Below are 72089 nucleotides of genomic sequence, written 5' to 3'. Positions count from 1 at the left end.
ACTCAAATTCGCCACCCTCACAGAGCCTCGACCGTTGCTCAGCCGCACCTCCCGATCCTCATAATGTTCAATAAACTGCCTGAACAAGCAATTCTCGGCGAACTTCACCACCACTCTGTCCTTGCTAATGATCTGCAAACCGACAAGATCTTCCACCTTCACTTTCATTACATCAAACAGCGTATTGCTGATGACTCCAATGTCCACTTTACAGGTGAACGTCAGCCCTGTCGACTCCTTCCTCCGCAGTGGCGGCACGTAAGTCCCCATACTGAGACGAGTAAGTAGTCACCCCGCAGTGGCAAACGACCACTCGCCATGGCAACCGAGAAGCGTCCAATGAAAACACCAGCAGAGAGACCTCAGGAACGTCCGACCTGGCTGGTGGTTCGACCACGACTCCCCGGTAGTGCTATATTAATAGCTGTTTTTGTAGCAAAGTGGTCACTACTCAGAAAATGATCCACTGACCAATGACACAACTCATAAATACTGGTGAAAACAAACGTGATACTGTGTTCATACTTTTAATACCCTAATAATATCTCCTTTGTTATGTCCATTCATCCACATGTAAACCTCTATCATGTCACCCCTAACTCTTCGCCTTTCCAGTGAATGCAATTTAAGCTTTGTTAATCTTTCTTCATATGAAAGACTTCTAATTCGGGGAATTAACTTAGTCATCCTACGCTGGACACGTTCAATGTAAATTCAATGTCATACCTTAATGTAAATTGCTGAGCCAGTGTGAAAGGTTGCGTATTTTAATTGTTTAATTATTGATCTTGAGGATAGTAATTAATTACTCTAAAGGTAATCACGAGTGATTACCGTTCTCTTAGCACTTTGGGCATTGTAAATCAGAGTTTACCATCGCTGAGTGATTAGTAACCGATTAACGTAAATTAACGTAACTAGTAAAGAGATTAATCAGCTGTCTGGTAGTACAGGGATTAATGGAATTTTCTCACTGAATGCTCGACGGGTAGAGTGTTTTGTAATTTCCGCGTTACTAGTGACAGTTGTAAGTGTTATTAATTTAACGTAAATGTTATTGTGTTATTAACGTAAATCAATAGTTATTGATTGTTGATCGTCCATGGGACGGAGTGTTAACGTAAGGAGTAATTTGAGAAAGGGTTGCTGGAGTTGCCAGTGAACCCATTAGTTATTGTTGTCATTGAAAGACTACTGATTTGATTGCATTGCAACCGCCATTGCAGGTGTAGACTGCACTGAGGCGTAGAGCAGTTAGGAGGTTACTGGAGACGTGTTTCAGAACCCACTGTGTCATTTGTTGTAATTGTGATTATAGATCTGTTAGTTCTTGTTTCTTGTTGATTCCTCTGTGGTCACGCTTATGTTCGAGTTAGTTCATTATGCAGTCCGAAGGGCTGGTGTCGAGCTGTCATTGATAGTGTCACAGGAAGGATTTCGAGTAACGTCATTGACATTTCTTTTTTTGTTGTAGTAGTTAGTACTTTATTGAATAAACTAAGTTGTTATGTTTAACACTGTCTTTTCGTTACACCCCACACATTATTATTGTTATGCAAGTGTTCTTCACACTCGATGTCAGGGGACATATTTTCCCTGTTCTCTCGTGCACTGAATTAAGTACGAAATTGCATAGTGCACCAGTGATGTGCACCGTGATTCAATTTTCTGAATATAACTTTTCCACAGTCGTGTTGGGTGTCGTTGGACAGCCCATGACATTTGCTAGCCATTGATGTCATTCTGATCGCTGTATCAGGTCTGTGAAGGAAATTACAGGAGGGAGTTGATTTCAGGGAAATTTTTGTACAAGTCAAGTGTAGAGAGGGAGGTATGGGGGGTTAACAGCCGTAGACCATCCCCCCCCCCCCATCACGTGTCCACCTTGTGTGAGAGGGGGTAGCGTCATGGGGCAGGTGCGGGATTGGCTAAGGGCCTGGGGCCTCAGAAATGCTGAACCGTAATTGGCCAAGACGCTGAGGGGTACCGCATGGTACCCCAGGCATCGTGTTGGCGGGAAAGACATGCTTACCTAGGACGCTGCATAGTGAGGACGACATTTCCCGTGCTAGGCCAAGCATCGGGAAATACCGTCTGCAACGTTACTAAAGTCACACCTACATCTTGCTATCTTTCCGTGTGCCGTGCGTAAGAATCCGGTAATCGGATAGGGCTTGTATCGAACCGTGTGAACTTGTCATCTAGCTGCGTAATTGTGGGACGCCATCTTAGAGGAACTGGACTGAGTGAGGCGTTAATTATCGGGCTACGTAAACGACATCCGCCGTCTATCGTATCTGTGCTTGAAGATACTGCTGTGAGACGTGCCAGAAAAGGTTTCAGTGTTATGAGAGAAACCTTAAAAGTTCTAATTCTGAGGAACAGTGAAGGACTCCGTCTCGGGTCTCGTGTACTGTGTAACACCGTGTACCGTCGTATCCTGGGGTACCATGTCAAGTGGAGGGGGGTGTGGTACCGTATCCCTGCTGTTGTGCGCTAACCCTGGCCTGCTAAGCCGGTGTGTCTGCGCCACTCTGGTCTCTGTTTGTGGAGCTAACCCCGTGGTCTAGGACCCTGTGCTCCACCTGACCACGTGTAGGAAGTGAAGACGCCTACGTCATCATCCAGCAGCAGCAGTGGGAGTGTGATTGACGTGTATGTGTGAGTGAAAGAAGGTTGCGGGCCCCGCATGTTTGATGTAAGTACACTGTTTCCGTTTGGGTAATAAAACTCTGAAGCTGGGTTCGCCCCCAGTGTTCCGTCTGTCCTTTGTCCCTGGGACCACCTGGGGAGGTGAATGGGAATTGGAGACGTGTGAGTCTACCCTGTTGCCGTCATCAAGTTGAGGATTGGGCCTAACTGGGATTTATGACGTGTGTGAAGACACCTAGTGACACATTCAGAGGTAGAGTAAAGTGAGTTATTTACTTCTAGTTTTTCTATGTGCCGTGTATGTATTCCTGTAATTTGATTCCCTTTTTCAGCAGTGAAAAGTGGTAACAGGGAGATTTCCCTTGGTTATATATTTTACTGTTGTGTTGTGGTAAAGTGTGAATTATTGGTGGATAATTTACTGGGGGAAGTCATTTACAAGTTTTGCCATGAGTGGCAAGGATGTACTGTGTTGTACTGTTATGTACTGTGTTGTACTGTGTGTGTAAACCGTAGACAAGTTTGACCTTGGTGGAAGACGTTGTGTACTGTGAAGGATTCCGTGAGAATTAAAGTCAGTTAACGTCACCGGGGGTCACGATTTACTTAACGAGGTCACTTGTTCGTTGAACATTGTTGTGATTAACGTAGGGACGTGTAAAGGCAACAGTCCCAGTGAAGTTCACGCAGTGGAGGAATTGTCAAGTGAAGACTAACGTAGTGTTAACGATTTAACGAGCTGTCGTTAATTGAGTGATTAACGTAAGGGGTTGACGGTCTGTTATGATCGGAGTCAATTACGCTGTAATTAAGCTGTTGTAATTCGTTGGACTGATCAGCTCTGTCTGCGGACAGAGTGATTAAGCACTCGTAGCTAATTAAAGATAATTAGTAATCGCCACTTAGTGAATTCACCAGGTGTTGATGTTGTTGTTGACACGGAGTATTGGAACATTGTGTGTGGTACAGTAGTCTACCCTCGTTAAGGTAATCTTGACGTAAGACCGGAAGTGAACTGTCAGTTGAGAGACGGTAGGCTTTATCAATACTCGTCTGAATTAATAGGCTGTTGTATTCAGTAATTAATTGGGAATTACTCACCGAATGCTTGACTTTCAAGTTGATGTAATTAATTGATTTACGAGTTATTGATGCCATTTAAGTGTCGTTGAGACACCTGTGTATTAACGTAGTTGTTTAAATTCAATTAGAGTAACTTTTGTTGTTGATTGTCCTGAGAGACAAGTGTTAACGTAAGATTTTTTATAAGGGGTTATCATTCTTGGATTAACCGCCTTGTTACTTGATACCTCGTTGTGGGCAGCGAGCGCCAGTCAAGTTTTGTGATTATAGTATTGGTCACCGTGAAGCCGTGACAATATTGATTGCAAGCTTGCGTCACCAGTGGGCACCACTATGTTCAGTTAGTGTCATTGTTCAGTCAGCGACGACGGGATAAGGAGACCGTGGGTCCATCAGGCTGTTGATTAGCTGTTCGTTAATGTGCCACTGTAGTGACAGTAAAGTCACGTAAATTCACTGTGTAGTAGTTTTAGTTCTTGTTTTGTGAATAAATTGTTTTGTCATAGAAAACGGTCGTTTCGTCAAACCTTCCAATATTACTGCCCCACATTTCATGTTCTGCAACGCTTTGCCTGCTTATGTTCATATTAAGTCTGTATCTGAAGCTCGAGCCCATTGCACAGCACCACACTTCTATAAATAAGAGGTGAGAATCCGTCGGCTACCCTTTATTAGTTTGTTAACTAGGAGGAGCCAGCGACCTTAGTGACAGGTGTTACCCGAGTGGTTTCGCCTGGCGGTTTGCTCCCGCGGTCCTATGATCTTAGGCTTTAAGATTAAATATCTGCCACTGGCAGCTCTTGCTGTTTAAGGTCTGCCTCTCTTGCGAGGTAGTTACGATTAACGTAACATCAATAGGACTTAATTCTTTTGATAACCTGTCAAAGAAAAAAAAATTCTCACACTCCACTAATAAAATTGAGACTGATTCTGAGTTTTGGACCAAACATACGGCACCACACAACAATAAATTATTGTTGTGAGAGCCCAGGACCTACTCCCTAGATTCGTTTCGGCGAATGGCGAAGGTCGTCGGGCCAAGTGGAGGGGATTTCAATTTTCATTGGGGTCTCGGCGTTTGCTCGCGCCTAGTCAATTGTTCATACATGGTCCCAAAATGAGGAATGAGCTGCTTACTACACTGGTGTGTTAGCTAAGCAAGTCCTTCCTCAGGCAATCTAATTGAATATCACGACAGGAATAAAGGTTAAAGAATAAAGAAAATTCATAGAAATTTTCCGAGTTCAATTCCTTATACCAATTTCATTTTATTCCAACTTCAAAACTCTCACAGAGGTGGGGTCCCTCGATTGTTTCAAGCGCGGGTTGGACATGTATATGAGTGGGATTGGGTGGTTATAAATAGGAGCTGCCTCGTATGGGCCAATAGGCCTTCTGCAGTTATCTTTGTTCTTATGTTCTTATGTTGATAGTGTCACAGGAAGGATTTAGAGTAACGTCATTGACATTTCTTTTTGTTTTGTTGTAGAAGTTAGTACTTTATTGAATAAACTAAGTTGTTATGTTTAACACTGTCTTTTCGTTACACCCCACACATTATTATTGTTATGCAAGTGTTCTTCACACTCGACTAATAAAATTGAGACTGATTCTGAGTTTTGGACCAAACATACGAACATAAGATGTTTATATGTTCAACCAGTTTATTCCACTAAAATTAAAGTCACCCATGACATAAATACGGTTAGATCTAGATGCTCTAGATATTTCATCCAATAGATGCTTTTCTTCCATTTTGTCTAAATTTGGTGGCCTATATATAACTCCAATTATAATATTATTTGCTTTTTCGTTTAATTCTATCCAAATAGTTTCTGTGTGTGGCTCAGACTTGATTCCCTCTTTGAGACTACATTTCAAATTGTCCCTAACGTATATGGCTACTCCCCCTCCTCGTCGAATATATCTATCTGTGTGAAATAGTTTAAATCCATTTATTTGATATTCAGCTAATAGTTCTCTATTTTCTACATTCATCCACGTTTCGGTAAGCGCGATAATATCTATTTTTTTCTGTGCAGACAAGAGCATTTAATTCGCTTATTTTATTTCTTAGACTTCTACTGTTAGTGTAATATACCCTAAGTGAAATGTTATTTTGAGGCCCTTCAATTTCCCTGATCATTTTGCCAATTCCTTTCTCCCCCAAACACATACTTTTATTATCTCCTTCCTCCAAATCAATTCCCATACCACTATCTACTAACAGTTTAAACCCAAACAAACACCTCTAACCACTGGTTCCAACGAGTTCGCAACAGCAACAACCCCAGCCCTCGATAGATGCACCCCATCACGAGCATACATTTCATTTCTTCCATAGAAGTGATCCCAGTTGTCTATGAAAGATATTGCATTTGATTTGCAATATCTTTCCAGCCGGCAATTGACACCAAGTGCCCTCGACATTCAATTATTTCCAACTCCCTTTCTTGGAAGAATGCCACATATGATCGGGATTCCTCCCTTGCTCCTAACTAATTCTATGTAAAACTCTAGTTATGTTCAAACTAGAATTTACCCAGCTGTTTCCTAAATCTAAGCTTTTCCATTTATACCCATTGTTTCGTGTTTTATATGGCGTTGAAACTTTTAATAGTTTATTAATATCCTCTTAGTTAACATAAGAAAAAATGCAACTGCAGAAGGCCTGTTGGCCCCTACGAGGCAACTCCTATTTATAACCACCCAATCCCACTCATATACATGTCCAACCCATGCTTGAAACAATCGAGGGACCCCTCCATGTTACGCGGCAATTGGTTCCACAAATCAACAACCCTGTTATTGAACCAGTATTTACCCAAGTCTTTCCTAAATCTAAACTTATCCAATTTATACCCATTGTTTCGTGTTCTGTTTTGTGTTGATACTTTTAATACCCTATTAATATCCCCCCTTTGTTATGTCTATTCATCCACTTGTAAACCTCTATCATGTCACCCCTAACTCTTCGTCTTTCCAGTGAATGCAATTTAAGCTTTATTAATCTTTCTTCATATGAAAGACTTCTGATTTGGGGAATTAACTTTGTCATCCTACGCTGGACACGTTCAAGTGAATTTATACCCATTCTATAATACGGCGACCAAAACTGAACTGCATAATTTAAATGGGGCCTAACCAGAGCAAGATATAGCTTAAGAACCACACCTTGTTACGAACCCTGCGATTAATAAATCCGAGTGTCCGATTTGCCTTATTACGAACATTCATGCATTGATCCTTTTGTTTTAAATTCTTACTAATCATAAATCCCAGATCCCTTTCGCAATCTCAACACCATCTAGCTCATATCTTGTAACTAAATCATCATTACCTAGCCTCAGAACTATTACCTCAGCTATTTCTTTTCTCAGAACTATTACCTCAGCCTTTCTGAAGCCTCAGTTAATACCTTTCATCCACTTGTTCACCTCTTTCATGTCATCCCTAATATAATGCTTAACACCTCACTGAGGTGTTAGGGTATATAACGTTCCCCCACTCAAAGATTACACATTCATTCATCTCTTTGGTACGGGAGTCGTCAGGAGAATATTACTCATATTTGCCTCAGCGTCCCTCGTGATTTTGATAATGAACATATACGAAGAATCCGTTGCTAAGGTTCAAGCGTTCCTCGAGGCTGTTAGGAACATCGACCCCACCAAAATCTCCGTCGATCATATTTTGGAAACGATGGAGAACCAGCTTTTTACTGCTGTTGACCAAACAAATATTTTACTAAGAAAAACTTGTCTTGGTTTATTTTGGGCGCTAACAATGGCCTCATTTATGTCGACGAAGTTGATTAGGTTGACGGGTCGCTGGGAAAGCGTCCTCTGGACCATAATTGATCTTGTCAGTCACTGGCGGCCAGGATACAGCATGGATTTCTGCATATTAGTTCCTGATATATTTAAACCATTTATTCTAAGGATCTTCACTGATGATCAATTGTGTCCCAACCCGTTCCTTCGTCTGGAAATGATTCGCATTATTTCCATGTGGCCTAAGGAGTACCTGGAGGATGCCAACTCTCGCATGCAGGTTGTTAATGGCCTGGTTGCTTCAGGTTCATACTTGGAGTTGCATCACCTCGAAGCTAAAGGCGCAAAGTTGAGTTTAATTATCTCTATTTGCAACTTGTTGCACATCCTTGAGATACATGGCAACCTAGACGCTGTTGCAGCTTCAGCGACGCGCCAAGTGAGGAGTCTGAAGCCTGGATCAGAAGTAGTGTTTTTGAACCGTATTGTCCAGCTCCTGGGACAAAAGGCAGAGGCGTCGCGGGAGAGAGATCTTCTAAATAATCGCCAGATATCACGAACTGTATGGTTATTTATTAATATCTGTCTAATGTTTGAGTTGCTGATGTCTAAGCTAGCAACCTCTTCAGCGTATCAGGTTCCTGGTCTTGCAGAGTCCGCTGCTTCTTGCCTCGTTACTGTCACTACTTCTTTAGTTGCAATAAGCTCGAGGTTGCAGCAACAGGATGCAAAAAGACATTTATTCATAAGTTTAGACAACGTTTACAAAACATTGCAAGAGAAATCGACATCTGTTTTTCGGGTGTTGCGCAAGAATCACGCCCAGGTCCTGTTTTCACTCAACAAGCAAGGCGCAGAGTCTGGACTCTGTTTCAACCACTTCCCAACTCCCATTGAGGAGTCGACGGAGGACTGTCCGGAGAGGTTCGTGGACAGTGTGACGGGAGCAATGATGGAAGCGCCGGTGCTGTTACATTCGTCCAAGATGGTGGTGGACGAGTCGACACTGGTCCAACTGCTGCTCACATCCCACCCATCTGACCCATTCACGCGATGCCCTCTGGAACACGCCTCCTATAGTCGCCTCCCCGACCTCCAGGCTGACATTGCTGCTTGGAAGAACTCTACCATTGGAGTTAGCAGCAGTGAAAGTGACGTCAATAGCGACACCAATAATGACATTGAGATGATAAGAGAGAACGACAGTGTCACCAGGAACATTGATAACTTTGGCAGAGACTATACGGACAGCACAAATGTTGACATCAATAGTTGTGAGCTGCGTAAACTGCTTTTGCAGTTTGGTTATCTCCTATAATTACTTTTGCTTTTAATGTTCAGTAAATAAAGAACAAATCTCGTTAATGGGGATTTCTTTGTGCACTGAAATCAATATATTATGTAGTTTGCCAATAAATTAAATACTTTGTACATTCACGTTTTAATAAATAAAACTATAGAAAATTACAACTGCAATGATCTATTAATCCTAATAATTGTATTATTATTTTTTTAACAAAATACCATTTGTATTCATCCTGAAAAACATAGATTAATAAGTGACTAATGGCTGTTCATATCTAACAAAGTTTGCTATCATTTTATTCCAGCATAGATGAGGCACTTGATAGCGGTAAGGTTAATGACGTTGTATTCCCTGACTTTAGCAAAGATATAGTGCCATAGACTGATTAAATATGTCTAGGGAGCCTTAAATATTTCTACAGCTCGTATTTTTATTTTCTCTCATAACAATGAGCATCAATACCACTTTTCAATCGAAGCTAAGGCCTTTATGCGAGCAATAAAGTCGGGGATATCGTCGTAATCTGCTACACAATGACCAACTGCGATAGTCACCACCAACTCCTTAACAGGAAGGGATAAGATCATCTTACGTCTCATTTCACCAACCATATCTTCTCCATGCTCAACTGAGGAAAAAGAGGGATCTACGATTTCTACATCACACCGAATACTTATATAAATTTATTATTGTGTGAAATTGTACACCTAGCATACACACAGATATTTCTCAGTGCCTAATCTGTATATAATAATATAAGTGTCTGTCTTTTCGCGTGTATTCCACCCTAGTCTACACTCTATTCCCAAACGCACAAATGTACAATGACAATCAATATACAACAGGTGCAAATGCACAATTCATTCATATACAATTACACAACACGAACAATTAATGGACAACTTACACAATTATTACAACACTTACATAAATGCTATCAAATACATATCCAGCACAAATACATACATGTGAGATTTAAGCTTTATTAATCTTTCTTCATATGAAAGACTTCTAATTTGGGGAATTAACATTGTCATCCTACGCTGGACACGTTCAAGTGAATTTATATCCATTCTATAGTACGGCGACCAAAAGTGAACTGCATAATCTAAATGGGGCATAATAATCTAATCTCTAATAATCTAATCTCTGTTTCCTTTCGAATAGCCACGCCCTAATCTAACTTAATATAGCACCTCCAATACCATGAGCCTCTATTTTTTTAATCAGTCTTTCATGTGGCACCGTATCAAAAGCTTTGCTAAAGTTAAGGTACACGACGTCACAATCCTTACCACTATCAACTGCCTCAACTATGCTGGAATAAAAAGATTGCAAATTTGTTAAACATGAACGGCCATTTGTAAAACCATGTTGCGACTCATTTATTAATTTGTGTTTTTCAAGATGAAGAGGAACTTTATTTGCAATTATCGATTCAAGTAACTTTCCCACAATAGACGTTAGGCTAATTGGTCGATAATTTGACGCAAGTGATCTATCCCCTTTCTTAAAAAATTGGTATCACATTAGCAACTTTCCATAACTCTGGCACTCTGCCTAACTCTATTGATTTATTAAATATGGTAGACAGTGGGTCGCAAAGCTCCTCTTTGCATTCTTTAAGCACCCTGGCAAACACTTCATCCGGCCCTGGGAATTTGTTTGGTTTGAGTTTAGCTATTTGTTTAATTACATCCTCCCTGGTAACTGCTAAAGTAGTCAACCTGTCCTCGTCCCCACCTACATATACTTGTTCGGCTGAAGGCATATTGTTAAGTTTCTCTTTAGTAAATACAGATATAAAATATTTGTTAAAAATACTACTCATCTCTTCATCATTATCTGTTATTTGACCTGTCTCAGTTTTTAATGGACCTATCCTTTCTCTAATCTTTGTCCGGTATAATTGGAAAAACCCTTTAGGATTTGTTTCTGCTTGCTATGCGAACTTCATAGTTTCTTTTTGCTTTCCTTATCTCTTTTTTAGTATTTCTAACCAGTTGTACGAATTCCTGTTCTAAACAGACTTCCCCATTATTAATCCTTTTTACCTATAAGGTTCTTCAGATCCTTTGTTATCCACTTTGGATTATTTGTATTCGGTCTATTCAATTTATATGGAATACTACATTCCTGGGCTTTGGTTAGAATATTTTTAAATAGGTTATATTTTGAATTCACATCGAAAACCCCTTTTCCGTCACCTGTCGCTGGGTTGACGTCTAGCTCCAATACCGGCCCACAACTCATATGCAAGACTTTCCAATCTATTTGACCCAAAAAATTTCTTAGGCTATTGAAATCACCTTTTCGAAAATCAGGCACTTTAACAAAATTTTCTCTTACAGATCTATTCCATTGAATGCTAAATCTGATTTCTTTATGATCACTGTTCCCTAGCTCACTCCCTATTTCGATGTCCTTAATTTGTGTTTCCCTGTTAGTTAACACTAAATCTAAAGTATTTTTTCCCCGCGTTGGTTCCTTAATGTGTTGCGTAAGAAAGCAATCGTCAATTAATTCTAGAAAATCTTGTGCTTCATTATTCCCTGTTTTGTTCAACCAGTTTATTCCACTAAAATTAAAGTCACCCATGACTTTACTGTTAGACCCACTGTTAGATCTAGATCCTCTAGATATTTCATCCCATAGATGCTTTGCTTCCATTCTGTCTAAATTTGGTGACCTATATATAACTCCTATTATAATATTATTTGCTTTTTCGTTTAATTCTATCCAAAAATTTCTGTATGTGGCTCAGTTTTGATTCCCTCTTTGAGACTACATTTTAAATTGTCCCTAACATATATGGCTACTCCCCCTTCTCGCCTAATATATCTATGTGTGTGAAATAGTTTAAATCCATTTATTTGATATTCAGCTAAAAGCTCTCTATTTTCTACATTAATCCACGTTTCAAAATAGTATCTATTTTTTCTGTGCAGACAAGAGCATTTAAATCCTTAATTTTATTTCTTAGACTTCTAGTGTTAGTGTAATATACCCTAAGTGAATTGTCATTTTGAGGCCCTTCTCTTTCCCTGATCATTTTGCCAATTCTTTTCTCCCACAAACACATACTTTTATTACTTCCTCCAAATCAATTCCCATACCACTATCTACTAACAGTTTAAACCCAAACAAACAACTCTAACTACTGATTCCAACGAGTTCGCAACAACGACAACTCCAGCCCTCGATAGATGCACCCTATCCCGAGCATACATTTCATTTCTTCCATAGAAGTGTTCCCAGTTGTCTATGAACATATACCTGTCCAACCCACGTTTGAAACAATCGAGGGACCCCACCTCCACCACGTTACGCAGTAACTGGTTCCACAGAGCAACAACCCTGTTACCGAACTAGTATTTAACCCAAGTCTTTACTAAATCTAAACTTATCCAATTTAAACCATTGTTTCGTGTTCGGTCATGTGTTGATGCTTTTAATACCCTATTAATATCGCCTTTGTTATGTCCATTCGTCCACTTGTAAACTGTTATCATGTCACCCTTAACACTTTGCCTTTCCAGCGAATGAAATTTAAGCTTTGTTAACCTCTCTTCATATGACAGGTTTCTAATTTTGGGAATTAACTTTGGCATCCTACGCTGGACACGTTCAAGTGAATTTATATCTATTATATAGTAAGGTGACCAAAACTGAACTCTATAATCTAAATGGGGCCTAACCAGAGCAAGACTTGGCTGCAGAACAACACCAGGCGTCTTGTTACTAACGGTTTGATTAATAAATCCCAGTGTCCTACCCTAGCATAAGAACTAATAGCCTCAGAACCCAGCAATCATATGTGGCATTCTTCAGAGAAAGGGAGTTGGAAGTATATGGTTGTCGAGGGCACTTGGTATCAATTGCCGGCTAGAGAAATATTACAAATCAAATGCAATATCATTTATAGATAACTGGGAACAATTCTATGGAAGAAATGACATGTATGCTTGGGATGGGGTGAATCTATCCAGGGCTGGGGTTATTGCTGTGGCCAACTCGCTAGAACCTGTGGTGGGAGGGGTTGGTTTGAGTTAAAACTGTTAGTAGATAGTGGTATGGGAACTGATAATGAGAGAGGAGGTAATAAAAGGTACGTGTTTGCTGGAGAAACAACTTGGCAAAATGATCAGGGAAGGAGTGGAGCCTCAAAATAACAAAACACTTAGGGGTATATTACACGAACAGTAGGAGTCTAAGAAACAAAATAAACGATTTAAATGCTCTTGTATGCACGGAAAGAATAGAATAGATATTATTGCACTTACCGAAACGTGGATGAATGTAGAAAATAGAGAAATATTAGCTGAATCTCAAATAAATGGATTTAAACTATTTCACACAGATAGATATATTAGACGAGGAGGGGGAGTAGCCATATATGTTAGGGAAAATTTGAAATGTATTCTCAAAGAGGGAATCAAAACTGAGCCACACACAGAAACTATTTGGGAAGAATTAAATGAAAAAACATATAAAAGTTTATTAGTAGGCCATCATTATTTATACAGGCTATCAAATTTAGGCAGAATGCAAGCAAAGCATCTATTTGATGAAATAGCTAGGGCATCTAGGTCTAACAGTATTTGTGTCATGGGTGACTTTAATTTTAGTTGAATAAACTGGATTAATAGAACAGGGAATAACAAAGCAGAAAATTTTCTGGAATTAATTGACGATTGCTTTCTTACGCAATACAATAAGGAACCAACGAAGGAATATAATATTTTAGATTTAGTGTTAACTAACAGGGAAACACACATTAATGACATTGAAATAGGGAGTGAACAAGGGAACAGTGATAACAAAGAAATCAGATTTACCGTGGAATGGAGTAGATATGTAGGAGAACATTCTAAGTGCCAGATTTTTTTAAAAATTATTTTAATAGCCTAAGAAGTTTTTTTGTCAAATAGACTGGAAAGTCTTGGGCGTAGGGGATGGGCCGATCTTGGAGCAAGACGTGAACCCAGCGATGGGTGATGTAAAAAGGGATTTCGATGTTTATTCAAAATATACCTTATTTACAAATATTCTCATCAAAGTTCAGGATTAGGCAGAAAGTGAGCTTGGTACAAAAGGATAAAGAGTGGAAAAGTCAGTTTAGAACAAGAAATCCTACAACTGGTTAGAAATATTAAAAACGACATAAGGAGTGCAAAAAAATAATATATGAAGTTCACATAGCTGGGTAAGCAAAGGCAAATCCTAAAGAGTTTTTTCAGTTATATGAACAAAGATTAGGGAAAGGATAGGTACATTAAATACTGAGACAAGTCAGATAACGGATATTTGCATCATCGGCAAATTTGCAAATGTTGCTATTCAAACCTGAATCTAAATCATTAATATATATTATGAATAACAAAGGTCCCAGGACAGAACCTTGAGGCACTCCACTTATATCATTTGCCCAGTCTGGCTTAACCCCATTTATACTAACTCTCTATTTCATTTGGTACAGCCATGCCCTAATCCAAGTTAATATAGCACCCCCTAATACCATGAGCCTCTATCTTTTTAATCAGTCTTTCATGTGGCACTGTATCAAAAGCTTGCTAAAGTCAAGGTACATAACATCACAAACCTGACCATCAACTGCCTCAACTATGCTGGACTAAATTTATAGCAAATTTGTCAACCATGAACGGCCATATGTAAATGCATGTTGTGAATCATTTAATAATTTATGTTTTTCAAGATGAAGACGAATGGTATTTGCAATTATCGATTTAAGTAATTTTCCAACAATTGACTTGAAGCTAATCTCCTCTCTTGAAAATTGGAACAATATTAGTAACCTTCCACGACCTTGGCACTCGCCTGACTTTAGTGATTTATTAAAATGGTAGACAATGTCTTGCTAAGCTCTTTTTTGCATTCCCTAAGTACCCTGGCAAACACTTTTTCCGGCCTTGGGGATTTGTTTGGCTTGATTTTCACTATTTGTTTAATAACATTCTCCCTAGTAACTGCTAAACTAATCAGCCTGCCCTCTTCCCCACCCACATAGACTTGTTCGGCTGAAGGCATAGAGTTAAGTTCTTCTTTAGTAAATTCTGAGATAATTTTTTTATTAAAAATACTACACATCCCTTCGTCATTTGCAGTTATCGGACCATTCTCAGTTTTTAATTGACCTATCCTTTTCCTAATCTTTATTCGACATAACTGAAAAAGCCCTTCAGGATTTATCTTCGCTTGCCCTGCTATGTAAACTTCATAGCTTCCTTTTTGCCCTCCTTATCTCCTTTTTAACATTTCTAACAATTTGGACGAATTCTTATTCTAAACTGACTTCCCCATTCCTTATCGTTTTGTACCAAGCACTCTTTATACCTATTAGGTTTTTCAGATATTTTGCTATCCATTTCGGATCATTATTATTCAATCTATTCAATTTGTATGGTATACTACGTTCCTGTGCTTTGCTCAGAAGGCTTTTAAATAAGTCATATTTTGAATACACATCGAAATCCTTTTTACATCACCAATCGCTGAGTTCACGTCTCGCCTCAAGACTAGCCCACCCCTCATGCTCGGGGCTTTCCAATCTATTTCACCCCCAACAGATAATTTTACCCAAAGATAATTAAAATCAGCTTTTCGAAAATCTGGCACATTAACAGAATTTTCTTCTACAAATCTATTCCATTCAATGCTAAATCTGATTTCATTGTGAACACTGTTCCCTAACTCACTTCCTATTTCGTTTTCTTTAATTTGGGTTAGTTAACACTAAATCTAAAATATTATTTTCTCGCATTGGTTCCTTAATGTGTTGTCTAAGAAAGCAATCGTCAATTAATTCTAGAAAATCTTCTGATTCGTTATTCCCTGTTCTGTTAATTCAGTTTATTCCACTAAAATTAAAGTCACCCATGACACAAATACTGTTTGACCTAGATATTTCATCCCATAGATGCTTTGCTTCCATTCTGAATAAGTTTGGTAGCCAGTAAATAACTCCTATTATAAGGTTTTTATTTCTTCGTTTAATTCTAACTAGATAGTTTCTGTGTGTCTCATTCACACACAGAATGATGGTCTCATTCTTGGATGGTCAGGGATTGAACGCTGACCTGCACGAAGCGAGACCGTCGCTCTACCGTCCAGTCCGAGAATATTGGATAGTTCATTGCTGTTATGTAGTGGATCAATCCCAAACAAAGAGTAAGCCCCATTATTATTATAATTATTATTACACTTTTCATTTCATGTGTCACACCTGTACTTTACATGTTTGTGCAAGTATTATAGCCTAACATGTTGGCTGGAAAGCTTGCTATCCATGAGAAGTCAAAGAGAGCTGTACCACCTACAAGACACCAGAGATAACTTGCATGCTCTGGCTTCCCCAACAGGCATTTTTACCAATTACACTAACCCATTATACGGTTGTTGTTGTATAGTGTTCGGAATAAAATTCCCTTACACAGACATATGCATATAAAATAAAATTCTTGGGAAGCCACACCTGTAGAGACGCCCGAAAACACCCACCTGGAACCCGCTTGGGACACTCAAACTGACACCCGCAACACCCACAAAAATAGTTTGTGGTGTTTCGTGTATACTTACGTTAGTTTTCGTGCTACAGTTGTCATTTAGGTATCAAAATATTCCTAAGAAAATAGACTACAATACTACACCAACCTAGGCCAATTATGTGTACTTACCAAGGGAAAGACGATTGTAGAAAAATAAGTTGAGCATTTTCTCTCCACTCCACCTCCTTCAGGTACCGATTCCTGAAGTTGCTCAACAGATGTTCGTAGGTGGAGTGAAGCTGGTGTGGGTGGTTACTTCTTCTCCACCCAATACACCCTTTTCCGGTGATAATTGGTGTAACACGGAATGACACACAGTCCAATATCGCAGGTCTTGCATCCTATTCCAGTCTCCTTCCTTATACCCGACCTTGCACACACGTGACACCTGCGACGTTTGGGGAGTTTCACAACTTCATGCTTCAACTTGTAGTTCAGACGATGCTCTGAAGCAGCAATACGTCCCTGTGGTCTCCGTGTTGGTTGGATACTAGAGTCTGATTCCTCGCTCTCAACAGTGTCTTCAAACGTCAGTGTAGCAGCAGAAATATCGTCTTCAGATTCAGGTTCGGCTTCAGCACGAGGTGTCGACGTGAACAGAGGGCGCCTCACACCCGACGGGCCAGGTGTTGACGGGTCAGCAGCATAGACAGGACCAGTGTCATCATTGATGTCTGGAGCATGAACTAAATGTGGAGATGTTGTTGTTGCAGGCCACTCTTCCTTGTCCCATTTCAATAAGGCCCAAATAGCCACCTCGTGAAACTGGAGCAGTGTTAGTTTCTTGCGGTCATTGGTGTTGGCCTTGTACAATGCAAATGCATTCTGCAAAGCCATTTGCAGGAAATAAAATGTTATTTTCTTGGTCCACTTAAGACTTTTCCTGGCGAAATGGTAATACTTTACCATTTGATCAAAGTGGTCAACACCTTTCATGAATTCATTGTAGTCAACAATTGCCCTTGGGTTTGTTCACCAAAACCTGGTCTAGTCCTGTTGTTCCATCTTGCCTACGAACTCGTTTCCGTCGTTGAACTCGCTGTTTTACTCCATTTTAAATGAGAACACTCACTCCTGCCGTCTTAAGTGTGGGTCAGAATGTATTGCAAGACATGAGAACTGATGAACATACCTTTATAAAGTAAATTAAAAGAAGAATGGGATCGAATCATTGAAGGGAGTAAGACGACAGATTTTAGGTAGTGGTAAAAGGAGGAAAAAAAAATCGAGAAAAGCTAAGGCCACCAAATTAGCACTTATTCGTAGTTTCACCAAAAAGATAAATAATAATAGGAAGAGATATACTGACGTGTTTGCTTAAAATGTAATTCATTCCCCTTATAGCAGCCAGTATGAATCTTTTGACCATTCTAAAACCCTATTAAGATCAACCTGAAGTGATAGCGAGTCTTCTTTCGTGTTGATTTCCCTACCAATTTTTGTATCATCTGCAAATTTACAGATGTAGCTATTCAAACCTGAATCTAAATCATTTATATATATTATAAACAACAGAGGTCGCAGAACAGAGCCCTGAAGTACTCCACTAACAACATTATCCCACTCTGACTTAATCCCATTTATATTAACTCTCTGTTTCCTTTGGAATAGCCATGCCCTAATCCAACTTAATATAGCACCCCCAATACCTTGAGCTTCTATTTTTTTAATTAGTCTTTCATGTGGCACTGTATCAAAAGCTTTGCTAAAGTCAAGGTACACAACATCACAATCCTTACCACTATCATCTACCTCAACTATGCTGGAATAAAAAGTTAGCAAATTTGTTAAACATGAACGGCCATTTGTAAAACCATGTTGCGACTCATTTATTATTTATGTTAAGATATTTTGATATTAATAGTTGAGAATATTTCCTTCTTGATTTGCTCCTTTATTTGTGAGAAACTTGAAGGTATTTGAACCTGTACAGCAGGTAGATCACTGGCAGTTTTTGCTAGTGAGTCTGCCTTTTCATTACCATCTATGCCAATGTGACTTGGTATCCAATTTAGGGTGATTAACAGCCCTCGATTATGGGCATCTTTTCCTATATGTTGAATTTCTGTGACGAGTTGTATATTATCTCTGTGCTGACTGGATAACAATGCCTGGAGCGAGGATTTAGAGTCTGTATGAATGATGACATTATGTAAATTATTCTCAATTGTATAGTTTATTGCCTCTTTCAGGGCATATAATTCTGTTTGCAATGTTGAGCACCCACTATTCATGCTCCAGTAAGCTTCATGGTTGGTAGTGTAAACTGCTGCCCCAGCAGAACCTTTTTCTTGATCAACTGATCCGTCTGTGAAGATGTGAGTCGTTGTGGGTCTAGATATAATTTCCATTTGTTGCTTTATTACTTCCTTGAGCCTCTGCGGGTCACATGCTGATTTTTTAACTGGTAATCTTTCAATGATTATCTTTAGATTCGATTCTTCCCATGGAGGAGGCTGTCGAAAGTGTTGATATGGTCTATCTTCCCCTTTGTTTTTAATGGTCCATTTCAGGTCCATTTTCTCTAAAATCTTGACCACATTATCCATCCATGAGCTTGTTCTATACTGTAGGTTTTCCTGAAAGGATCTCTGTATGCTGTCTTTGATTGACAGCCTGGCGGTTTTTCCAGTAAGTTTTCCTATTATGGTGGCTATCCTTTATTTCATCCTGTTTTCTAATGCTGGTAAATTTGTTTCCATTCTAAGGTTCTCTCTACGCGTCCATATAGGTGCTCCCAGCATTGTTCTCAGAGCATCATTTTGAGACACTTCCAGTTTCTCCCATTGGTTATCACTGAGGGATGTAAGAGCAGGAGCAGCATAGTTGATGAGTGACCTAACTGCTTGAACGTAGTACATTTTGAGTACTGGTAGAGATGCACCCTCTCTAAGACTGGTCAGAGAGCGCAAAGCTGAGTTTCTGGCTTTACAGCGTTGCCGAAGATATTCAATTTCTTGTGTGAAATTCAACTGGTTGTCTATTATGACTCCTAGGTATTGAAAAGAGGAAACCCACTCAATTTCTTGTCCTTGTATTGCCAGTCTGATGTCTTGAGTTCTCATTTTAACAGCCATTGCTTTTGTTTTATTGTTGTTTATTTTCACTGCTATGCGTTCCGCTTCCTTGCTGATAATATCTAGGCATTTTTGTGCATGGTTCCTTGCACCTTTGCCATTGATGATGACCACAAAGTCGTCTGCATAGTTAAGAAGTTTGGCTTTTGGTAGCTTGAGCTTCATGAATTGTTCCATGAGACAGTTGAAGAAGAAGGGGCTTAGTATTCCTCCCTGCGGAGTTCGATTTTCCAGCCTCTTTGAGGTCGATGTTTTTCCTAGGAATTTGACTTTAGCTTCTCGGTTAAGCAGGCTTCCTTTGGCAAAAGCAAGAGCGTGTCCTTTGATTTCCTTATCCACAAGGCAGCACAGTGTAGCTGGAGCTGTGGCTAACTCGAAGGCTTTTTCAAGGTCTAGAAAAATAAGGATTCCAGGTTTGTCATTGATTTTATCCAGGAGGGAGGTAAGGCATTCTGTGGTTCCAACACCTTTTCACTACAACACTACACCAAACATATTTTGGTGTAGTGGATTTTCTTTCCATTCAATTCGATTAAGGGCCATTCTTTCTGCAGTTTTGGCCAGACAGTCTCATGTTGGATTTCCTGGGTCTTTAGGTTTTGAAATGGGAACTATAATTGCACTGTTCCAAGAGAGTGGTCGGGTTCTTGTCACCCATACTCTGTTGATGAGATTCAAGAAGGCTTCTTCACCCTTTTCTCCTAGCTTGGCTAGCATGTTGTAAGTGATTTTGTCCTCGCCTGGAGCTGTATTTTTAGTTTTCTTTGTAGCACTTCTGAGTTCTTTCAGATTGAAAGGTTGGTCTAGTTCGTCAGGTAAGGCTAAAGCATCATTTTCCATCTTGCTGCTTGAAGTCTTTGTTGGTGAGTCAGAGTTGCTTGAGGAAGTTGAGTGGAACTGGCTCTTGAAGCAAATAGATTTGCTAGCCTTTCTGCTTCTTGCTCTGGATGAACATGGTGCGGCGGAGCAGGAGGCGATTTACCTTTGCCCTTGTTGATCTGCCTCCAGATGTCGCCCAAGGACGTATGCTGATTTAGCTTGGCCATTTAACTCGAGCCATTTTTCTTCTCTGATTTTTGCTGTTTCTTCGTGCACATGATCACGGACAGCTCTAAGAAGTCCTAGATTAGCTTCGGTTCTATCTCTCCTGAAATTCTTTTGTGTTCGATTTAGTCTGTTCTGTAGCTCTTTGATCCTATCACAGTAATACCAATGGTCCTTGTGTTGTTGGGTAATTGTTTTCCTCTTGGGGATGGCGTGATTTGCTGCTCTATGTATTGCATTTACTAAATCTTTTTCCATTTCTTCGGTGTTGTCAGGAGGAGTGTAGTTTTGGTGCCAAGTTTCGAGAGCTTCCTGAAACTTCGTCCAATCTGCCTTGATAAAGTCCCATCCGGGCTCGGGAGCTGGAGGTCTAGGAGGTAGTGCTATATTAATAGCTGTTTTTGTAGCAAAGTGGTCACTACTCAGAAAATGATCCACTGACCAATGACACAACTCATAAATACTGGTGAAAACAAACGTGATACTGTGTTGATACTTTTAATACCCTAATAATATCTCCTTTGTTATGTCCATTCATCCACATGTAAATCTCTATCATGTCACCCCTAACTCTTCGCCTTTCCAGTGAATGCAATTTAAGCTTTGTTAATCTTTCTTCATATGAAAGACTTCTAATTCGGGGAATTAACTTAGTCATCCTACGCTGGACACGTTCAATGTAAATTCAATGTCATACCTTAATGTAAATTGCTGAGCCAGTGTGAAAGGTTGCGTATTTTAATTATTTAATTATTGATCTTGAGGATAGTAATTAATTACTCTAAAGGTAATCATTCGCTAATTACGAGTGATTACCGTTCTCCTAGCACTTTGGACATTGTAAATCAGAGTTTACCATCGCTGAGTGATTAGTAACCGATTAACGTAACTAGTAAAGAGATTAATCAGCTGTCTGGTAGTACAGGGATTAATGGAATTTTCTCACTGAATGCTCGACGGGTAGAGTGTTTTGTAATTTCCGCGTTACTAGTGACAGTTGTAAGTGTTATTAATTTAACGTAAATGTTATTGTGTTATTAACGTAAATCAATAGTTATTGATTGTTGATCGTCCATGGGACGGAGTGTTAACGTAAGGAGTAATTTGAGAAAGGGTTGCTGGAGTTGCCAGTGAACCCATTAGTTATTGTTGTCATTGAAAGACTACTGATTTGACTGCATTGCAGCCGCCATTGCAGGTGTAGACTGCACTGAGGCGTAGAGCAGTTAGGAGATTACTGGAGACGTGTTTCAGAACCCACTGTGTCATTTGTTGTAATTGTGATTATAGATCTGTTAGTTCTTGTTTCTTGTTGATTCCTCTGTGGTCACGCTTATGTTCGAGTTAGTTCATTATACAGTCCGAGGGGCTGGTGTCTAGCTGTCATTGATAGTGTCACAGGAAGGATTTCGAGTAACGTCATTGACATTTCTTTTTGTTTAGTTGTAGTAGTTAGTACTTTATTGAATAAACTAAGTTGTTATGTTTAACACTGTCTTTTCGTTACACGCCACACATTATTATTGTTATGCAAGTGTTCTTCACACTCGACTAATAAAATTGAGACTGATTCTGAGTTTTGGACCAAACATACGGCACCACACAACAATAAATTATTATTGTGAAAGCCCAGGACCTACTCACTAGATTCGCTTCGGCGAATGGCGAAGGTCGTCGGCCCAAGTGGAGGGGATTTCAATTTTCATTGGGGTCTCGGCGTTTGCTCGCGCCTAGTCAATTGTTCATACATGGTCCCAAAATGAGGAATGAGCTGCTTACTACACTGGTGTGTTAGCTAAGCTAGTCCTTCCTCAGGCAATCTAATTAAATATCACGACAGGAATAAAGGATAACGAATAAAGAAAATTCATAGAAATTTTCCGAGTTCAATTCCTTATACCAATTTCAATTTATTCCAACTTCAAAACTCTCACAGAGGTGGGGTCCCTCGATTGTTTCAAGCGCGGGTTGGACATGTATACGAGTGGGATTGGGTGGTTATAAATAGGAGCTGCCTCGTATGGGCCAATATGCCTTCTGCAGTTATCTTTGTTCTTATGTTCTTATGTTGATAGTGTCACAGGAAGGATTTCGAGTAACGTCATTGACATTTCTTTTTGTTTTGTTGTAGAAGTTAGTACTTTATTGAATAAACTAAGTTGTTATGTTTAACACTGTCTTTTCGTTAAACCCACACATTATTATTGTTATGCAAGTGTTCTTCACACTCGACTAATAAAATTGAGACTGATTCTGAGTTTTGGACCAAACATACGAACATAAGATGTTTATATGTTCAACCAGTTTATTCCACTAAAATTAAAGTCACCCATGACATAAATACTGTTAGATCTAGATGCTCTAGATATTTCATCCCATAGATGCTTTTCTTCCATTTTGTCTAAATTTGGTGGCCTATATATAACTCCAATTATAATATTATTTGCTTTTTCGTTTAATTCTATCCAAATAGTTTCTGTGTGTGGCTCAGACTTGATTCCCTCTTTGAAACTGCATTTCAAATTGTCCCTAACGTATATGGCTACTCCCCCTCCTCGTCGAATATATCTATCTGTGTGAAATAGTTTAAATCCATTTATTTGATATTCAGCTAATAGTTCTCTATTTTCTACATTCATCCACGTTTCGGTAAGCGCGATAATATTTATTTTTTCTGTGCAGACAAGAGCATTTAATTCGCTTATTTTATTTCTTAGACTTCTACTGTTAGTGTAATATACCCTAAGTGAAATGTTATTTTGAGGCCCTTCAATTTCTCTGATCATTTTGCCAATTCCTTTCTCCCCCAAACACATACTTTTATTATCTCCTTCCTCCAAATCAATTCCCATACCACTATCTACTAACAGTTTAAACCCAAACAAACACCTCTAACCACTGGTTCCAACGAGTTCGCAACAGCAACAACCCCAGCCCTCGATAGATGCACCCCATCACGAGCATACATTTCATTTCTTCCATAGAAGTGATCCCAGTTGTCTATGAAAGATATTGCATTTGATTTGCAATATCTTTCCAGCCGGCAATTGACACCAAGTGCCCTCGACATCCAATTATTTCCAACTCCCTTTCTTGGAAGAATGCCACATATGATCGGGATTCCTCCCTTGCTCCTAACTAATTCTATGTAAAACTCTAGTTATGTTCAAACTAGAATTTACCCAGCTGTTTCCTAAATCTAAGCTTTTCCATTTAAACCCATTGTTTCGTGTTTTATATTGCGTTGAAACTTTTAATAACTTATTAATATCCTCTTAGTTAACATAAGAAAAAAGGCAACTGCAGAAGGCCTGTTGGCCCCTACGAGGCAACTCCTATTTATAACCACCCAATCCCACTCATATACATGTCCAACCCATGCTTGAAACAATCGAGGGACCCCTCCATGTTACGCGGCAATTGGTTCCACAAATCAACAACCCTGTTATTGAACCAGTATTTACCCAAGTCTTTCCTAAATCTAAACTTATGCAATTTATACCCTTTGTTTCGTGTTCTGTTTTGTGTTGATACTTTTAATACCCTATTAATATCCCCCTTTGTTATGTCTATTCATCCACTTGTAAACCTCTATCATGTCACCCCTAACTCTTCGTCTTTCCAGTGAATGCAATTTAAGCTTTATTAATCTTTCTTCATATGAAAGACTTCTGATTTGGGGAATTAACTTTGTCATCCTACGCTGGACACGTTCAAGTGAATTTATATCCATTCTATAATACGGCGACCAAAACTGAACTGCATAATTTAAATGGGGCCTAACCAGAGCAAGATATAGCTTAAGAACCACACCTTGTTACGAACCCTGCGATTAATAAATCCGAGTGTCCGATTTGCCTTATTACGAACATTCATGCATTGAGCCTTTTGTTTTAAATTCTTACTAATCATAAATCCCAGATCCCTTTCGCAATCTCAACACCATCTAGCTCATATCTTGTAACTCTATCATCATTACCTAGCCTCAGAACTATTACCTCAGCTATTACTTTTCTCAGAACTATTACCTCAGCCTTTCTGAAGCCTCAGTTAATACCTTTCATCCACTTGTTCACCTCTTTCATGTCATCCCTAATATAATGCTTAACACCTCACTGAGGTGTTAGGGTATATAACGTTCCCCCACTCAAAGATTACACATTCATTCATCTCTTTGGTACGGGAGTCGTCAGGAGAATATTACTCATATTTGCCTCAGCGTCCCTCGTGATTTTGATAATGAACATATACGAAGAATCCGTTGCTAAGGTTCAAGCGTTCCTCGAGGCTGTTAGGAACATCGACCCCACCAAAATCTCCGTCGATCATATTTTGGAAACGATGGAGAACCAGCTTTTTACTGCTGTTGACCAAACAAATATTTTACTAAGAAAAACTTGTCTTGGTTTATTTTGGGCGCTAACAATGGCCTCATTTATGTCGACGAAGTTGATTAGGGTGACGGGTCGCTGGGAAAGCGTCCTCTGGACCATAATTGATCTTGTCAGTCACTGGCGGCCAGGATACAGCATGGATTTCTGCATATTAGTTCCTGATATATTTAAACCATTTATTCTAAGGATCTTCACTGATGATCAATTGTGTCCCAACCCGTTCCTTCGTCTGGAAATGATTCGCATTATTTCCATGTGGCCTAAGGAGTACCTGGAGGATGCCAACTCTCGCATGCAGGTTGTTAATGGCCTGGTTGCCTCAGGTTCATACTTGGAGTTGCATCACCTCGAAGCTAAAGGCGCAAAGTTAAGTTTAATTATCTCTATTTGCAACTTGTTGCACATCCTTGAGATACATGGCAACCTAGACGCTGTTGCAGCTTCAGCGACGCGTCAAGTGAGGAGTCTGAAGCCTGGATCAGAAGTAGTGTTTTTGAACCGTATTGTCCAGCTCCTGGGACAAAAGGCAGAGGCGTCGCGGGAGAGAGATCTTCTAAATAATCGCCAGATATCACGAACTGTATGGTTATTTATTAATATCTGTCTAATGTTTGAGTTGCTGATGTCTAAGCTAGCAACCTCTTCAGCGTATCAGGTTCCTGGTCTTGCAGAGTCCGCTGCTTCTTGCCTCGTTACTGTCACTACTTCTTTAGTTGCAATAAGCTCGAGGTTGCAACAACAGGATGCAAAAATTATTCATAAGTTTAGACAACGTTTACAAAACATTGCAAGAGAAATCGACGTCTGTTTTTCGGGTGTTGCGCAAGAATCACGCCCAGGTCCTGTTTTCACTCAACAAGCAAGGCGCAGAGTCTGGACTCAGAGTCTGGTTTCAACCACTTCCCAACTCCCATTGAGGAGTCGACGGAGGACTGTCCGGAGAGGTTCGTGGACAGTGTGACGGGAGCAATGATGGAAGCGCCGGTGCTGTTACATTCGTCCAAGATGGTGGTGGACGAGTCGACACTGGTCCAACTGCTGCTCACATCCCACCCATCTGACCCATTCACGCGATGCCCTCTGGAACACGCCTCCTATAGTCGCCTCCCCGACCTCCAGGCTGACATTGCTGTTTGGAAGAACTCTACCGTTGGAGTTAGCAGCAGTGAAAGTGACGTCAATAGCGACACCAATAATGACATTGAGATGATAAGAGAGAACGACAGTGTCACCAGGAACATTGATAACTTTGGCAGATACTATACGGACCCCCTTATGTTGACATCAATAGTTGTGAGCTGCGTACTCTGCTTTTGCAGTTTGGTTATCTCTTATAATTACTTTTGCTTTTAATGTTCAGTAAATAAAGAACAAATCTCGTTAATGGGGATTTCTTTGTGCACTGAAATCAATATATTATGTAGTTTGCCAATAAATTAAATACTTTGTACATTCACGTTTTAATAAATAAAACTATAGAAAATTACAACTGCAATGATCTATTAATCCTAATAATTGTATTATTATTTTTTTAACAAAATACCATTTGTATTCATCCTGAAAAACATAGATTAATAAGTGACTAATGGCTGTTCATATCTAACAAAGTTTGCTATCATTTTATTCCAGCATAGATGAGGCACTTGATAGCGGTAAGGTTAATGACGTTGTATTCCCTGACTTTAGCAAAGATACAGTGCCATATGAAAGACTGATTAAATATGTCTAGGGAGCCTTAAATATTTCTACAGCTCGTATTTTTATTGTCTCTCATAACAATGAGCATCAATACCACTTTTCAATCGAAGCTAAGGCCTTTATGCGAGCAATAAAGTCGGGGATATCGTCGTAATCTACTACACAATGACCAACTGCGATAGTCACCACCAACTCCTTAACAGGAAGGGATAAGATCATCTTACGTCTCATTTCACCAACCATATCTTCTCCATGCTCAACTGAGGAAAAAGAGGGATCTACGATTTCTACATCACACCGAATACTTATATAAATTTATTATTGTGTGAAATTGTACACCTCGCATACACACAGATATTTCTCAGTGCCTAGTCTGTATATAATAATATAAGTGTCTGTCTTTTCGCGTGTATTCCACCCTAGTCTACACTCCATTCCCAAAAGCACAAATGTACAATGACAATCAATATACAACAGGTGCAAATGCACAATTCATTCATATACAATTACACAACACGAGCAATTAATGAACAACTTACACAATTATTACAACACTTACATAAATGCTATCAAATACATATCCAGCACAAATACATACATGTGAGATTTAAGCTTTATTAATCTTTCTTCATATGAAAGACTTCTAATTTGGGGAATTAACATTGTCATCCTACGCTGGACACGTTCAAGTGAATTTATATCCATTCTATAGTACGGCGACCAAAAGTGAACTGCATAATCTAAATGGGGCCTAACCAGAGCAAGATATAGCTGAAGAACCACACCAGGTGTCTTGTTGCTAACGCTTCGATTAATAAATCCGAGTGTCCTATTTGCCTTATTACGAACATTCATGCATTGATCCTTTTGTTTTAAATTCTTACTTATCATAACTCCCAGATCCTTTTCGCAATTCGACTTCGCAATCTTAACACTATCTAGCTCGTATCTTGTAACTCTAGTATCATTACCTAGCCTCAAAACTTTACATTTATCAGCATTAAACTGCATCTGCTTTGACCATTTCAAAACCCTATTTAGATCAACTTGAAGTGATAGTGAGTCTTCTTCCGTGTTAATTTCCTTGCAGATTTTTGTATCATTGGCAAATTTGCAAATGTTGCTACTCAAACCTGAATCTAAATCATTGATATATATTATATATCCAGGACAGAGCCCTGTCCCAGGACAGAGCCCTGAGGCACTCCACTTACAATATTTTCCCAAGGTACACGACGTCACAATCCTTACCACTATCAACTGCCTCAACTATGCTGGAATAAAAAGATTGCAAATTTGTTAAACATGAACGGCCATTTGTAAAACCATGTTGTGACTCATTTATTAATTTGTGTTTTTCAAGATGAAGAGGAACTTTATTTGCAATTATCGATTCAAGTAACTTTCCCACAATAGACGTTAGGCTAATTGGTCGATAATTTGACGCAAGTGATCTATCCCCTTTCTTAAAAAATTGGTATCACATTAGCAACTTTCCATAACTCTGGCACTCTGCCTAACTCTATTGATTTATTAAATATGGTAGACAGTGGGTCGCAAAGCTTCTCTTTGCATTCTTTAAGCACCCTGGCAAACACTTCATCCGGCCCTGGGGATTTGTTTGGTTTGAGTTTAACTATTTGTTTAAGAACATCCTCCCTGGTAACTGCTAAAGTAGTCAACCTGTCCTCGTCCCCACCTACATATACTTGTTCGGCTGAAGGCATATCAAGTTTCTCTTTAGTAAATACAGATATGAAATATTTGTTAAAAATACTACTCATCTCTTCATCATTATCTGTTATTTGACCTGTCTCAGTTTTTAATGGACCTATCCTTTCTCTAATCTTTGTCCGGTATAATTGGAAAAACCCTTTAGGATTTGTTTCTGCTTGCTATGCGAACTTCATAGTTTCTTTTTGCTTTCCTTATCTCTTTTTTAGTATTTCTAACCAGTTGTACGAATTCCTGTTCTAAACAGACTTCCCCATTATTAATCCTTTTTACCTATAAGGTTCTTCAGATCCTTTGTTATCCACTTTGGATTATTTGTATTCGGTCTATTCAATTTATATGGAATACTACATTCCTGGGCTTTGGTTAGAATATTTTTAAATAGGTTATATTTTGAATTCACATCGAAAACCCCTTTTCCGTCACCTGTCGCTGGGTTGACGTCTAGCTCCAATACCGGCCCACAACTCATATGCAAGACTTTCCAATCTATTTGACCCAAAAAATTTCTTAGGCTATTGAAATCACCTTTTCGAAAATCAGGCACTTTAACAAAATTTTCTCTTACAGATCTATTCCATTGAATGCTAAATCTGATTTCTTTATGATCACTGTTCCCTAGCTCACTCCCTATTTCGATGTCCTTAATTTGTGTTTCCCTGTTAGTTAACACTAAATCTAAAGTATTTTTTCCCCGCGTTGGTTCCTTAATGTGTTGCGTAAGAAAGCAATCGTCAATTAATTCTAGAAAATCTTGTGCTTCATTATTCCCTGTTTTGTTCAACCAGTTTATTCCACTAAAATTAAAGTCACCCATGACTTTACTGTTAGACCCACTGTTAGATCTAGATGCTTTAGATATTTCATCCCATAGATGCTTTGCTTCCATTCTGTCTAAATTTGGTGACCTATATATAACTCCTATTATAATATTATTTGCTTTTTCGTTTAATTCTATCCAAAAATTTCTGTATGTGGCTCAGTTTTGATTCCCTCTTTGAGACTACATTTCAAATTGTCCCTAACATATATGGCTACTCCCCCTTCTCGTCTAATATATCTATGTGTGTGAAATAGTTTAAATCCATTTATTTGATATTCAGCTAAAAGCTCTCTATTTTCTACATTAATCCACGTTTCAAAATTGTATCTATTTTTTCTGTGCAGACAAGAGCATTTAAATCCTTAATTTTATTTCTTAGACTTCTAGTGTTAGTGTAATATACCCTAAGTGAATTGTTATTTTGAGGCCCTTCTCTTTCCCTGATCATTTTGCCAATTCTTTTCTCCCACAAACACATACTTTTATTACTTCCTCCAAATCAATTCCCATACCACTATCTACTAACAGTTTAAACCCAAACAAACAACTCTAACTACTGATTCCAACGAGTTCGCAACAACGACAACTCCAGCCCTCGATAGATGCACCCTATCCCGAGCATACATTTCATTTCTTCCATAGAAGTGTTCCCAGTTGTCTATGAACATATACTTGTCCAACCCACGTTTGAAACAATCGAGGGACCCCACCTCCACCACGTTACGCAGTAACTGGTTCCACAGAGCAACAACCCTGTTACCGAACTAGTATTTAACCCAAGTTTTTACTAAATCTAAACTTATCCAATTTAAACCATTGTTTCGTGTTCGGTCATGTGTTGATACTTTTAATACCCTATTAATATCGCCTTTGTTATGTCCATTCTTCCACTTGTAAACTCTTATCATGTCACCCTTAACACTTTGCCTTTCCAGCAAATGAAATTTGAGCTTTGTTAACCTCTCTTCATATGACAGGTTACTAATTTTGGGAATTAACTTTGGCATCCTACGCTGGACACGTTCAAGTGAATTTATATCCATTCTATAGTAAGGTGACCAAAACTGAACTGCATAATCTAAATGGGGCCTAACCAGAGCAAGACATAGCTGAAGAACAACACCAGGCGTCTTGTTACTAACGGTTTGATTAATAAATCCCAGAGTCCTACCCTAGCCTAAGAACTAATAGCCTCAGAACCCAGCGATCATATGTGGCATTCTTCAGAGAAAGGGAGTTGGAAGTATATGGTTGTCGAGGGCACTTGGTATGAATTGCCGGCTAGAGAAATATTACAAATCAAATGCAATATCATTTATAGATAAATGGGAACAATTCTATGGAAGAAATGACATGTATGCTTGGGATGGGGTGCATCTATCCAGGGCTGGGGTTGTTGCTGTGGCCAACTCGCTGGAACCTGTGGTGGGAGGGGTTGGTTTGAGTTAAAACTGTTAGTAGATATTGGTATGGGAACTGATATAGAGAGAGGAGGTAATAAAAGGTACGTGTTTGCGGGAGAAACAACTTGGCAAAATGATCAGGGAAGGAGTGGAGCCTCAAAATAACAAACACTTAGGGGTATATTACACGAACAGTAGGAGTCTAAGAAACAAAATAAACGATTTAAATGCTCTTGTTTGCACGGAAAGAATAGAATAGATATTATTGCACTTACCGAAACGTGGATGAATGTAGAAAATAGAGAAATATTAGCTGAATCTCAAATAAATGGATTTAAACTATTTCACACAGATAGATATATTACACGAGGAGGGGGAGTAGCCATATATGTTAGGGAAAATTTTAAATGTATTCTCAAACAGGGAATCAAAACTGAGCCACACACAGAAACTATTTGGGAAGAATTAAATGAAAAAACATATAAAAGTTTATTAGGAGGCCATCATTATTTATACAGGCTATCAAATTTAGGCAGAATGCAAGCAAAGCATCTATTTGATGAAATAGCTAGGGCATCTAGGTCTAACAGTATTTGTGTCATGGGTGACTTTAATTTTAGTTGAATAAACTGGATTAATAGAACAGGGTATAACAAAGCAGAAAATTTTCTGGAATTAATTGACGATTGCTTTCTTACGCAATACAATAAGGAACCAACGAAGGAATATAATATTTTAGATTTAGTGTTAACTAACAAAACTCTAACAGTGTTTCCCTGTTAACTAACAGGGAAACACACATTAATGACATTGAAATAGGGAGTGAACAAGGGAACTGTGATAACAAAGAAATCAGATTTACCGTGGAATGGAGTAGATATGTAAGAAAACATTCTAAGTGCCAGATTTTTTAAAAAATTATTTTAATAGCCTAAGAAGTTTTTTTGTCAAATAGACTGGAAAGTTTTGGGCGTAGGGGATGGGCCGATCTTGGAGCAAGACGTGAACCCAGCGATGGGTGATGTAAAAAGGGATTTCGATGTTTATTCAAAATATACCTTATTTACAAATATTCTCAGCAAAGTTCAGGATTAGGCAGAAAGTGAGCTTGGTACAAAAGGATAAAGAGTGGAAAAGTCAGTTTAGAACAAGAAATCCTACAACTGGTTAGAAATATTAAAAAAGACATAAGGAGTGCAAAAAAAATATATATGAAGTTCACATAGCTGGGTAAGCAAAGGCAAATCCTAAAGAGTTTTTTCAGTTATATGAACAAAGATTAGGGAAAGGATAGGTACATTAAATACTGAGACAAGTCAGATAACGGATATTTGTATCATCGGCAAATTTGCAAATGTTGCTATTCAAACCTGAATCTAAATCATTTATATATATTATGAATAACAAAGGTCCCAGGACAGAAGCTTGAGGCACTCCACTTATATCTTAATCACTCCACTTAAGCCCAGTCTGGCTTAACCCCATTTATACTAACTCTCTATTTCATTTGGTATAGCCATGCCCTAATCCAAGTTAATATAGCACCTCCTAATACCATGAGCCTCTATCTTTTTAATCAGTCTTTCATGTGGTACTGTATCAAAAGCTTTGCTAAAGTCAAGGTACACAACATCACAAACCTGACCATCAACTGCCTCAACTATGCTGGACTAAATTTATGGCAAATTTGTTAACCATGAACTGCAAAGTTAATATAGCACCTCCCAATACCATGAGCCTCTATCTTTTTAATCAGTCTTTCATGTGGCACTGTATCAAAAGCTTGCTAAAGTCAAGGTACACAACATCACAAACCTGACCATCAACTGCCTCAACTATGCTGGACTAAATTTATAGCAAATTTGTTAACCATGAACGGCCATATGTAAATGCATGTTGTGAATCATTTAATAATTTATGTTTTTCAAGATGAAGACGAATGGTATTTGCAATTATCGATTTAAGTAATTTTCCAACAATTGACTTGAAGCTAATCTCCTCTCTTGAAAATTGGAGCAATATTAGTAACCTTCCACGACTCTGGCACTCGCCTGACTTTAGTGATTTATTAAAATGGTAGACAATGTCTTGCTAAGCTCTTTTTTGCATTCCCTAAGCACCCTGGCAAACACTTTTTCCGGCCTTGGGGATTTGTTTGGCTTGATTTTCACTATTTGTTTCATAACATCCTCCCCAGTAACTGCTAAACTAATCAGCCTGTCCTCTTCCCCATCCACATAGACTTGTTCGGCTGAAGGCATAGAGTTAAGTTCTTCTTTAGTAAATTCTGAGATAATTTTTTTATTAAAAATACTACACATCCCTTCGTCATTTGCAGTTATCGGACCATTCTCAGTTTTTAATTGACCTATCCTTTTCCTAATCTTTATTCGACATAACTGAAAAAGCCCTTCAGGATTTATCTTCGCTTGCCCTGCTATGCAAACTTCATAGCTTCCTTTTTGCCCTCCTTATCTCCTTTTTAACATTTCTAATCAGTTGGACGAATTCTTATTCTAAACTGACTTCCCCATTCCTTATCGTTTTGTACCAAGCACTCTTTATACCTATTAGGTTTTTCAGATATTTTGCTATCCATTTCGGATCATTATTATTCAATCTAATCAATTTGTATGGTATACTACGTTCCTGTACTTTGCTCAGAAGGCTTTTAAATAAGTCATATTTTGAATACACATCGAAATCCTTTTTACATCACCTATCGCTGAGTTCACGTCTCGCCTCAAGGCTAGCCCACCCCTCATGCTCGGGGCTTTCCAATCTATTTCACCCCCATTTTCAGATTATTTTACCCAAAGATAATTAAAATCAGCTTTTCGAAAATCTGGCACTTTAACAGAATTTTCTTCTACAAATCTATTCCATTCAATGCTAAATCTGATATCATTGTGAACACTGTTCCCTAACTCACTTCATATTTCGTTTTCTTTAATTTGGGTTAGTTAACACTAAATCTAAAATATTATTTTCTCGCATTGGTTCCTTAATGTGTTGTCTAAGAAAGCAATCGTTAATTAATTCTAGAAAATCTTCTGATTCGTTATTCCCTGTTCTGTTAATTCAGTTTATTCCAATAAAATTAAAGTCACCCATGACACAAATACTGTTTGACCTAGATATTTTATCCCATAGATGCTTTGCTTCCATTCTGAATAAGTTTGGTGGCCAGTAAATAACTCCTATTATAAGGTTTTTATTTTTTCGTTTAATTCTAACTAGATAGTTTCTCAGTGTGAATCATTCACACACAGAATGAAGGTCTCATTCTTGGACGGTCAGGGATTGAACGCTGACCTGCACGAAACGAGTCCGTCGCTCTACCGTCCAGTCCGAGAATATTGGATAGTTCATTGCTGTTATGTAGTGGATCAATCCCAAACAAAGAGTAATCCCCATTATTATTATTATAATTATTATTACACTTTTCATTTCATGTATCACACCTGTACTTTACATGTTTGTGCAAGTATTATAGCCTAACATGTTGGCTGGAAAGCTTGCTATCCATGAGAAGTCAAAGAGAGCTGTACCACCTACAAGACACCACAGATAACATGCATGCTCTGGCTTCCCCAACAGGCATTTTTACCAATTACACTAACCTATTATACGGTTAAAATAAAACTAACACACATTATACTGTAGTTTATTTATAACCACCAATTGTTGTATAAGCTATATGTACATTTAAAGCCTCGCTAAATGTATAGATAAACACCTAACAGGTTAAATATTAAAAAGCAGTCCACTTTAAAATTAAAATAAATTTAATTAAAGTAAATAATATAAATCCTTCATTCTCGCAGTGTTCAGTGGGAGACGATTGCGCGGGTTGGAGGAGGGTGGCGTGGGGGAACCTTCCCGTTATCCAGTGTAATTCTCACCATCCTCTGGCGGCGCTCTTTTACTTCATCTTTCTTGTCCTTATTTTTACGATGTGAGACCTTTGTCTGACGTTTACCGAGGGCGTGTGCAGCAAGTTGTTTCTGTGCGTCGAGTACTGTGTATTGTTGCTCAACTGTAGCACACCTCTCCCACTCCCCAGGCCTCATTGTGTATACTTCAAACACCCTGGGAGAGCCCGAGGAGACGCAGACTGTCACTGGAAGACACCTCATTTTTTCTGCCTTAAGGGGGACTGGAATCCCGTCGCTCTACTCACTTGGCCACTGGAGAGTATAATTATTATGATTCCAGCCTACCCTTACCATCCAGCACTACTAGCCAAAATTATATCCTAGATAACACAAAATATAGTTACCTGGCAATATAGTAATACTTAACAGTCATTGTGAAAGTCTATGGGTGGGAATAGTGGTTTTAGTTGTGATGGTGTAAATGGTGATGGTCGGGGAGGGAGGGGGGATAATGATAGTGGTGGTGAAGATTTATGAAGATTAAGCCACCCAAGAGGTGGCACGGGCATGAATAGCCCGCAAGTAGTGGTGGTGATGGTGTTACACGAACTACAGTACATAATCGGTTTTTTTCTACTATTTGTACCGATGATGATGCTGGGAAGGCATTATTATGTTGGAATAGTCAGGATTATGTTGGGAGTGTAATACTCATAATAACTATGCTGAGAATGTAATAGTCATGATGACTATATTGGGAAAGTAATAGGCATGATGACTATGTTGGGAATGTAATAGTCATGATGACTATGTTGGGAGTGTAATAGACATGATGATTATGTTGGGAGTGTAATAATCACGATGACTATGCTAGGAGTGTAAAAGACATGATGACTGTTGCGAGTGTTATAGTCATGATGACTATGTTGGGACTGTAATAGTCAAGACGACTATGTTGGGAGTGTAATAGTCATGGCGACTATGTTGGCAGTGTAATTGCCAAGATAACTATGTTGAGAGTGTAATAGTCATGATGACTATGTTGGGAGTGTAGTAGTCATGATGACTATGTTGGCAGTGTAATTGTCATGATGACTATGTGGGGAGTGAAATAGGCATGATGCTGGGAGAGTAATAGTCGCGATGACGATGTTCGAGTAGTAATAGTCATGATGATTATGTTGGGAGTGTTATAGTCGTGATGACTATGTTAGGAGTGTAATAGTAATGAAGATTATGTTGGGGGTGTAATAGTGATGATGACGATGTTGAGAGTGTAATTGTCATGATGACTATGATGGGAGTGTAATAGTCATGATGACTATGTTGGGAGTGTAAAAGTAATGATGACTATGTTGGGAGTGTAGTAGTCATGATGATTATGTTGGGAGTGTATTAGTCATGATGACGATGTTCGGAGAGTAATAGTCATGATGACTATGTTGGGAGTGTAATAGTCATGATGATTATGTTGGGAGTGTTATAGTGATGATGTCGATGTTGGATTGTAACAGTCATGATGACTATGTTGGGAGTGTAAAAGTAATGATGACTATGTTGGGAGTGTAATAGTCATGATGATTATGTTGAGAGTGTATTAGTCACGAGAAAAATGTTGGGAGAGTAATAGTCATGATGACTATGTTGGGAGAGTAATAGTAATGATGACTATGATGGGAGTGTAATAGTCATGTTGACTAAGTTGGGGGTGTAATAGTCATGATGTCTATGTTGGGAGTGTAATAGTCAAGAAGAAGAAGATGTTGGGAAAGTAATAGTCATGATGAAGATGTTTAGAGAGTAATATTCATGATGACTATATTAGGAAGGTTATAATCATGATGACGATGTTGGGAGTGTAATAGTAATGATACTATGTTGGGGTTGTAATAGTCATGATGACGATGTTGGGAGTGTAATATTCACGATGACTATGTTGGGAGTGTAATAGTAATGATGACTATGTTGGGACTGTAATAGTCATGAAGAGTATGTTGGGAGTGTAATAGTTATGAAGACTATGTTGGGAGAGTAATAGTCATGATGATTATGTTGGGAGCGTAATAGTCATGATTACTATGTTGGGAGTGTTACAGTCAAGATGACGATGTTGGGGTGTAATAGTCACGATGACGATGTTGGGAGTATAATAGTCAAGACAACAATGTTGGGAGTGTAATAGTCGTGATGACTATGTTGGGAGTGTAAAAGTTATGATGACTATGTTGGAAGTGTAATAGTCATGATGATTATGTTGGGAGTGTAATAGTCACGATAAAAATGTTGGGAGAGTAATAGTCATGATGACTATGTTGGGAGTGTAATAGTAATGATGACTGTGTTGGGGTGGAATAGTCATGATGACTATGTTGGGAGTGTAATATTCATGATGACTATGATGGGAGTGTAATAGTCATGTTGACTATGTTGGGGGTGTAATAGTTATGATGACAATGTTGGGAGTGTAATAGTCTTGATGACTTTGTTGGAAGTGTAATAGTCATGATAACGATGTTAGAAGTGTAATTGTCATGATGACGATGTTGGGAGAGTAATAGTCATGATGACTATGTTGGGAGAGTAATATTCATGACGACTAACTTAGGTGTGCAATAGTCTTGATGACGATGTTGGGAGTGTAATAGTTATGATGACTATGTTGGGAGTGAAATATTCATGATGACTATGTTGGGAGTGTAAGAGTACTGATGCCATTTTGTGAGTGTAATAGTCACGATGAAGACGTTGGGAAAGTAATAGTCGTGATGACGATGTTCAGAGAGAAATAGTCATGATCACTCTGTTGGGAGTGTAATAGTCACGATGAATATGTTGGGAGAGTAATAGTCATGATGACGATGTTCGGAGAGTAGTAGTCATGATGACTATGTTGGGAGTGTTATAGTCATGATGACGATGTTGGGAGTGTAATAGTAATGATGACTATGTTGGGGGTGTAATAGTCATGACGACTATGATGGGAGTGTTATAGTCATGATGACGATGTTGGGAGTGTAATAGTAATGATGGCAATGTTGGGGGTGTAATAGTCATGACGACTATGATGGGAGTGTTATGGTCATGATGACGATGTTGGGAGTGTAATAGTAATGATGACTATGTTGGGAGTGTAATAGTCATGACGACTATGTTGCGAGTGCAATAGTCATGATGTCGATGTTGGGATTGTAACTGTCATGATGACTATGTTGGGAGTGTAAAAGTAATGATGACTATGTTGGGAGTGTAATAGTCATGATGATTATGTTGGGAGTGTAATAGTCACGAGAAAAATGTTGGGAGAGTAATAGTCATGATGACTATGTTGGGAGTGTAATAGTAATGATGACTATGATGGGAGTGTAATAGTGATGTTGACTATGTTGGGGGTGTAATAGTCATGATGTCTATGTTGGGAGTGTAATAGTCAAGAAGATGTTGGGAAAGTAATAGTCATGATGAAGATGTTTGGAGAGTAATAGGCATGATGACTATATTAGGAATGTTATAGTCATGATGACGATGTTGGGAGTGTAATAGTAATGATACTATGTTGGGGTTGTAATAGTCATGATGACGATGTTGGAAGTGTAATATTCACGATGACTATGTTGGGAGTGTAATAGTAATGATGACTATGTTGGGAGTGTAATAGTCATGATGACTATGTTGGGACTGTAATAGTCATGAAGAGTATGTTGGGAGTGTAATAGTTATGAAGACTATGTTGGGAGAATAATAGTTATGATGATTATGTTGGGAGCGTAATAGTCATGATTACTAAATAATATAATATTATTTTCTCGCATTGGTTCCTTAATGTGTTGTCTAAGAAAGCAATCGTCAATTAATTCTAGAAAATCTTCTGATTCGTTATTCCCTGTTCTGTTAATTCAGTTTATTCCACTATAATTAAAGTCACCCATGACACAAATACTGTTTGACCTAGATATTTCATCCCATAGATGCTTTGCTTCCATTCTGAATAAGTTTGGTGGTATTCGTTTGCCTTGTTCGGGTAGAATGTAGACACAGTAGCGCTTCTGTATATATTTATTGACTGAGATAGCAAGGTATATAACTGCCTAGCCGAGGTCCTTCTACTCTGAGTCTGTGAGGATAACTGAGGCTGCTGGGAGCATCGCTGATGCTCCTCTGTCTGGCATGACGTCAGAGGCCTACTTGCCTGTGATTGGTTACATTTCAACTGACAGAATTTTGAGTATAACACCGCTCGGACACGCTACCAAGTCGACGTCCCTTGTCGACAAGCTCTGGCTAGCTATATAGTTACAATGATACTGAAAGGACCTCGGTGGCATTCAATAATGGCTTACATGTGAAATTTGCATAATAAAACATTGAAAGAAGATCAGGTGTGCGTAATACTAACAACTCGGCATATATGCACCAAAAAAAAATTCATCATAATAGGTGAAAATCATGGTAACAATTCTTTGATTAAACCAGAGTATTAAGAACATGTGTATGTCTACTGATCAGATATGAACAATACAACTCAAGGTAATGCCTAAACAAAATTATTAACATGTGTCAATGGCATGTGCTTGAAAACCATACAAAATTAAACAATTATTACATTAATGGAACAAAGTTCTGACCTAACAACCACAATTGAATTTCAAGATAGATAATGATTTTTTTTTTTTTTTTTTCTCATTTTTTTTTTTTTGAAATAATACAATATATTTACAAGACCAATGTACAATATATATAATGTGCAATATATTTACAAGCATATACAAGACCTGGATCAAGAAGACTAACATCTGCGTGATAGCAGTCAGGATTCACTGGCCACAATGTGGTTGCTACAACAATAATAACTCTTATGACAAGCACTGTAAAAATACAAATGGTAGTAGACTTAACAATGGCATCTACTTTATAACAAAATAAATTTGAGAAAAACTATACATTATATATAATGGTAATAATAAGACACATGTGGTAGAAATACTGCAAATGACGTTTTTTTTTTTTTTTTTTTTCAAAACAAACAGAATAACTGCAGAGTGCATTCAATTATAAATTCTGCGGATATCTACACCTAGCTCATCCAGAGCACTATACAACTCTGGCTCTGACTGAAGGTCCGGAACAGGTGAAACTTCATGCGACAAACTATCATCTTGAGAGATATCCTCGTTAACATCTAGCCAATGGACATGTGGTGAGTGCACGGTTGAAACGAGAGGTCTAGATCTAAGATTATAATTGCTAGTATGGGGTTGCTGAACATCAAGTGGTCTGTCAACCACAGAAGGTGGTGTCTGAGTAGGAGTATCTGTCTGGGTAAGTTCATTGTCATCTTCCTCATCAGTCTCGTCAACAGTCATTTTAGCTAACTTCATGTGGTCTAAATGTTCATTTATATACTCTCCTGTTAACAAGTTCTTAAGTCTGTATTTGTTACCTTTAATAAGCTCGATTACCTTATATGGACCCAAAAATTTCTTAGTTAACTTGTACATAGGACCAGACCTGTGTTGGTTAAGTATCATTACTACAGATCCAATAGTTATTTTACTGGGTTTAGCTCGTGCATTCCTTGCTAGAGTGAACTCGGCTGTTGCTTTGGACAGTTGTTCTCGTATTTTCTTGAATACTAGTTGCATTTGTCTACGCTTCACTTGAACAAAATCATCTACGTTATATAAGGGAGTAGGAGGTACGTTAATCAATTCATTAGGGAGGATCTTATCTGTACCATAAAGAATAGCGTGAGGTGTGTCACCAGTAGAAACATTAATTGAAGAATTTATAGCACACTGAATTAAGGGTATAAAATCATCCCAATTGTTGTTATCAAAATTCAACGTGACTCTCAAGGCATCTAACACTTTCCTGTTAGTACGTTCAGCTAGTCCATTACTTGCCGGATGATAAGGCATGATGCTACATTTTTTGATGTTATATAAATCACACAAGCTAGTTAGAATACTATTACTGAATTCTGGACCATTATCTGAAAGGATTACTTTAGGCATACTATATCTACAAATTATTTGGTCATGGAATGCGCTGGCTATGGTTTCTGCTGTTTTGTTCGGGATAGGAACTAGTTCGCAAAACCGTGAAAAATTATCGACCATTACAAGCAAATGTTTGTTCCCTTTCTCTGTTTCCGCAAAATTTGTCAATAAATCCATCGATATTCGTTCCCAAGGAGCTTTAGTTGCTGGGTACACCTGAATTGGATTAGGCCCTGAAACATGTCCCTTGTGCTGTAAACAAGTTAAACATCTGTCAACATAATGAGCAATCTCCTTAGCCATTTTTGGCCAAAAATATTTCAATCGACCTTGTTGGAGTGTACGATCCTTTCCTGGATGTGCACTTGCAGGAGCATCATGGATAATTTTTAACACAGTTGGTACCAAGACAGCTGGAACAACTAACTGACAACATTTCCTCGGGGCTGTCCCTAGCTTTACTACTCTACACAGTAAATTGTCCAACATAACTAGTTCTTTCAATGGTACTGGCGGTTTATGAATCGGGCGAGTGTCTTGCTTAGTCAAAAATTTAATGACGGGTGCCCATATGGGGTCTTGTCTTTGTTCCGTTTCTACTACTGTAGCATCTAATGCTGGGTAATTTAACTGAATCGCAGCTACGTGTCGAGAAAACGCATCGGCTACAACATTTTGCTTTCCTGGAATATATCCAAATGTGGGATTGAATTCTTGAATTGTGAGCAAATATCTAGCAAACTTTCCAACTGGATTCTTATTTTTGAACAAGGGAATTAATGGTTGGTGATCTGTAAGAACATGAACTGGGTAATTATAAATTGTATCCTTGAAATGTTTAAGTGCCCAAACAACTGCCAAGGCTTCTCGTTCTGTTGCACTATAATTTTTCTCTTCTTTAGATAATGTGCGGCTAGCATAAGCTATTGCGTGATCTCTGTGACCTTCTGTTTGAAGTAATGCAGCACCTAAACCTATGTCACTAGCATCTGTAACCAACGTAAAAGGTTTAGAAAAATCTGGGTACCTAAGGACAGGTGACGAAATCAAGGCTGCTTTGAGTTTTTTGAATGATTGATCCTGGGCCTCTCCCCAAACAAAGGGTTCATCTTTTCTTTGCAACTTGTAAAGCGGAGCGGCTATAATAGAGAATCCAGCAATAAATGAACGATAAAATCCTACAAGACCTGTGAACTGTCTTACGGCTTCTGCGGTACGAGGTGTTGGAAAATCACGGGCAGCGATAATTTTTGATTCATTCAATGTAATACCTGAAGGTGTAACTGTATGACCTAGGAAATTAATCTTTTGCTTTAAAAATGAACATTTTGCAAGCTTTATTTTTAAATTAGCTTCAGCGAGCTTTGCAAGTACTTTTTCAAGGTTCTGGAAATGAGTCTGAACATCTTGCGACATGATTATGAGATCATCAAGGTAAACTAGAAGCGTACTTCCTATCAATCTACGAAATAGATTTGTCATGAGCCGTGAAAAGGTTATTGGACTACTACGCAAACCAAACGGCATTCTTTTGAAATGAAAATGACCATTGGGAGTACTAAAGGCTGTCAATTGTTTACTTTCCTCATCAAGGGGGATTTGCCAGAATCCCTGCAACAAATCTAACGTTGAGAATACTTTGTTTCGACCAATACTTTGCAACAAATCATTTAGAACTGGAAGTGGGAAACGATCAGGTATTGTTACTCTGTTAAGCTTGCGATAATCGATTACAGGTCTCCAAGTCCCATCTCGTTTTGGTACAAGAATCAATGGAGCGTTCCATGGCGAATTACTCGATTCAATTACATCACTCTGTAACATTTCCTCTACAAGTCTATCTGCTTCTGCTCTCTGAGAATGGGGAAGACGGTAAGCTGGTACATAAATAGGCGTAGTTCCTTGTTCAAGGGGAATTTTATGTGTAATGAGAGGAGTGAGACCTAATTTTTCTCCTGGTAGAGCAACAACAGCTCTATTCTTGTTCAAAATTTTCAAAAGCTGAGCCACAGAGTCAGGAAAATCAGTAGGACTGAGGTGTTGCGCTTGCACCTCTGGCTGAGATCCCTGTTCTCCTGGTGTGAGTGTACAAACAGTATGATCCATGGAGACATCATCCACAACTCGCACCGGTAACGAGTAATGGGCAAAATCTACAACATGGGTACCAGACTGGAGATGGATATCGGCATTACTAGTGTTTGCGATAAATAGTGTGACAGTACCATCCTGCACTGTGTGCCAGGAGGGTTCAACAAATGTACCATTCACTTTACATGTTTCACTTTCCGCAATCACATCCGACAACTCAGGCACTCCCTGAACCTTAACTCTTATTCTGGTGAGAGAATGAGGGTGTAACACAGTGTCAGTAGCCGTGGAACCACTGACTTCAGAGATGGAAGCTGCCAGGCGAGCGAGACAACGAGAATCCGTTAGGGCGTCCCCTTCCAGAAAGTCCCGATACTCATTCTCCTTAACAACTGCACAACTACTATGCTTCAATCGAGTGCCTGTTTTCTCGGGTATGCTACCACGACAATGATCTGACAAACCTACGCTTGCAAGGCGGGTGTCAACAAAATTAACATAATCTGATTGGAGGTTGAACTCGTGGCCCTGTCGATACATGCTACACAAGGGTATGACATGGTCTTTGATACTTATGTTCCAACGATGGGGAAACAATGCAATATTTTCATCAATCATGGTGTACAGACCTAAGAGAATGTCTCCAGGAAAATGAATAATGTCAACAACTAAACATGTTATAGACAATGTGACATCATTGAACTTGAGTGGGAGGTCAATTTCACCCTGAACTTTTACTTTATTTCCTGAAATACCACTTAGAAAAGGTATGTGTGACTGTTTTAAAATAGTAGGGTGCATACTTTCAATGTCTCTAAGAGCTGAGGGCTTGACAATATTAATTTTTGCACCTGAGTCAAGAAAAACTTTTAAAACTCTACCATGTACAATGGCTGAGACAAGGGGACCATCACTTGAGACTGGACAAGTTACTATTTTTGACTTACGTTGTCTGGGATATCTGTGTCTTGTTTGTGTCAAATTTACTGTGGATCCGTCAACATCTACAACTGGTCTAGAGTCAGTGTCCTCCTCTGTCAAGTGTCCAAATCTATTTTGGGTAGCTACTGAATACACAGGGAGGGCACTAGGATTGGCTAGCTTGAATTGGTTAGCGGATGGCCTTGGGGGTTTCCCGACGACATGGAGTGAACATTCTGAGCTCCAGCATTCTGTGACTGAGCATTATAATTTGAAGTTGCATTATAGCTGGGCTGGGAGTTGTAATTACGAGAGTTCTGATAATGTCTTGGACGCTGTGAGCCTCGCCAAGACTGACCATGGGAGTTACGAGGTGGAGATGTCCTTTGCCTAGCTCTACAATCCGCAGTGTGGTGACCAACTTGTTTATGGTACGTGCAATATGGAAGCCTAGAATGATTAGATTGATGAGGGGGCCGAGAGAATTGTCTAGGAGGTGATGATCTAGGGGCGGACCAACAGTCCCTTGCAAGGTGGTTACTCTTACCACAATGCCAACATGAGGGAGTGGATGGTTGTGGACTATGGCGTTTCGGCATTTTATGAGGCGGCGAATTTGACTGGGGGCTACGAGCATGGGTACGCTTCTGCGACCAAGAGTTTTGAGAATTTGTGGGAGGATGCTGAGAGCTTGTGACTACATTTACAGCATCAGAGGGTGGCAACAGTTGAGCACTTCGGGGAGCTAGTTTATCTGCGGCATTGTTAATAGCCTCAAATACTTCACCAATTTCATGTTTAACACCAAAATTTTGTTGCTCAACGATTGGTTTTGTATGCTCGGGGGCAAAATGCATTAAAGTACCAAATGCTATCATTTTAGCCATAGCCTCAGGGGACAGATTATTGTCTTTATCTAACCAAGTCGAATTATTCATAGCAGAAACTAAGGCATACAGATACTGATCGAGACGGCTAGTAAACGCATTAAACGATTCACCAGGCTGCATGGTGGCATTGGCAATTTTCTTGACTAACCTATATGGGTCAAGGTCTCCTTTATTAACAAAGCGACGGCGAAAGAAATCCTTAAATTCAGGCCAAGACTGGAGGCTAACAATGGCTTTCTCATCAACAACAAAACGTGCATCACCTTTGGTTGTGTCCACGGCTGACCGTGCAATTGCTAAGTATTCGGCATCAGTAGGCTTAGAAAAACGTGCAACTGTTTTCGCTTCAACCTTACTAAACCATGATTCTAATAAACGCGATTCCCCAGCAAAAAGAGGAATAGCCATTTCCTGAGCTGATCTCTGGCCATTGGGACGAGCAACTGTTCCCATTGATTCTGAAGGGGTTTCAACAGTGGTAGGCATTGTCACAGCCGTGGAAGTAATATTTGAACGCAGATTATAATTAAGTGCACCTGGCATCAGAAATAGTATACACAAAAATAAACACAAAAAAATATCAACTTGGCTAAAGTAAAAATGGCAGAAATAAAATTATTAAATTGGGCTAGGCAAGAAAATAATTAAGAACAAGCAAATTGTAAACTAAATTTAGCAATCTTTCATTAAAAAATGACTGGAATTAGATGTATGTAAATTAATTAAACCAGACTAAGCACAGCAATTTAGAATAAAAACTGGGAAATGCAATTGCAAAATTTCATTAAAAAGATTCAACACAACAAGTGGCAATGCAAGAAATATGGATGTAGCACATAAACTGGACACAGGAATGTATATAACTCCTATGGTAAAAGTTTAAAATAAAATGCTTAAAGGATAAATTTCAAGTTAGGTCTGGAGAAATATAAAAAAAAATTTCTATGTTCTATTGTCTATGGAAATCTCAAAAACAAATTTCTTTTATGCAAAATAAACTGCTAGAACAATTATTTCTTACTTCTCTCACCTTTGAATTCAGTAATGACACTAGTAACAATTAATGAATAATGGAATCATATGCAGGGAATATTGAAATGTCTCAGAGAAACTGTGGGCCTCTGGAGTACTAAACCGGCTCCAATATTTAACAAGTCACTGAATGGTTAATTCACAGGATATTATGGGAATTATTACATAAGTCACTTTTTAACACTTGGCACGTTGTTCTCAACTAGCAATTACTTATCTCAGGGTTGTAATTTATGAGGATCACCAGTAGCCAAAGTAGGAGAAGCGTCGTGAAGATCTGAAGAGGCCCATGTGAGGCGTGTTTACAAACTGGATGCGATGGCAGCGCTCCTGGCGGCGGTGGCGCGAGACTCAGGGACCCCACACTGTTCACGCTAGAAGCACGAAGATAAATTCTGACGACGACAATATTGCGACGATGGAATAACCAGTTGATACTTGCGACGATGGCTGACGACGATTGCAGTAGCTTGCACCCTCACGAAGCTTGATACTGTCAGCTTGGGTGGCGGTGGTGGTGGTGGTGGGTGCACTAGGTGGTTCCCACGTGGTGGCGCGAGGTTCAAAAATGGCTGGCGCGGGAAGCTTCCTTCCTCCTCACTGATGAGTGCCCGTTCTCACAGGAAAATATTGATCCTTACTTCTGAAACGTTGGCCTGGAGTAGTGGTTGATGGCAGGACCCCGGTCTGGCACAATATTTGATGCGTGGGTGGCAGGATGGCGGCTTATGGCGGTGGCGGTGGCGGCGGTTTTGGCTGGAACACAAGGCGATGCTGGGTACTTGAACTTTTGCTTCCAGAAAAAAATTTCTGGATCCCACTGCTGCTACCAGTATTCGTTTGCCTTGTTCGGGTAGAATGTAGACACAGTAGCGCTTCTGTATATATTTATTGACTGAGATAGCAAGGTATATAACTGCCTAGCCGAGGTCCTTCTACTCTGAGTCTGTGAGGATAACTGAGGCTGCTGGGAGCATCGCTGATGCTCCTCTGTCTGGCATGACGTCAGAGGCCTACTTGCCTGTGATTGGTTACATTTCAACTGACAGAATTTTGAGTATAACAGTGGCCAGTAAATAACTCCTATTATAAGGTTTTTATTTTTTCGTTTAATTCTAACTAGATAGTTTCTGTGTGTCTCATTCACACACAGAATGATGGTCTCATTCTTGGACGGTCAGGGATTGAACGCTGACCTGCACGAAGCGAGACCGTCGCTCTACCGTCCAGTCCGAGAATATTGGATAGTTTATTGCTGTTATGTAGTGGATCAATCCCAAACAAAGAGTAATCCCCATTATTATTATTATAATTATTATTACACTTTTCATTTCATGTGTCACACCTGTACTTTACATGTTTGTGCGAGTATTATAGCCTAACATGTTGGCTGGAAAGCTTGGTATCCATGAGAAGTCAAAGAGAGCTGTACCACCTACAAGACACCAGAGATAACTTGCATGCTCTGGCTTCCCCAACAGGCATTTTTACCAATTACACTAACCCATTATACGGTTAAAATAAAACTAACACTCATTATACTGTAGTTTATTTATAACAACCAATTGTTGTATAAGCTATATGTACATTTAAAGTCTCGCTACATGTATGGATAAACACCTAACAGGTTAAATATTAAAAAGCAGTCCACTTTAAAATTAAAATAAATTAAATTAAATTAAATAATATAAATCCTTCATTCTCGAAGTGTTCAGTGGGAGACGATTGCGCGGGTTGGAGGAGGGTGGCGTGGGGGAACCTTCCCGTTATCCAGTGTAATTCTCACCATCCTCTGGCGGCGCTCTTTTACTTCATCTTTCTTGTCCTTATTTTTACGGTGTGAGACCTTTGTCTGACGTTTGCCGAGGGCGTGTGCAGCAAGTTGTTTCTGTGCGTCGAGTACTGTGTATTGCTGCTCAACTGAGGCACACCTCTCCCACTCCCCAGGCCTCATTGTGTATACTTCAAACACCCTGGGAGAGCCCGAGGAGACGCAGACTGTCACTGGAAGACACCTCATTTTTTCTGCCTTAAGGGGGACTGGAATCCCGTTGCTCTACTCACTTGGCCACTGGAGAGTATAATTATTATTATTCCAGCCTACCCATACCATCCAGCACTACTAGCCATAATTATATCCTAGATAACACAAAATATAGTTACCTATCAATATAGTAATACTTAACAGTCATTGTGAAAGTCTATGGGTGGGAATAGTGGTTTTAGTTGTGATGGTGTAAATGGTGATGGTCGGGGAGGGAGGGGGGATAATGATAGTGGTGGTGAAGATTTATGAAGATTAAGCCACCCAAGAGGTAGCACGGGCATGAATAGCCCGCCAGAAGTAGTGGTGATGGTGTTACACGAACTACAGTACATATTCGGTTTTTTTCTACTATTTGTACCGATGATGATGCTGGGAAGGCAATCCTATGTTGGAATAGTCAAGATTATGTTGGGAGTGTAATACTCATAATAACTATGCTGAGAATGTAATAGTCATGATGACTATATTGAGAAAGTAATAGTCATGATGACTATGTTGGGAATGTAATTGTCATGATGACGATAATAGGAATATAGTAGTCATGTTGACTATGTTGGGAGTGTAGTAGTCATGATGACTATGTTGGCAGTGTAATTGTCATGATGACTTTGTTGGGAGTGAAATAGTCATGATGGGAGAGTAATAGTCGTGATGACGATGTTCGAGTAGTAATAGTCATGATGATTATGTTGGGAGTGTTATAGTCGTGATGACTATGTTGGGAGTGTAATAGTAATGAAGACTATGTTGGGGGGTGTAATAGTCATGATGACGATGTTGGGACTATAATAGTCATGATGACTATGTTGGGTGTGCAATAGTCTTTATGACGATGTTGGGAGTGCAATAGTCATGACGACAATGTTGGAAGTGTAATAGTCATGATGACTATGTTGGGAGTGTACTAGTTATTATGACTATGTTGGGAGAGTAATAGTCATGATGACTATGTTGGGAGTTTAATGGTCACGATGAATATGCTGGGAGAGTAATAGTCACGATGACGATGTTCAAAGAGTAATAGTAATGATGACTATGTTGGGGGTGTAATAGTCATGACGACTATGATGGGAGTGTTATAGTCATGATGACGATGTTGGGAGTGTAATAGTAATTATGACTATGTTGGGAGTGTAATAGTCATAACGACTATGTTGCGAGTGCAATAGTCATGATGGCGATGTTGTGATTGTAACAGTCATGATGACTATGTTGGGAGTGTAAAAGTAATGATGACTATGATGGGAGTGTAATAGTCATGTTGACTATGTTGGGGGTGTAATAGTCATGATGTCTGTGTTGGGGGTGTAATAGTCAAGAAGAAGATGTTAGGAAAGTAATAGTCATGATGAAGATGTTTGGAGAGTAATAGGCATGATGACTATATTACGAATGTTATACTCATGATGACGATGTTGGGGGTGTAATATTCATGATGACTATGATGGGAGTGTAATAGTCATGTTGACTATGTTGGGGGTGTAATAGTTATGATGACTATGTTGGGAGTGTAATAGTCATCATGACGATGTTGGGAGAGTAGTAGTCATGATGACTATGTTGGGAGTGTAATAGTCCTGAAGACGATGTTGGGAGTGCAATAGTCATAATGACGATGTTGGGAGTGTAATAAGTAATGATGACTTTGTTGGGAGTGTAATAGTCATGATGACTATGATGGGAGTGTAATAGTCATGATGACTATGTTGGAAGTGCAATAGTCATGATAACGATGTTAGAAGTGTAATAGTCATGATGACGATGTTGGGAGTGTAATATTCACGATGACTATGTTGGGAGTGGAATAGTAATGATGACTATGTTGGGATTGTAATAGACATGATGATTATGTTGGGAGTGTAATAATCGCGATAACTATGTTAGGAGTGTAAAAGACATGATGACTGTTGCGAGTGTTATAGTCATGATGACTATGTTGGGACTGTAATAGTCAAGACGACTGTGTTGGGAGTGAAATAGTCAGGGCGACTATGTTGGCAGTGAAATTGCCATGATAACTATGAGAGTGTAATAGTCATGATGACTATGTTGGGAGTGTAATAGTCATGATGACTATGTTCTTAGTGTAAAAGTCATGATGACTGTATTGGGAGTGTAATAGTCATGATGACTATTTTGGCAGTGTAATAGTCATGATGACTATGTTGGGAGTGTAATAGTCATGATGACGATGATAGGAATATAATAGTCATGTTGACTATGTTGGCTGTGTAATTGTCATGATGACTATGTTGGGAGTGAAATAGTCATGATGCTGGGAGAGTAATAGTCGTGATGACGATGTTCGAGAAGTGATAGTCATGATGATTATGTTGGGAGTGTTATAGTCGTGATGACTATGTTGGGAGTGTACTAGTAATGAAGACTATGTTGGGGGTGTAATAGTGATGCTGACGAAGTTGGGAGTGTAATTGTCATGATGACTATGATGGGAATGTAATAGTCATGATGACTATGTTGGGGGGTGCAATATTCATGATGAAGATGTTGGAAGTGTAATAGTATTGATGACTATATTGGGAGTGTAATAGACATGACGACTATGTTGGGAGTGTAATAGTCATGACGACTATGTTGGGAGTGTAATAGTCATGATGACGATGTTGGGAGTGTAAAAGTGATGATGACTATATTAGGTGAGTAATAGTCATGATGACTGTGTTGCTAGTGTAATAGTCAATATGAAAATGTTGGGAGAGTAATAGTCAAGACGACTATGTTGGGAGTGCAATTGTCATGATGACTATGTTGGGAATGTAATAGTCATGATGACTTTTTTGGGAGTGTTATAGTCATGACGACTATGTTGGGAGTGTAAGAGTCATGATGACTATGTTGGGAGTGTAATAGTTATGATGACTATGTTGGGTGTGTAATAATCATGATGACTATGTTGGAAGTGTAATAGTCATGATGACGATTTTGGAAGTGTAATAGTCATGATGACAATGTTGGGAGTGTAATAGTCATGATGACGATGTTGGGAGTGTAATAGTAATGATGACTATGTTGGGAATGTAATAGTCATGAAGAGTATGTTGGGAGTGTAATAGTTATGAAGACTATGTTTGGAGAGTAAATGTCATGATGATTATGTTGGGAGCGTAATAGTCACAATGACTATGATGGGAGTGTAATAGTCATGATGACGATGTTGGGAGTATAATAGTCATGATGACTATGTTGGGTGTGCAATAGTCTTTATGACGATGTTGGGAGTGCAATAGTCATGATGACTATGTTGGGAGTGTACTAGTTATTATGACTATGTTGGCAGAGCAATAGTCATGATGACGATGTTCGGAGAGTAATAGTCATGATGACTTTGTTGGGAGTGTTATAGTCATGATGACGATGTTGGGAGTGTAATAGTAATGATGACTATGTTGGGGGTGTAATAGTCATGACGACTATGATGGGAGTGTTATAGTCATGATTACGATGTTGGGAGTGTAATAGTCATAACGACTATGTTGCGAGTGCAATAGTCATGATGTCGATGTTGGGATTGTAACAGTCATGATGACTATGTTGGGATTGTAAAAGTAATGATGACTATGTTGGGAGTGTAGTAGTCATGATGATTATGTTGGGAGTGTAAAAGTCACGAGAAAAATGTTGGGAGTGTAAAAGTCACGAGAAAAATGTTGGGAGAATAATAGTCATGATGACTATGTTGGGAATGTAATAGTAATGATGACTATGATGGGAGTGAAATAGTCATGTTGACTATGTTGGGGGTGTAATAGTCATGATGTCTATGTTGGGAGTGTAATAGTCAAGAAGAAGATGTTGGGAAAGTAATAGTCATGATGAAGATATTTGGAGAGTAATAGGCATGATGACTATATTAGGAATGTTATTGTCATGATGACGATGTTGGGAGTGTAATAGTAATGATACTATGTTGGAGTTGTAATAGTCATGATGACGATGTTGGGAGTGTAATATTCACGATGACTATGTTGGGAGTGTAATAGTAATGATGACTATGTTGGGAGTGTAATAGTCATGATGACGAATGTTGGGAGTGTAATAGTAATGATGACTATGTTGGGACTGTAATAGTCATAAAGAGTATGTTGGGAGTGTAATAGCCATGATGACGATGAAAGGAATATAATTGTCATGTTGACTATTTTGGGAGTGTAGTAGTCATAATGACTATGTTGGCAGTGTAATTGTCATGATGACTATGATGGGAGTGAAATAGTCATGATGTTGGGAGAGTAATAGTCGTGATGACGATGTTCGAGTAGTAATAGTCATGATGATTATGTTGGGAGTGTTATAGTCGTGATGACTATGTTGGGAGTAGTAATAGTAATGAAGACTATGTTGGGGGTGTAATAGTGATGACGACGATGTTGGGAGTGTAATTGTCATGATGACTATGATGGGAGTGTAATAGTCATGATGACTATGTTGGGGGGTGCAATAGTCATGATGAAGATGTTGGGAGTGTAATAGTAATGATGACTATGTTGGGAGTGTAATAGACATGACGACTATGTTGGGAGTGTAATAGTCATGACGACTATGTTGGAAGTGTAATAGTCATGATGACGATGTTGGGAGTGTAAAAGTGATGATGACTATATTAGGTGAGTAATAGTCATGATGACTGTGTTGCGAGTGTAATAGTCAAGATGAAGATGTTGGAAGTGTAATAGTCATGATGACACTGTTGGGAGTGTAATAGACATGATGACGATGTTGGGAGTGTAATAGTAATGATGACTATGTTGCGAATGTAATAGTCATGAAGAGTATGCAGGGAGTGTAATAGTTATGAAGACTATGTTGGGAGAGTAATAGTCATGATGATTATGTTGGGAGCGTAATAGTCATAATGACTATGATGGGAGTGTAATAGTCATGATGACGATGTTGGGAGTATAATAGTCATGATGACTATGTTGGGTGTGCAATAGTCATGACGACAATGTTGGGAGTGTAATAGTCATGATGACTATGTTGGGAGTGTACTAGTTATTATGACTATGTTGGAAGAGTAATAGTCATGATGACTATGTTGGGAGTTTAATGGTCACAATGAATATGCTGGGAGAGTAATAGTCATGATGACGATGTTCGGAGAGTAATAGTCATGATGACTATGTGGGAGTGTTATAGTGATGATGACGATGTTGGGAGTGTAATAGTAATGATGACTATGTGGGGGGTGTAATAGTCATGACGACTATGATGGGAGTGTTATAGTCATGATGACGATGTTGGGACTGTAATAGTAATGATGACTATGTTGGGAGTGTAATAGTCATAACGACTATGTTGCGAGTGCAATAGTCATGATGTCGATGTTGGGATTGTAACAGTCATGATGACTATTTTGGGAGTGTAAAAGTAATGATGACTATGTTGGGAGAGTAATAGTCATGATGACCATGTTGGGAGTGTAATAGTAATGATGACTATGATGGGCGTGTAATAGTCATGTTGACTATGTTGGGGGTGTAATAGTCATGATGTCTATGTTGGGAGTTTAATAGTCAAGAAGAAGATGTTGGGAAAGTAATAGTCATGATGAAGATGTTTGGAGAGTAATAGGCATGATGACTATATTAAGAAGGTTATAGTCATGATGACGATGTTGGGAGTGTAATAGTAATGATACTATGTTGGGGTTGTAACAGTCATGATGACGATGTTGGGAGTGTAATATTCACGATGACTATGTTGGGATTGTAATAGTAATGATGACTATGTTGGGAATGTAATAGTCATGAAGAGTATGTAGGGAGTGTAATAGTTATGAAGACTATGTTGGGAGAGTAATAGTCATGATGATTATGTTGGGAGAGTAATAGTCATGATGATTATGTTGGGAGTTTAAAGGTCACGATGAATATGTTGGGAGAGTAATAGTCATGATGACGATGTTCGGAGAGTAATATTCATGATGACTATGTTGGGAGTGTTAAAGTCATGATGACGATGTTGGGAGTGTAATAATAATGATGAATATGTTGGGGGTGTAATAGCCATGACGACTATGATGGGAGTGTTATAGTCATGATGACTATGTTGGGAGTGTAAAAGTACTGATGACTATGATGGGAGTGTAATAGTCATGTTGACTATGTTAGGGGTGTAATAGTAATGATGTCTATGTTGGGAGTGTAATAGTCAAGAAGAAGATGTTGGGAAAGTAATAGTCACGATGAAGATGTTTGGAGAGTAATAGGCATGATGACTATATTAGGAATGTTATAGTCATGATGACGATGTTGGGAATGTAATAGTAATGATACTATGTTGGGGTTGTAATAGTAATGATGACGATGTTGGGAGTATAATATTCACGATGACTATGTTGGGAGTGTAATAGTAATGATGACTATGTTGGGAGTGTAATAGTCATGAAGAGTATGTTGGGAGTGTAATAGTTATGAAGACTATGTTGGGAGTGAAATAGTCATGATGACTATGTTGGGACTGTAATAGTCATGAAGAGTATGTTGGGAGTGTAATAGTCATGATGATTATGTTGGTAGCGTAATAGTCATGATTACTAAATAATAAAATATTATTTTCTCGCATTGGTTCCTTAATGTGTTGTCTAAGAAAGCAATCGTCAATTAATTCTAGAAAATCTTCTGATTCGTTATTCCCTGTTCTGTTAATTCAGTTTATTCCACTAAAATTAAAGTCACCCATGACACAAATACTGTTTGACCTAGATATTTCATCCCATAGATGCTTTACTTCCATTCTGAATAAGTTTGGTTGCCAGTAAATAACTCCTATTATAAGGTTTTTATATTTTCGTTTAATTCTAACTAGATAGTTTCTGTGTGTGACTCATTCATACACAGAATGATGGTCTCATTCTTGGACGGTCAGGGATTGAACGCTGACCTGCACGAAGCGAGACCGTCGCTCTACCGTCCAGTCCGAGAATATTGGATAGTTCATTGCTGTTATGTAGTGGATCAATCCCAAACAAAGAGTAAGCCCCATTATTATTATTATAATTATTATTACACTTTTCATTTCATGTGTCAAACCTGTACTTTACATGTTTGTGCAAGTATTATAGCCTAACATGTTGGCTGGAAAGCTTGCTATCCATGAGAAGTCAAAGAGAGCTGTACAACCTACAAGACACCAGATAACTTGCATGCTCTGACTTCCCCAACAGGCATTTTTACCAATTAAACTAACCCATTATACGGTTAAAATAAAACTAACACACATTATACTGTAGTTTATTTATAACAACCAATTGTTGTATAAGGTATATGTACATTTAAAGCCTCGCTACATGTTTGGATAAACACCTAACAGGTTAAATATTAAAAAGCAGTCCACTTTAAAATTAAAATAAATTAAATTAAAATAAATAATATAAATCCTTCATTCTCGCAGTGTTCAGTGGGAGATGATTGCGCGGGTTGGAGGAGGGTGGCGTGGGGGAACCTTCCCGTTATCCAGTGTAATTCTCACCATCCTCTGGCGGCGCTCTTTTACTTCATCTTTCTTGTCCTTATTTTTACGGTGTGAGACCTTTGTCTGACGTTTGCCGAGGGCGTGTGCAGCAAGTTGTTTCTGTGCGTCGAGTACTGTGTATTGCTGCTCAACTGAGGCACACCTCTCCCACTCCCCAGGCCTCATTGTGTATACTTCAAACACCCTGGGAGAGCCCGAGGAGACGCAGACTGTCACTGGAAGACACCTCATTTTTTCTGCCTTAAGGGGGACTGGAATCCCGTCGCTCTACTCACTTGGTCACTGGAGAGTATAATTATTATGATTCCAGCCTACCCATACCATCCAGCAGTACTAGCCATAATTATATCCTAGATAACACAAAATATAGTTACCTAGCAATATAGTAATACTTAACAGTCATTGTGAAAGTCTATGGGTGGGAATAGTGGTGTTAGTTGTGATGGTGTAAATGGTGATGGTCCGGGAGGGATGGGGAATAATGATAGTGGTGGTGAAGATTTATGAAGATTAAGCCACCCAAGAGGTGGCACGGGCATGAATAGCCCGCAAGTAGTGGTGGTGATGGTGTTACACGAACTACAGTACATATTCGGGTTTTTTCTACTATTTGTACCGATGATGATGCTGGGAAGGCATTACTATGTTGGAATAGTCAAGATTATGTTGGGAGTGTAATACTCATAATAACTATGCTGGGAATGTAATAGTCATGATGACTATATTGGGAAAGTAATAGTCATGATGACTATGTTGGGAATGTAATAGTCATGATGACTATGTTGGGAGTGTAAAAGTCATGATGACTATGTTGGGAGTGTAATAGTCATGATGACTATGTTGGGAGTGTAATAGTCATGATGACGATGATAGGAATATAATAGTCATGTTGACTATGTTTGGAGTGTAGTAGTCATGATGACTATGTTGGCAGTGTAATTGTCATGATGACTATTGTGACGGTAACGCGTTGGTGTTCGGCTGTTCAAAAGCTAGGGGTATGGCCTCATCACATAGAAACAAAAAAAAATAGAATAATCTGGAACTTCGTCTGTGGTAAGGTAATGAGAAGACACACAAAACACAAGTAAATTTAACAATGCAATTTTAATTACGTTAGAAAAACAAAACATGAATAAAATGGACATACAAATTCGTATAATAAAATCAATCAATCAAAATAATAAGAATAATCAAATGACAAAATGAAAAGTTACGTTAAGACAAGTGAGTAATAACAAGTGTAGAACAAATAATGTAAATATTGGTGCAGGAATATTGGCTTTAAGCTACCACCTCTCTTAGTACACGTAAGCCACAGCTTAGTCTACCAAGAAGACGTGTTAACCTTATGAAAGTACGGGATATTCTGAGGACTGAGGTCGTGGTGGCCCCAGACATCAGGTAGTATGGTGGGTGGAAGGCAGGTGCAGCTGGACCCGCAGCCAATCAGCGACGAGCAAGCGACAGACAGGTAGTTTGGCGGTTTGAGGTGGAGCAGGTGTTCCTGGCTGCATACGTTTTGCGCTCTGGCAAACCTTGCTGGTGTAGTTGTTGGATATTTCTTCCATACTTGTTTTATATAGATGTAATGTGACGTATTTTGGAGGGAAGAGCAGGCTCAATCTCTTGAAGGAGATTATCGTCACAACTCTCCCCCGAAGCCTGCGGTTCTGGAAGAAGTACGTCGTTCTGTGGTGGAGTAATAGATGGAGTTGCTTCTACTTCATAAACTCTGGAGAGGGCATCGGCTATGATGTTGTCAGAACCCTTGATATAGCGGATCTCCAGGTTGAAATCTTGTAAATACAAAGCCCATCGTAGAAGACGCTGGTTGGTGAATTGGGCTTGATGTAGGAAGCGGAGAGGGTTGTGGTCTGAGAAGATGGTTGTATACCTGGCGCCTTGTAGGTACGGAGCGAAGTGTTGGAGGTTCAGGACGATGGATAGTAGCTCCTTTTCAATAGTGCTGTAATTCCTCTGGTGTGGTTTCAATTTGTAGCTGTAGTAGCTGACAGGTAGAACCTCCTCGCCTCGTTGTTGCATCAGGACACCACCAACGTCGGTACCACTGGCGTCGACATGGAGGATGAAGGGCTTATCTGACGAGGTGAGAGTGGAATTAGAATATGGCAAAGGAGCACTATTAGGGTCCTGAAAATGGTTGGGATTATCAATATGGATTTTTGAATGAGAAAGCGTGGACTCCTTGTCGATGCTTTCGGGAGGAGAAGCTGGGAAGGTCTCACTGTGGATGTATGGTTCTGCAAAAGTAGAATAATTTATGACAGTGGGAGGAGTACCATTATATTGCTTCAGGAGGTTGACGTGGCACAGCTGGGTCTTCCGCCGCCTATCTGGAGTATCTAGAACGTAGTTGTGGTTGTTTCTGCACTCCTTGATGCGGTAGGGTCCTGAAAACCTGTTTTGTAAAGGAGAACCTGGGATAGGGAAGTATGCTAGCACGAAGTCTCCCGGCTTAAATTTTCTTACTTTGCTGGTTCGGTCGTAATGAGTCTTCATCCTCTCCTGGGCTTTCAATAGATTATCATGGGCAAAACTGTGGACTCTCTCTAGAATGTGTTGAAGGTTTTGAAGAAACTGGGGCACATTCTGATGCTCACTGAAGGTGGCATCTCTTAGAGAGTCTTTGAAAGCCTTAAGGGGAGTACGGCACTTACGGCCGTAGAGCATCTCATAAGGAGATACTCCTAGGGACTCATTGGGAAGACTTCTGTAAATGCACATTATTAAATCAATTTGCTTATCCCAATCCTTAGAGGTTTCACTACAAAACTTTTTCAGGAGTGCTTTGATAGTCTGATGACTACGCTCAAGAGAACCCTGTGAAGCAGGATGATAGGGGCTGGACAATACCTGTTTGATATTGAACTCCTCCAGTGTCCTTTTGAAGAGATCACTGGTGAAGTTGGTACCACAGTCGCTCTGAATCTCCCTGGGAAATCCGTATTGAGTGAAGATCTTCAATAGATGCTTTACAACCGTAGCAGCTGTGATGTTCTTCACTGGAACTGCTATGGGAAATCTGGTGGTAGGACACAGGATGGTTAAGATATAGGCGTTACCTGAACTGGTCCGAGGTAAAGGACCAACACAGTCTATTATAAGTCTGTGGAAAGGTTCCGCAGGCACCTGTATGGGAATCAGTGGCGCTCTGGGAATGGAGATGTTCGGTTTGCCTGCCATCTGACATGTATGACACTGTTTTACGTACTGTTTGACGCTGTTTACAATACCTGGCCAGTAGTAGTCTTGACGAATCCCATGGTAAGTTTTGTTGAATTCGTAGTGGGAGAGTGCTCCGTGGGCCAGGTGTAGAATAGTGGGCCGCAGGCTGGTAGGAATCACAAGTTGTTCGATGTTGGCCCAATCGTCCTCCTCCTTCAGTTTACTGGGTCTATATCTGCGGTAGAGCAAGTCGTTCTCTAGGAAGAACCCAGGAATACTGTCGGGTTGAGTCTCAGCCTGGAAAAACAATGGTGTTAAGGTAAGATCTTCCCTCTGCAACTTACGGAACTCCAACTTGGTCAGATTCGGGGGTAGTTTCTGAGGGTCTTGAGGGACAGCGGTAGCAGTAGAGTCAGCTGGCTGTGGACGTGCGGCTTGTGCACGGGTGGTCACTAGAACCGGAGGAGAAACTTCATCACTCTCTTGAACCTCTGCTGGAACATACTCAAGTATAGGGTTAATTGGCACAGAGGTACACACCTGGGGTTTGTCCATGACGATCAGGTTGGTCGGTTGCAGGTCTTCTGCCAAGTCGATGCCTAGGAGAAGTTGCACTCCAGGCATGGGAAAAGGCTTTTCCCTGACGGCGACTTGGACTTCTCCGTTCACGAAGGGACAATCCAGGTGGACTCTGGCGAGAGGATAAGGAGTGGTAGCAGTGAGGTCAGTGATGAAGACAGTTTCTCCGGTGTAGGCGATGTTGGGCACAGCCGACTTCAAGATGATCGATTGAAGAGCCGCTGTGTCCCTCAAGATCTTCAATTTGAAACGTCCCTCCGGATTTGAACCGTTGGCAGAGACAGTTCCAGTATACAGGTGGTTACTGAAAAGAGAAAGATCATTAACATTAACACCAACATTCATCACAGGCTTACCGGACTTAGGAGGAGTTGGTTTGGGTTTCTGTGTGTCAGTGGTTCCTTTGTATTGAGACTTACCACACTTGTCTATGATATGTTCATAGAGTCTACAATACTTGCAGTACAATTGCGAGCCAGCCTGTTCGGTACTCGCTTTCTCGTAACTGTACCACGACTTCTTACTGGAGGATGGTTCGGGTGTCAGCCGGTGGATGAGGCTGTAAGTGTCAGCCGACTTAGCACACTTCAGGTAGTCGGTTTCTTCTTTATCTGCTAAGTATAGACGGACAGGAGGCGGCACACGCCTCAAGAATTCTTCAACAAGCATCAGGTTGACGAGTTCTGTAAAAGTAGAGACATGTGCTGCTTCCAGCCATTTCATAAAATATCTCCGTTTTGTGTTAGCAAACTCGAGGAAGGTAGTGGTACTTGCCTTCAGGTGGTCACGGAATTTCCTTCGATAACTTTCTGTGGAGAGGAGGTAGGCGTCCAATACTGCTTGTTTCAGAGTCTGGTAGTCATTCTCAGACGCCAAAGTACTGAGTGTGACTGCAGCTCTACCTGTAAGATGGACTCTGAGAAGTGTGGCCCATTGGTCGACAGGCCAACTGAGTTGATTAGCAAGGGTTTCAAAGGTGGTGAAAAACACATCAACTTCTGCTTCTACAAAGGATGGCATTAACTTACTTGCATGTGATATATTAAAATTGACGGGAAGATTGGCAGTAGCTTGCTGGCGTTGAGCGAGGTGTGAAGTTTCCAACGTTATTCTCGTTGACGACACTCTAGAGCCAGAGTCGCTTGTTGCTTGTCATGTTCGCGTTGCATCTCCAACTCGCGTCGTTTTGTTTCAAGCTGTACTCGTTCCCGCTCCTGGAGCATTGCAACCTCACGTTCCTGGAGGGCGAGTTCACGTTCCTTGAGGGCGATTTCACGTTCGTGTTCGTCCTTTCGTATGGCAGCTGCTCGTTCTTGTTGTTCGATGGCTTCCCTTTGCTGCTCGCGTTCAATCTTGGCCAGCTCTATTTTGAGTTTCATCGTCGCCAAATCAGTTTTATCTGCAATATAGTAAGTTTCATGAGTTTCAGAGTCTATCTTACCTTGTTCTAAGAAATGATCCAGCAACAGGTTGTGTATTTCACTCTTGTTGGCTTGGTAGGGAACTGTTAGTTTATACTCATGTGCAAGAGTTTGTAATTCAGCTCTCTTGGCATGACTTAAAGTCCCTATTGTACCAGCTGGATCTGCACGGAAAGCTTGGAGACGAAACATGGTGAAATTAGCAAATAAATGTACAACGAATATACCGTTATATAGTGAATGTCAGAAACAGGACAACGTGGCAACTGGTACCTATCCTGTGGGATCTTTAACAATTAAAGTTAAGTACAAGATGTTAAATGATTAATTTAATTCAAAGGCGCAGGAAATCTTGTACCCGGTACTCATGTAAGAGGATAAGGGCAAGAAAATCCTACTAAACAAATGAAACTGAGTTTCGAAAACAAATGAAACAGTTAATTGCCTCAAAAGTAAAATTGGTAGTCCAAGGATGTAGGCATACCTTGCAGAGTCTCTATAGGACATACGCAAGTTTTTCCTACTGAAATTAATATGATACTTACAGAATTAGCGAACTTTCGTGCTCTGAAAAAGTAAGCTAATTCCCTACCGTTGTATGTATCATCATCTCTGACTGACGTGTAGGGGTGCGAGGTGTCAACTGGTGACGAGAACTGCTGCTGAGGTCCCAATTCAGCAACTAAAGTTCTAGCTAGAGGAACTATGGCCCTCTTTGTCCTCCTACAGTCAGATTGCAGAAGATTGGGTGCACTTGACCCGGGGCAGACCACAGTACCAGGGTACCAATATGATGATCTGTCAAAAATGAGAAATATCCAAGGGACAAAGATGGTAAACACGAGTAATAACACGGAGGGAGAGATGACCAATTAAGAGTATGACTGCGGCCTACAGTCACCACGTAATCCAAAGTTGTCTCACCTTCACCATATGCTACTCTCGTAATGCACAATACACCGCACCATATAAAAAATGAAATTGGATATGAAAAATAGTAAAAGCTACGTTAACAAAGTTAAATACGCTTACCATAAATTACTACTTGGCACCAGTACCTTAGTGAAGCTCCTAGGACAGGCTCCCATATAATATGTGACGGTAACGCGTTGGTGTTCGGCTGTTCAAAAGCTAGGGGTATGGCCTCGTCACATAGAAACAAAAAATAATAGAAAAATCTGGAACTTCGTCTGTGGTAAGGTAATGAGAAGACACACAAAACACAAGTAAATTTAACAATGCAATTTTAATTACGTTAGAAAAACAAAACATGAATAAAATGGACATACAAATTCGTATAATAAAATCAATCAATCAAAATAATAAGAATAATCAAATGACAAAATGAAAAGTTATGTTAAGACAAGTGAGTAATAACAAGTGTAGAACAAATAATGTAAATATTGGTGCAGGAATATTGGCTTTAAGCTACCACCTCTCTTAGTACACGTAAGCCACAGCTTAGTCTACCAAGAAGACGTGTTAACCTTATGAAAGCACAGGATATTCTGAGGACTGAGGTCGTGGTGGCCCCAGACATCAGGTAGTATGGTGGGTGGAAGGCAGGTGCAGCTGGACCCGCAGCCAATCAGCGACGAGCAAGCGACAGACAGGTAGTTTGGCGGTTTGAGGTGGAGCAGGTGTTCCTGGCTGCATACGTTTTGCGCTCTGGCAAACCTTGCTGGTGTAGTTGTTGGATATTTCTTCCATACTTGTTTTATATAGATGTAATGTGACGTATTTTGGAGGGAAGAGCAGGCTCAATCTCTTGAAGGAGATTATCGTCACACTTTGTTGGGAGCGAAATAGTCATGATGTTGGGAGAGTAATAGTCGTGATGACGATGTTCGAGTAGTAATAGTCATGATGATTATGTTGGGAGTGTTATAGTCGTGATGACTATGTTGGGAGTGTAATAGTTATGAAGACTATGTTGGGGGTGTAATAGTGATGATGACGATGTTGGGAGTGTAATAGTCATGATGACTATGTTGGGGGGTGCAATAGTCATGATGAAGATGTTGGGAGTATAATAGTAATGATGACTATATTGGGAGTGTAATTGACATGACGACTATGTTGGGAGTGTAATAGTCATGACGACTATGTTGGGAGTGTAATAGTCATGATGACGATGTTGGGAGTGTAAAAGTGATGATGACTATATTAGGTGAGTAATAGTCATGATGACTGTGTTGCGAGTGTAATAGTCAAGATGAAAATGTTGGGAGAGTAATAGTCATGACGACTATGTTGAGAGTGCAATTGTCATGATGACTATGTTGGGAATGTAATAGTCATGATGACTTTTTTGGGAGTGTTATAGTCATGACGACTATGTTGGGAGTGTAAGAGTCATGATGACTATGTTGGGAGTGTAATAGTTATGATGACTATGTTGGGTGTGTAATAATCATGATGACTATGTTGGAAGTGTAATAGTCATGATGACGATGTTGGAAGTGTAATAGTCATGATGACAATGTTGGGAGTGTAATAGTCATGATGACGATGTTGGAAGTGTAATAGTACCGATGCCTTTTTGGGAGTGTAATATTCACGATGAAGACGTTGGGAAAGTAATAGTCGTGATGACGATGTTCAGAGAGAAATAGTCATGATCACTATGTTGGGAGTGTAATAGTCACGATGAAGATGTTGGGAAAGTTGTAGTCATGATGACGATGTTGGGAGTTTTAGGGTCACGATGAATATGTTGGGAGAGTAATAGTCATGATGACGATGTTCGGAGAGTAATAGTCATGATGACTATGTTGGGAGTGTTATAGTCATGATGACGATGTTGGGAGTGTAATAGTAATGATGACTATGTTGGGGGTGTAATAGTCATGACGATTAAGATGGGAGTGTCATAGTCATGATGACGATGTTGGGAGTGTAATAGTAATGATGACTATGTTGGTAGTGTAATAGTCATGACGACTATGTTGCGAGTGCAATAGTCATGATGTCGATGTTGGGATTGTAACAGTCATGATGACTATGTTGGGAGTGTAAAAGTAATGATGTCTATGTTGGGAGTGTAATAGTCATGTTGACTATTTTGGGGGTGTAATAGTCATGATGTCTATGTTGGGAGTGTAATAGTCAAGAAGAAGATGTTGGGAAAGAAATAGTCATGATGAAGATGTTTGGAGAGTAATAGGCTTGACGACTATATTAGGAATGTTATAGTCATGATGACGATGTTGGGAGTGTAATAGTAATGATACTATGTTGGGGTTGTAATAGTGTTACGGCCCTCTTGGGTAGCAACTGGGTTCTTTCTCTGATGTTGTTAGAGGTAGGGTATCTGGCCCCAAGTTAGTAGTGGCTTTCAAGAGGTGTGCTCTGTAACGCAAGTAAATTAAAGGGGAAGGGATACAAACATACTAAAACTTAATTATATATTGCCACCACCAATAAATAAATATATAAACAGTCACTCGCTGGGGCTATCACTACACTTGTGTACACGTCTTGTCTTCTTCTGAAGACACAGGATGCTCTGCTTAACGGTGCTCAAGACGTGTAGCCCTGGTTCTCTTCTTGTGGCCTCTCGACGAATCCTTAGATTCTCTTAGCGAGTCTACCCCGGCCACAGGCCAGCCAAAACACAATCCCACTAGGTGCACCGTCGTGGAGGCCGTCAACCACAAATCCAGCCTGTAGCTGGCAGGTTCCAATCAGCTACGCTGCGTAGGCCACTCCACGACCGATACTAGGGTTGCGAGCCCTAGGCAGGAGCCTCGTGTGATTTCACAGATCACTCTCCTCACCATAACACCCCAGTGGCTATTCTTCTCCACGAGTCATCCCCGGGTACGACAATTCCTCAACTGCCACGTCACAGGCAGGCTAACACAACAGTGTTCATCCGGGGGGGGTGACTCAACTTCCGCAGCTAATACTTGGAGACTCTACGGCTGCCTTGGGTAGACTGATCCAACTTCCATTACAGCAGTCCCAGGTCGACTCTGTAATCAGACACGTCATCAGTACTAGTTACACTCTAGGGCACCTCACTTACTGGCTTAGACACAAACGCCCACCTATCCACTCCATAGATGGCGTTGCTGTCTATGCGTCACCTCACCAGGGGTCAGCAGCGGCTGTGTTATGAGCTGATCAGGACGGGAAACCAGCCCTCGTGGCTGGTATATCCTGTCCTCACTAGATGGCGCCGTCCATTTGGAGGGGGTTTCGGGAGCTGACCCATAGATGGCGCGGTCGTCACTGCTCCGGGCTCGGACGCTGGGCTCGGGTCCGTAACACCTCCCCACCAAAAAGAATTTGGTTTGGGTTTCTATAAAACACAAAGGAAACGAACCAAATTAGTCAATGGTCTAGATGCGGGACAATGCGTCAGCTACCACGTTATCCACTCCTTTGATGTGCTCGATCTGGAGGGGATATTGTTGCAGATGTAGACTCCATCTGGTGAGTCTGAGGTTCTTCTGCCTAAACTGAGCAAGAAATTTTAGAGGATTATGGTCAGTTCGTACTAATATAGGGTGACCATTACTTGTTAGGTATACCTCAAAGTGTTGAACTGAACTAATTAAGGCCAACGTTTCTTTTTCTATGACGGAATAGTTGAGCTGATTGGGGGTGAACTTCTTAGAATGGTAGGCCACAGGATGTTCCACCCCCTTTTCATCCGTCTGAGATAGTACGGACCCCAGGCCATAGTCAGAAGCGTCGACAGTCAGGATAAATCTATCCTCAAAACTCGGGGACCTGAGGATCGGAGAAGAGATTAGAATTGCCTTTAGACTCTCAAAGGCTTCCTGGCAATTCTCATTCCACAATAGTTTTACCCCCTTCTTCAAAAGATTTGTCAGGGGGGCGGCGATGGAGGAAAAGTTAGGGACAAACTTACGGTAGAAACCAGCCATACCAAGGAAACGCAAGATGTCCTTCCTGGTGGCTGGTGTAGGATACTGGACTATTGCCTCTATCTTGCTGGCCTTTGGCGCAATCCATCCTCCTCCAACCTTATGGCCTAAAAAGATGACAGAGCATCTGGCAAACTCAGATTTGTGTAGGTTGACCACCAATCCTGATTGGAGCATGGCCTGGAAGAAATCCTCTATGTGACGTAGATGATCCTGCCAATTAACATCATATATTAGCACATCATCGATGTAGACCAAGGTGTTTTCCACGTCACGCAACACAATGCCCATCAGCCTCTGAAAGGTGGAGGCTGCGTTTTTCATCCCGAACGGCATCACCTGACATTCAAACAGCCCGTCGGGAGTCACAAACGCCGATATGGGTTTGGCCTTCTCCGTGAGGGGAACTTGCCAATAGCCCTTGAACAGGTCAAATTTAGTCAGGTAACGAGCTTTACCTATGGCATCGAGACATTCCTCTACCCTGGGGAGAGGATAGGTATCTGCTACAGTGACCTTATTCACCTGGCGATAATCAATACAAAAACGGTATTTCTTACCAGGTTTGGGCACTAGTAGTATCGGGGATGACCATGGGCTTGAGCTCGGGGCTATTAGATGGTGTTTCAGCATGTATTCCACCTCATCTTTCACCACCCTTTTCTTCAGGGGGTTGAGTCGGTAAGGGTGTTGCTTTATAGGCCGGGTTCCTTCCTCCAGCACATCATGCCATAGGACAGATGTTAGTCCTGGAACATCTCTGAAGATAGTCTTGTACTCCTGGATCATTTGCAGCAATGATGGTTGATGTCCTTCGGCTACATGTGTCAACTTTGCCTGCAAGTTAAGTAGAATCTCTGAGTTAGTTAATACCTCTGCCTCTTCCTCAATGTCCTCTTTAGTGGTCACTAGGGTTATTGGGAGCGTATCTCGACCCTCATATTTTTTGATCATGTTAACATGAACCAAAGTTTCTTTCTTCCGGCGATCTGGAGTATTAAGAAGGTAATTGTGATTAGTAACCTTCTTTAAGACCCGGTAAGGACCTACAAATCTGGCGCTCAAACTTCCAGTTACTGTAGGTGTACATACCAAAACCAGATCCCCTACTAGGAAATCTCTTTGTTTGGTCCTCTTATCATACCTGCTCTTGGTGTTTTTTTGCGTACTCTCTAAGGTTCTCGTAGCCATTTCCCACGCAGAGAACAACCGGCCTTTATTTGTAGACAACCAGTCCACAACGTCTTCGTTGGTTTCCTTGTCTAGCCAATGGTCTCGTGCCACTTCTAAGGGACCCCTTACTGAGTGACCATAAATCATCTCGAATGGGGAGATTCCTAGTGATTCATTGGGCACTGATCTTACCGCAAATAGGAGGTAGGGCAGGTCTTCAACCCACTTACTCTGCCGGTCATAGCAAAACTTCCGAAGCATGCCCTTCAACGTCTGGTGAAAACGCTCCAAAGCTCCTTGAGACTCGGGATGGTAGGCACTGGAGGTAATCTGTTGGATTCCCAGGTCGGCGATCTGTTGGCGAAACAAATGAGACAAAGTTCGATCCCTGATCCGTCTGAATGGTCTTAGGGAGACCGTATCGAGAGACGAACCAGAGCAGATGTTTCACCAAGACCTTAGCAGTGATGGTCTTAAGGGGGATCGCTTCTGGGTACCTACTAACCCGATCTAGTATAGTGAGCAAATACTGCACCCCTGAGGTAGAAGGCGGAAGCGGGCCTACTATATCCAGAATGAGGTGCTCGAAGGGCTCACCTATGGATGGAATGGGGTATAAAGGGGCTTTGGGGACAGGCTGGTTTGCTTTTCCTGCCATCAGGCAGGTGTGGCAGGTTTTGCAAAAACGACGTACGTCCTTCTTCATATGCGGCCAATAGAAACACTTGGCTAGTCGTTGGAAAGTCTTCGAGACCCCACCATGTCCAGCAAATCTATCGGCATGGGCCGTTTCTAACAGCTTAGATCTGAACACGGCTGGGACGACTATTTGCTCACCCACCTCAGTTGTCTGGGGGTATTTCGGAGGATGCCAGCGATACAGTACATCACTTGACCATACATACAGATCACCTGTATGTCGAGGTCGAGGGAGGGGGTAGACGTACCGTGCGCGCTCCGTTAAAATCGTGACATTAACAGGGATTCGTTGGACTACTGCCGTGGATTACTGATTACAGACATAACAAAGTGCATAGTGACCCGCTGGAAAATTGAAAATAGTCATTAACAATAGAACTTTGTGTTAAATAGAGAATAAACGGGAGACCACGTGTGAGCCAGTGAACGAGGCTTTGTGTACATGCGTGTATTAGGAAAAAAACAAAAAAAAATAGTGAACGGTGATTCGTGGAGCAGTGATGTGGAACGGGTATCACAACAACATATAAGTTGGAAGTGAATATTATAAATATAGAATACTAGAAATATAAAATAGTGGCAAGAGGCGGCATCAGTGGTTATAAATCGGGTAACTGGAAACTGGTGACATCAACCTGGGCCACAAGAGGTCACCTGTACTGACCGGGGGACCAGCCTCGCTACCTACGCTAAGTACCTGCCATAAAGTTTGAACGAAATAACATACATAATATTACAAATATACGGTATACATATTATATTATAAATATTAAACATATAAATATATATACATATATATTGTTACAAATATACAATATACATATAATATTATAAATATATAGATATATACAACAAAACAAGGCAATATGGGAGTAAATAAACAAATTTGTGGCCACTGTAACAACTTCTTAAAGACGAAGGTAACGGGAATTGAATGTTATATCTGTAAGACTAGATTCCATTCAGCTTGTACAGGAGTGAGTAACACTACGGCACTGAGAGCTGGCCACTTGCTCTGGGTGTGTAAAAATGACCTGCCAGCTTGGAATATCCTAAAAAACCTTCTAGATAACATGACGCATGATCGGAAAACATCATTCATTGGAAGCCTACCAGCCATCCAGAAGGAGTGGGAAAGGAACAACAATTCTAATATACAAGGGGCGGAGGCTATAGTCAGGGATGAAACTGAGGCTGAAACTCAGGAAGTTGTAAACTCTGACTCAGTAGGCCAGGATGTAGATGACAGTAAACTAGAAAGTGTACCAGACAGCACTGACAGCTCGATAGGTACAGACACCACGACGGTTCTCGATAGAGCAATTCAGAACAGAAGGACAGACTTATGCAAATTTTATGCAAAGGGCATATGCAGACATAGATATGCTGGTAATAAGAAAGGATTAGAATGCAGTTACCAACATCCCAAAAAATGTTTAAATATGCTTAGGAAAGGTGAGTGTCGATTTGGATCAATATGTAGGTTTTTCCATCCTGACATGTGCCAAACCTCACTGGAGGACAGAAAATGCTATGACCTTAGCTGCCCACACTTTCACGTGAAAGGCACGGAACGCTACATAAAGAGTGGCAAGCAGGATAATGAATTTGGAGGAAACTCTATAAATTTTTTATACCAGACCGGCAGAGAATTCAAAAGGAGCAGCATGGAGAGTGTATGGAACTGGATGCCAGATCCACTTGCATTCCAGAATTACAGATACAATTACCCACCGAAAGGGAACTACAACTACGACAGAAAACTGCCCTACAACAATCAGTACTGGTCAGAACAAACTCATTATGTCCACGAATAATGGACTTGCCGAAAAAGTCTCCCACTCAAACTATCACTAATAGAGTAGCCTCATTCATCTTTGCCAACATACAAGGACTGAAAACAAGAACAAACAACAAAGTACAGTTCATAAATGGCCTCCTCACGGAGTCAAATGCAGTATTTGGAGCTTTCACAGAAACCCATGCAGGGGAATTGTTGGACAGTGAGATCTGGATTCCAGGATATAACCTATAAAGGTGTGATAGGAAAATTAGGTCACATGGAGGAGTGGGTCTGTATATTAGGGAAGACCTTGTATGCTCGGAGCTCCTAAACATTACAAATGAGGTGGTAGAGGTACTGGGATTAAAAATAGAGAAAATAAATTTAGTGATTATTCTAATATACAAACCGCCAGATGCAACGGCTGAGGAATTCACAGAACAGATAAGCAAAATTGAGAATAACCTTGATAATTTGGAGAACCCGATACCTGATATTATCTTCCTAGGTGACTTCAACTTGCCTAGTCTCAGGTGGAAAATAGCAAACAATAATATTATACCAGGAAATCTATCAGGACCTAACCAACCACAGATTAGAGAACTACTTAGATTCTGTGACAAATTTTCACTCAATCAGCAGATATCGGAGCCAACGAGAAATGAAAATATTCTAGATCTGGTCTTTACGAACAATGAAGACATTATCAGAGACATTACGATATCAGATACCACATACTCAGATCACAAACTCATTGAAGTGCAAACGACCATCAATACTCAGAATAGACCTAAAACGTTAATAAAGCGAGAGGGGCTATTCAGTAAATTCAATTTTAATAATAGAAGGATAGACTGGGAGATAATAAACAGGGAACTTACAAACATTCCATGGGGAACTGATCTAAATAATACAAGTCCTACAGAAGTAATAGAAAAACTGACTTCAGAAGCGTATCAAGTCTGTCTGAAACATGTTCCTTTGAGGAAAGCCAGAAAGATATCTAACGTAGAAAGAGAACGCAGACGACACTATAAACGCAGGAAAAAATAACGGAACTGCTTATGCAGACACGAATTTCCCGTCAAAGAAGGAATAATTTAAATAGGGAGATTGAAGAAATCGAGCGGAAATTGAAACACTCATATGAAACTGAAGAAAGGCAGTTAGAACAGAAAGCAATTCAGGAAATAAAGAAAAATCCAAAATATTTCTTCTCATATGCGAAATCAAAAGCAAAAACCACTGCCAGTATTGGACCTATTCGTACAAGTGAAGGTTTATACACGGAGGATGACAAAGAAATTAGTGAAATCCTAAAAAAGCAGTATGAGGACATGTTTAGCACTCCAATAAACAACATGAAGGTGGAAGATCCAGACAATTTCTTTATGCGGGATATTCAAACCCCTGTAAATATAACTGATATAAACACGAGCGCACTAAATTTTGAAAAAGAAATTGAAAACATGCCCATGCACTCGGCCCCAGGTCCAGACTCATGGAATTCAATATTTATAAAGAAATGCAAAGTGCCGGTAGCACAGGCACTCAGTATAGTGTGGAGGAAGAGCTTGGGCACGGGGGAGATACCAGATGCACTTAAAGTAGCAGACATAGCCCCTCTACACAAGGGAGGGAGCAAAGCATTGGCAAAAAATTATAGACCAGTTGCACTAACATCGCACATCATGAAAGTATTTGAGAGAGTGATTAGGAGTCAGGACCTAGATTCAGGAAGCTCTGTGTATTTCTTTGTAAGTGGGTTTGCTACGAAGGTTCCTAAGTGCGCCCTAAGAAGATGCTTAGGTGCGATTCAATAAGGTATACTTAGGAAGAAAATTGTTGGTTCACCTGCGTGCCGATAGAGGTCACTACTGTGTTTCGTTTGGCCAATCAGAGAGCAGCAACATTCTTCATATTGAAGATTTAGCGCTGGCTTATCGCAGCTCTACTGCCTCCTATTTACGTCGAATTTTCTTATAAAATTAGTATATTTCGAAGTAAAACAATGTTTTTTCAACTTCTACAGCCAGCACCGACATTGTAGTAAACAAATATGTTACATTTGTTGTTTACCTACGTAATTCTAAGAGATACTGTGTAGCTGTCCTTGTTGCTCGGAAGATGCGCTGACAATTATTGTATATATTTACTGAATTTACCCAAGGGCCACTAACTATCTAGTGACCTCGAAGAGGACAGAAAGCCGGCGGCTTGTTAAAGGGCCCGCCAATTGTCTTAATGATATTTTTTAGCTGGAATTTGGCATTTACGGCTTCAGCGGGTAGGCGGTTCCATGGGTTTATAGCCCTCTTGGTGGAAAAAAACATCTGTTTTCAGTCCTACTTGAGAGAACATACTCTCCAACACTATATCTGTGATTGTCCTGTTATCAGTGACTTCATACCAAATGGTATGAGGTATTTTGAGCTCTGTAATTACTTCATACACTCAGGAATATTGGAAGATATTCTTGTGCTGCACCCAGATTTTGCCAGTGGAGGCTAATAGATCAGCATTAAGTATTTTGTTCTCTCCTAATTCCATGTATGACTGGCCATCCTGTGAGGTGAGGATGTTGGGTGAGCTTGTAGCTGGTTTTTGATCTACACTGTGTGGTTCTTTATACAGAATAGGGAAGCAGCACATTGCTGTGTATACCTAAACATGTTTAAAAATACATTGTTTGAGAGGAGTTTTGTAGAAACTGGTAAGAGTAATTATAATATAATGTTTCCATGATTCAGTGCTTACTTCTTGTGAAAATTGCTTAGAGTTGTTTAGTCAGAGTTGATTTGTTTTTTGTATTGAGGCTGGTATTTTCTAAATTGATTCCATGTACAGTATGTCTAACCATCCTGTGAGATGGGAGTATTAGATAAACTTATAGCTAGTTTTTTATCTACACTGTGTAATATTCCATATAGAATAGGGTAGCAGCACATTGCTGTGTATACCTAATCTTCTTAATAAAAGAAATCAGTAATAAAGATTTTAAATTATAGTTTGTATTATTACAAATACAGTACTGTATTATCCTTATTAAATCATGTTGACCATGGATCATTAAGATCTCATGTTGATATGTAATACAAGTCATATTTCTTTTGAACTGCTAATCCATGCTAATCATTCATTAAATTGTGCATTATGTCTCAATTTTTCACTTCCTTGGATATACTGTACAGTACAAAAAGATAGGATAAAAATAAACCAGTAATATTTCTTGCATTATATTTTTCATTTAAATAACTGCATCAATATTTTTACAGCTGACAGGATTTGTTTTCCCATACAGGTGCATTATTTGTTAAAAAAAAATTGGTTTATTGTTACACACAATGGTGCTACATAGCCTTCCCAGCTTGGTGCCTTCTTTTAATACTTACTGATTAAAAAATAAATAATAAATACATTTTATTCAGGAAAAGTACATACAGTTG

Source organism: Procambarus clarkii, chromosome 64 (assembly GCF_040958095.1).
Source record: "Procambarus clarkii isolate CNS0578487 chromosome 64, FALCON_Pclarkii_2.0, whole genome shotgun sequence".
NCBI classification, from domain to species: domain Eukaryota; kingdom Metazoa; phylum Arthropoda; class Malacostraca; order Decapoda; family Cambaridae; genus Procambarus; species Procambarus clarkii.
The sequence above is the reverse complement of the archived record's forward strand: the minus strand, read 5'-3'. Positions refer to the sequence as shown.